The 72,089-nt window shown below is 41.9% G+C and overlaps 3 pseudogenes; all 3 read left to right on the top strand.

Moving 5' to 3' along the window:
* The first annotated feature begins 43,678 nt into the window (after positions 1 to 43,678).
* LOC117072668 lies at positions 43,679 to 44,830 on the top strand (annotated as a pseudogene).
* A 1,540-nt stretch (positions 44,831 to 46,370) lies between these two features.
* Positions 46,371 to 46,890, top strand: LOC117072667 (annotated as a pseudogene).
* Positions 46,891 to 68,616: 21,726 nt separating this feature from the next.
* Positions 68,617 to 68,683, top strand: LOC117073846 (annotated as a pseudogene).
* The last annotated feature ends 3,406 nt before the right edge of the window (positions 68,684 to 72,089 follow it).

The raw sequence follows: 72,089 nt of genomic DNA, 5'->3' as shown, positions 1-72,089 counted from the left end.
GAAAAGACTTCTAGGCCTGGCAGCTCCAGCAGCCAATGTCATAGTTCACATTTCCAAATGATGCCACGAAAAGCTGGAAATCCTCATAGAAATTATGTGGTTCAATTCTTTCACTCTGCAAATGAGGAAGCTAAGATACTAAACGCAGCAGAGATTTGTTCGAATTCATGTAGATGGTATGTGGGATAGCCGGGTCGGCCCCGAGAATTTAAGATGCCAAACCCACCTGCCACAGCCACCTCCCCTGGTACAAATGCCTGAAAAGGCCCATACAGTGGGATGGAGGTCTGGTCCATATCGCTAAGCAAAAACCCTTATTCGTAATGGCAAATCTCAGAGGTTCCAGGCTAGCCCTAGAGAGAAAGAGACTTGACTCCTTCCAGACACCCATACCCTCCTGGTTCAGTCCCACCCAGCATCTAGACCCAGCTTAGAAGGCACTTGATCCAAGAAGATTTCTTGACCCTAAATCTGAGATGGGTGAACTTTCATTGTGCATCAAGAATTCTTCAGTTTTCTGTACACTCAATACATAGGTGATAATGTATCTTCTTCTTCTTTTTTTTTTTTTTTAACTTATTAGCACTAGCCACTAGACTGAACGCAAGCTCCTGGGTGGAATGGACAAAACAACTTTTAACTCCTTGCACCACCTGCACTTACATAGTTAAGTAAACACAAGTTAAAGGATAACTGACTTTAAAATGTATCCTGAAGGACACAGGCATGGGTTGGGATGCTGGTAGAGTGGTTAGGAATGTGCTTTAGAAACACAGTTTCTAAATACTCATGTTAGGAGGCGGAGAGCCAGGGAGGGCTTCATTCCTAGAGCCATGGACTATTCCCGGAAGCCACGCTGCCACTGCCTCACTGCATTTTGGTCACCCTCATATATTCTGACATTTTGCTGAGAACCTCTCCCTGCCCCAAAACTTCAATCTCTGATAGGAATTGAGTTTATAAAACTAATTCTCAAGAAATGCATTTTGGAAAAATAGTTTGATTCACTGATTGCTTTTGGCCTCTGAGGAGCTACAGCAGACTGAGACTGTGCGTTAGTGTCCTTCTCTTTACAGGGCTGGATTCATCTTGACATTTTCAACCATTGCATGAATATGCTTCCAACCGCTTCTTGACAAGAAAGAAACTGCACCATCTACTCATCCAAGAAACGCTTTCTGAGCCCCTGGCTGCCACACAGCAGCACTGTAAAAGTGATCTGGAAAAAGTAAATGCCAATAATGCTCTTCTTTTTTTTTTTTTTTTTTTTTTTTTTTGTTGAGACGGAGTCTCGCTCTGTCGCCCAGGCTGGAGTGCAGTGGCCGGATCTCAGCTCACTGCAAGCTCCGCCTCCCGGGTTTACGCCATTCTCTCGCCTCAGCCTCCCAAGTAGCTGGACTACAGGCGCCCGCCATCTCGCCCGGCTAATTTTTTGTATTTTTTTAGTAGAGACGGGGTTTCACCGTGTTAGCCAGGATGGTCTCGATCTCCTGACCTCGTGATCCGCCCGTCTCGGCCTCCCAAAGTGCTGGGATTACAGGCTTGAGCCACCGCGCCCGGCAATAATGCTCTTCTTAGATCAATCCTTAGACAAGGGTCTGACCTAGCTTCAGACATGAAACATTCCAGACCTGGGACAGTCAGCACACACTCATGAGAGCAAAGATCAATGATTCCAGGTCCCCGTGTCTCACTGAGGCTTCACTGTTTCTTTAAAGTTGATTCAAAGTCATGAGCTGTTTTCCCTTTGCATTTCAGTTACCCTGGTGATTCATATGTTGTGCTGTACGTTAGCGTATGGAAATGTCATTGCTAACGAACCTGGAAACAAAAACAATGGAGACAGGCCAAGCTCCAGTCAGAGCTACTGCCCAGGCATTTGTAGTCGCATATGGAATAAATTCAGAAAAGGGAGCCGTGGAGTTTACGTTTTGTTACTTCCTGAAAGAACTGCAAGACTGGCTCCCTGGATGGGCAGCTCTGGAGAGACCCCAGATGCCACATGCACTAAGTGTAGAACCTGCTTCTCCAGGTGTGATTCTGACTCCTAAAGATAAATAACGGATGCTGCAGCTTAGAGACACAGACTCAGAAGAATGAAGCCTCGAGAATAATTTTTGGCATTTTTTTTTTGGCAGCTTGATATATTACTACAAAAGAAATTTCCAGAAAAAAAAAATAAAGCATAATCAAACCAGGTGGTTTGGAGTGCTCTCCAGTGAAAAATTGCAGCAGTTAGGGCTTCAGCTGACAAAGGCAGTATAAAACGTTGCTGCTATTGGTAGCAGGTAGGACCTTATGAAAGCAAGATTGTGATTTTGTTTGTTTCCTTGTTGCACCAGGGAAAACTAGGGAATATCCATTATTAGTGAAAAATCATTTTGATGCTGCATTTCAATTGGCTTTGAAGTCAATTAAATTTCTTAGACCAAAATGATCAACCAATCTCGTAAATTGTGTGCATGAATGTGTGTGTATAGCCCATCGAATCAATCAAAGACACAAAATTATCTGCCCAAAATAGCATGGGAAACGGGCCTTCACTGACAGCAAGCACATTGGTGACACAGACAGTTCAACCGTCCTTGTCTTTGGTCTTTGAGCTGGTTGATGGCCAGTGGAGAGGCAGTCACTCCAGTAACAAGAGAAGAACATTGCGTTGCAAGGCCAGGACAGCATTGCCAACTCTCCCCTACTCTTTCCTCTATCTGCAAAAGGGCCTTGCTCAATTGCATCCAGAGACTTTATAAACTAAACTTTATAAACTACACATAAATTGTATTTGCTATAGTATTTTATAACCAGGTAAAATCTTATTTATGCAAGTTTTATTCATTCATTCATTCATCCCATCATCATCTAAAGAAAACTTCCTCTGAGCCACTGCTGTACTAGAGGCTGAGGAAGAGTTAACAAAACATGGGTCCTTATTCTGCTTCAACAAATGTTTTATTTAAAAAACCCCTAATGTGATATCTGCCCACGTGTGTGTATATGTATACAGATATGCAATATCTCCATATCTATATATAGCTACACACACATACACATGCAAGCCAAACCTGAGAATAAAAATTTCACTCTTATTCTACTGTTTCAGATATTCCCCCATCCTACCTGCACCCCCCATAGGATTCTGCTCTGTTGATGAAGTTCTTTGGTGAAACAGTTTGAGAATTGACATCCACAATCTGTTCATTGAGAGCAACTTTCTGCTCAGCAAAGCACATCTTGCAGGATCTCTGGTCGACAACATGCTCAAATAGAAAGGATCTTCCTTTCACTAATAACAAACCAGATCTACTATTTCCACAAGAAGTATTTTTCCCACTTTAAAAGCATCTGATCTGTTTGATAGGAGTATGGGGTCGTCAGTTGAATGAAGTTGCGTCAAATAACCTAAGGGCATGAAGGTTTTACTTATTTTATTAATAACCAACTAATGGCGTCAAACTTTTCTTGTAGCAGATGTTTATAAAGTCCAAAGATGTGTGATTCAAAAGCAACTCATGACAATCTATTAGAACTTTTCTCACGCATTATTATTCAAACTTATGATTATAATAAAACAATTGAGTAATTTTAACAAACAGTCAGATGGTTTTTTAAAATTATTCTATATGGACTGAGAAATGCCTTCTGAAGCATTTTTGCAAAAGGAACAAAATGTTACACATTGCCAACGTAGCAAAATTAAAACAGAAAACAAAAAGAAAATAAGTTTGTGATGCAGATTTGTGATAAACGTTTGATGTAAAAAAGCTCTCACAAATCAAGAAGGGAAAGGTAACTGCCCTAGCAGAATCACAGGCGACGTGTAGAAATAGGCTGTCCACATGGCCAGCACACATTGGAGAAATTGAGGCCCACTTATTATCAAAGATGCACATAAAAATGAAATATTTTTTATTTAGCTAAGCAAATTGGTATACAGTGAAAAAGGAATCAAGTCTAACATATGAAAACAAAAATGCATCCTCAGATACTATGTGTTTAAAGGGACACAAATTGGCACAGGCTTTCTGGGTGGACATTTGTGAATGCAGCATCTAGAACCTTAAATTCAAGTGTACTTTTTCATTGCAAATTTACATTTTTGGAAATTTTCCTAAAGATATATTCAGAAGTGCTCATAAAAGTACAGCAGTACATTTAGGCAAAAATTTACTATTTATAATTTTAATAGAAAAAAATGACAACATAAATTTTCCAAATGAAAAAGCAATGTTAAATTACGATATGGTAAGCATCAAAGTAGCAGATATGCATTCTCAGTCTATGAATGCATGTACAAAAATATGCACACACATCGGGGGGTGCATAAATCCTCGAGTGTCTGTTCAGTCCCCAAATCCCAAAAATATTTAAAGACTTTGAAAGAAGTATATAATATATTGCTAAATAAAATCAAGCTAAAAAAGAATATGTTGGCATGATACAAGTTCATAAAATACCTATATCTATATAAGTGTGTGCAGAAAATTTCAGTGGCAGATTCCTAAGAACCCAGCTCAAGCTGTTGTATAAAACAGAGACTCTTAGGGCATTAACCGCAAGTCCAAAGGCATGAGTGGATTGAGAACTGTTGGTCCAGGAACTCAAGAGATTTTTAAAGATTCCGGTTTTGGTAACTTCCAGCCTTGCTGCACATAATGTCAGACTCATCGCTAGATACCAAACAAGTTGTAGAATTCCCAGTGTTGTTTTTATTCCTTCATATGCAGAGGGAAAAGTGAGCATTCATTCAACACCTGCCAAGTGCAAGCTAAGTAGCTATGTCACTTGCCCAGCCAAGAACCGTAGACTCAGGGAAAGCCACGCTCTGCTAAGCATTTGCCTGGTCCTTGAGCTTCTCACTGGCATGGGATGGCATTATGGGTTGACTTGTGTCCCCTCCAGAAGTCCTAACCCCCAGTGTGACCTTATTTAGAAATAGATTGTTGCAAACATAATTAGTTAAGAAAAAAATCATGAAGGTGGGCACTAATCTATCGTGACTGTGTCCTTATGAAATGGAAAAACCTGGACTCAGGCACACTTAAAGGAAGGCAATGAGAAGAGACACAGGGAGAAGATGGCCATCTACAAGCCAAGAAGAGAAGCCTGGAACAGATCCTTCCCTCAGTCTCACAAGAAACCAGTTCTGCCAACATCTTGATCTCAGACTTCCGGCCTCCACAACTGGGAGAGAATACGTATTTCTTCTGAAGCTGTTCCGTCTGTGGTAGTTTGTTCTGGCAGCCCCAAGAAATGAATGTGGCTGGGATCACCGTGATTACCTGAGGTCAGACTATGTGCTCCAAGTTGCACATGCACAGGCATCACCTCACGAGTCTGACAGAGTGCAGATTGCTGGGTCCCACCCGCAAAGTGTCAGATTCCCAGTGCAGGGGGAGGTGGAGAGCCTGCATTTCTAACAAGTTCCCTTTTGATGCTGCTGCCACCACCTCCAATTCAATGCAGCCTATCCCAGGAGTGGAGTCAATCCCAGAGGATGGGTGTGTCAAGAGCAACATCACCCACCCTGGTGTGGATGACAGGCACAGATATGGCTATAAACACCGCTTAACAGAGGCAGGCAGGTTGCCGTTATTTGGAGGCTTTCCCAATTTGTGCACGTGTTCTTTTTTTCTCCATGTTTAATATACAGTTTTCAATTTAAAAATCAAACGAATATAACAAAAAGTGCATAATTGTTAAAGAAAGTAAGCGAACTCTTCGATCTAAATCAATATGAGAAAATTAAGAAACTAATGATAAACTAGACTTACCTCTCCTTTCCCAGTGTCTCCTTTAGAAGGGAAGCCAAGGGGCATGGTATCTTCATTTTCTAATCTCTCTCAATGAAAAATGAATTCAGTGGGGTGGAATTCACTGGGGTGGCAGCTCTGTAAATCTTGTTAGAGATTTCCAGCAATGCCAGACTGAATGATTTGAACCAACTTTTTCATGGAACCAAAATAGAGAATCGCTTGAACCCAGGAGACAGAGGTTGCAATGAGCCAAAATCATGCCACTGCACTCTAGCCTGGGCGACAGAGCAAGACTCTGTTTCAAAAAAAGAAAAAAGAGAAAGAAAATCTCTTTTTTTTTTTTTCTTTTTTTTTTTTATTATACTTTAAGTTCTAGGGTACATGTGCATGATGTTTATATCATGTATAACTCCCCAATGCAATCCCTCCCTCCTCCCCCCTCCCCATGATAGGCCCCAGTGTGTGATGTTCCCCTTCCCGAGTCCAAGTGATCTCATTGTTCAGTTCCCACCTATGAGTGAGAACATGCGGTGTTTGGTTTTCTCTTCTTGTGATAGTTTGCTAAGAATGATGGTTTCCAGCTGCATCCATGTCCCTACAAAGGACGCAAACTCATCCTTTTTGATGGCTGCATAGTATTCCATGGTGTATAAGTGCCACATTTTCTTAATCCAGTCTGTCACAGATGGACATTGGGTTGATTCCAAGTCTTTGCTATTGTGAATAGTCCCGCAATAAACATACGTGTGCATGTGTCTTTGTAGTAGAGTAATTTATAATCCTTTGGGTATATACCCAGTAGTGGGATGGCTGGGTCATATGGTACATCTAGTTCTAGATCCTTGAGGAATCGCCATACTGTTTTCCATAATGGTTGAACTAGTTTACAATCCCACCAACAGTGTAAAAGTGTTCCTATTTCTCCACATCCTCTCCAACACCTGTTGTTTCCTGACTTCTTAATGATTGCCATTCTAACTGGTGTGAGATGGTATCTCATCTGACAAAGGGCTAATATCCAGAATCTACAAAGAACTCAAACAAATATACAAGAAAAAAACAAACAACCCCATCAAAAAGTGGGGAAAGGATATGAACAGATATTTCTCAAAAGAAGACATCCATACCGCCAACAGACACATGAAAAAATGCTCATTATCACTGGCCATCAGAGAAATGAAAAAGAAAATCTCTTAATGGACACACCAATTCTAAGAGTGAAAGGTACTGACTCCAAGATTCTATGTGACTTACGCATACACATGCATATCTACAGATACTTGTTTCCCAATGGATTCACAGCCGAGACTGCCAGAGAGGGAGAGATCAGAACCCAAGGGGCCAAGTCATAGTCTGCAAGGAGGACCCTAAGCAAGGAACCCCTCCCTACTGCTCCTCCTGCCATAGGCACTACCAGGGCCTGGCCAAGAATATGAAGCTACAAGATGTGGTAATTCACAGGTTTCCAGCTCCAAAGAAAGAAACATAAAGACTAATATTTCATATGTGCCACACCAAGAAGAAAATAAACCTTTCACCTGGATCCCACTTCCTGGATCACAGAGGTCTGAGTCAGGCAGATCAACGCAAACCCTGGTTCCATCTCTCACTAGCAAATTCTTCAACTTATCGGAGCCTCTGCTTGCTCATCTCTAAAATGAGGTTTGTACTGGTCCCCAATTCACAGTGTTGTTGACAGGATTACCAATAGTATGGGAAAAAAACAAATAGCATGGGAAGAGCTCAGCATGGTGGGCACCATGGGCATATGGTGAGTTTCAGTTAAAGGTGGTTATCATGATGATAGGCAGTTCCCTATAAAGGGCAGCCACAGAGAAACAACAGTTTCAGAAATAAGGCATCTGTGTGAAGGCTGGCATCATTGAACATCATGTGAGATACTGACTATCTTGCACATCCACCTGAATTTATCACCAGACTTGATCCCTCCATAATAAACAGAGAATTCATCATTTTTGTGGTTCCTTTGTTTCTCAAGTCCAACGAGGTTTCTCATGCTACTACATTTTTTTTTTCACAAATCAAATCCTAAAATTATTTGCAGATTTGAATGAACTGTATCCAGAACTATAGCAGTTGGACCAATAAAAATGTGCACACCCTCTACCACAGTTCTTGTCTTAATTTGGTGGATTTTCCCTGGAATGTCAAAACCATTTCAATACGAGAGTTTCTTTGCATTTAGAACTGCCTTCTTTCACAGTCCTCAGGAAATATTCCGGAGAAATCAGAGGAATGTGAAACCCAAGATACCCTTGTTCCACTCTCCAAAACCTACTCATTACCCATGGCAGAAATTCAAATCTACCAGACAATTTGTCTGACGGGGCATGTGTGAACTATGAGACACAGGAACAGTCCCAAGTCAAGAGTTCGTGAATTAGTCTGAAAATTTTATAAACTCATAGCAACATCATCCATTTACGAACATTTATAAACTCATAGCAACATCATCCATTTACAGAGTCATTTGCAATTCATCAAGCACTTTTGCAACATCCTAATGAAAACACTGATAATAATAAAACAACTTTTCACATAAACCTTTAGATTAAAAAAATCCTCCACATGATTTATCTTCTTTCATCTTCAAAATGCTGCAAATCACTTGACATTATTATCTCTATTTTTCAAATAAGAAAATGAAGACATGGAGAAGTTAAGTAATATGCCTGCAGTCTGGAGGAGGAAGTAAAGATACAATCCTAGGTTTGGCATTCCAAACACTGTGCTTTTTCCTCTGTGTTACACTGTCCGACATAAATTTATCTCCAGCAATCTTCAAAGGTGGGTATTAGAGCTATCCATCAGAACTCTGATGTGGAGAAGGAATATTACAGCAAAAAGAGCAGAGTTTGTCAAAACAACGTCTCTGTCAGTCCTGTCATTGAACCACATGAGAAAAACTAACTCGTCAACCAGAGCTTTGCAGAAGGTCTGGTCACCTGCAGGCTGAGGTCTTAAAGAGGAAAAGTGCCCAGCCCCTGGTTGACTTACTTCACCACACTTTAAATGTCTTGCTATTATTACACGCCACGTTTGGGAGAGAAGGGAGATAGCCCCTCCCCTGCCCCACCACATGACTGTCAACGGTCCTTACACACATTTGACCAGCTGCAGGGTGCCCAGGCTCCATATGTGGTTGCTGTCCTTGGCTCATTTCTCTCCTTCACATCCCAGATCCTGTCATCAACAAGCCCTGACACCTCTACTTCCAAGAGATAACTGAAAACAACCACCTCTGCTGTGAACTACTAGCCCAACCTGTCCTAACTGCTGGCCTAAACCGCTGTAAGAGTCCCTAACATGTCTCCCTGCTTTCTTGCTGTGACCTGTTCTCCACAAAGCACCAGGGCGATCTCCCTAATGGCTTCCCACTTCAATCAGTAAAACCCAAACTCCTTCCTGCCCAAGCCCCTCCCTCACAGGTCTCCCTACCCAACTCTCCACCTGCTCCTTCCCAGTCAGCCGAACTAGACTTCTGTGTTTTCCTCTAATCCAAGCTTCTCAGCATGTGGAGCAATGCCAGTGGCACCAGAGAGGCCAACAAAGAATGTAGATTCTCGGGCCCTAACCCAGATCTGCTGAGTCTAAACCTTGGGGTAGAGGTTCAGAGTTTTACCAAGGCCCCAGGGGATAATGAGGCAGCAGAGTACGAGAGTCACTGACCTTATCCAAATGTACTCTCAGTGTATTCCTGCCTCAGGGCCTTTGGTCTTTCTGTTTCCTCTACTTAAAATGCTCTTCCCACCAGTTTGGCACCTGTCTGACTTCTCTTGAGTCACCTCTGAAAATATCTTAAGTATTTACTTGGAGTTTTTTTTTGTTGTTGTTTATTTTCTGCTTTCTCACACTCAGAGAGAGCATAAACTCGGTGAAAAAAGGGCCACAGTCCTGCTTCCCACTATAACCCTGGAAGAGCACAGGGCACAGAGTACACCTTCAACACCTCACCGAGTAGACGCGTGAACATTGGAGCACCTGGTCAGCCACGTGATGGGTGAGTTTTCTCATTTCACAGATGAGAAAGTTAAGGTTCATAGGAAGTAACAGGCTAGTCTTTGGTCCAAGTAGAAAAGCTGGAACTTGCACATCCCATTTCCATGCACTTCCTTCTGTAACACATGAAAAAGCCCCTTAAGGAGGCACCTTATCTTCTGTCCAGACTCAAAGCAGTATTATCAAGTCCGATCTCTGAAAACACTCTACATACTCTGTCATCAACAGTATGGGTCCCGTGCTCAAGATGCACAAGTTATGAACACCTGCATGTCATGGAAAACCCATTCCAGTTAATGGATCTGACCAAAGAAGCTAACTCTCGTGTCCTTACCCAATAAGAGCCATTCTTTTGGGTTAAACAGTATACTTTAAGTCTCTGCAAATACAGAAAGGAAATAGGAAAAACAGTTTACAAAATGGTATTGGCTAATTGGTTGGACTTGGCCCTGGCATTCAGATGAGCCAGAAGTAGCACATAAAAGGCTTTAAACATTTTTATGCTTTGATCGCATTGTGATATTAACTTTGGCTTATTTTCCATTTTTAACATTCTTATTGATCCTGCCCCATTACAACTACAATTTTTCTTTCTTAACTTTAAAAACATTGACTCTTTTCAGGAAAAAAAAAAAACACACTAAATTAAGGCCCTTCAGAGAAAGAATTACTTAAAAAGCTAAAATTGTGCCTTGGGAACTTGCCTTTGTCCAACACTACAAACGTTTTGACGTAATCCTAATTCCCCTATAGACTTTCCCTTGATCATCTCAAGCTCACACTCAAATTCTGCTCTAATGAATTGAAATCTGAGAATTCAATAACTACAGATCGTTTGTTCCCACACTTAAGGATTTCAAGCTCCTTACAGCTCGATTTAAATTGCCTGTGCATTTTCTTCCAATTGCATTATCTTTTTTCCTGGATCCAAGTTACTGTATGCCTTTATTTTCTACACTTGAATACAAATTAACAAAATAATAATAATTAGTGGTACCAACAGGGACTAAAATTTGAAATGACATTTTTATCTAATTATGGCTCATTAGAGTTTACAAAAGGAGAATCATATATTTAAAATCTTATTCATTGATTTTATGGCCTAATTTTCTCTAGCTATTTCAGAGACCCTGAAAAAATCATATAAAGCATATGTAGAAAAAGTGTATACATGTTTAGCAAAGAAAATTAAGTCTGCATGTTGTTATGTGGTCCGGCCAAGGAAAGAAGAAAGAAGACACAAATTACCCATGTTAGGATTTTACTCGGAGGCCATCTGTGCTATGTGAATGTTACAGGAGATACAGGGAGAACTTCAAGCTAAAGATGCCTCCTAACTTTACAGCCAACTTTTTGGGGTAGAAAATGAATCTTTTCATCATCATATTCCCAAACACCAGTGGGGCACCTGATGCTCAGTGGACATCAGAAGCAGTGTGTTAAACTGAAATGATTCCCTCCAGCCTCCAGTTTCTCAACCTATGGTAATGGTGCCTATAATAATGCTGGTGGCTGACCTGTTTTTACAAGGTGAGTGAAGTTTTGGAGATTTCAAGCTGTGATATGTACTGACACTAATTGACAGTTCTATTCACCGTGTTTCTGAGCTTGGAGAAAACCTCTAATTGTTGGCAACAGCCTGCAGACTCTGCCACCCTCCCCATGGTTCCTCAGTCTGTGTCCTACTCTTTGTTTCTGTTGCAGCTGCTCTTGACCCCTCTCAGCTGCACAGTGGCATTGGCTCCTCTTTTGTCTCAGCATCAAGCTTTCCCCAGCTAGACTCTGTGCTCCACAGAGTTGCAAAGGTTAGACCTATCTCTCTGATATGCCTTAAGATAACGCATGTTCTGACACTAAATGGCATTTCCACATTTGTCTGTGGCCACCCCAGACCCCCTTGCTTTTCCTCACTGTGTAGATGAAAGTTTAAAAGGCCTAGTTTCCCAAGAAAGTCCTGAGACATAAACATCTCTAAGGCTGCAGTCGCTACTCTGAACCAGAAAAAATATATATATTGTGCTGTGGACAAAAACATGTTCCAAGATGAATGTGGTTTTCCAGGACCAAGAACAATGATGGAGCAAGGTCAAAGGCCCTACCATAAAGTCAGAAATATTTAATGAATTAAATGCTGCAGCCAGTCAGTGGGAAAGGGAGAAATGACTGTGTTAATTTTTTGATGCTATAAAAGAGAAGTATGCATTTTCAAGGATTCTCGTATATGTACATAAATGCATATTTCATGACTTGAAGGACATACGTTGAGTATTTTAGCGTGAAGGTCTATACATGAATAAAGAATATAGAATTGGAAACATTTTTAAAAATGGAAATTGCAGATCATTCCACTGATGATTTAATTAATAGTCATTAAATAAAGGATGTTTTATATTAATTTTCTATAATTGAAGTTAAAAATATATTAAACATCACAGAAAAATGGCAGACTAGAAAATCCCCAATCTTCCTTCCTCCACAAAAGCAACTAATGAACTTACAAAAACTGTCAGAACTCTGCAGAACTCTGGGATCTAGTCAAAAACTTACAACAACCAACGAGATGCTTAAGAAGAAGCCACTGTGTTGTGGTAAAAGACTGTGGTGACATTTGAAATCACCCTCCCGCCAGCCTGCTGCCCCGGATCACTAGTGGTCATGAAGACTCCAGCCCATGCTCATGGTGCATGTTGCTGGTGCCAGAGGAAGCAAAACAAACCTTATTCTCAAACAATTGTGATGTCTTCTCCAGCCTGATGTGGGGAGGTCCCTGAAACACCAGCACAAAAGCTGACCTTGGTTTCATTAGACTCAGAGAGTTCCCAGGCCTGTGGCAGCCTTCTGGACAGCATTTTCCAAAAGCACTTAAAGGCAAAAATATAGGCTGTGGAAGCCTAGGGCAAGGGATAGCAATCAGGACAGGTAACAGACAGATCACAAAGCCTGAGAAGCAAGAGGCTGGCAAATGAGACATATGGGGAGATAGGAGCTTTTGAGAGCTGTGCTGTATGCTTGGCAATAAGGAATGCTATGTGCATTCTCTGGGCTAGATGTGTGCTTACAAAAAGTCCTCGGGAGGTCCTAAGGTTGGTTATCTGGCTTTCAATGCCAGCATACCTTCATGCTAAAAGGAAGTGTAGGCTGAGGCAGAGTTGTAAATGGCCTAGCTAGGCACTGAAGGAGTGCCCCCACAGACAGCCAATCTGCAATGACCAGGAGAACGTGCATTCTAAGCATGTAAGGAAACTCAAAAAACCTAGCTGACCACTAAGATAATGGAATGCAGACTTCAGCAACCACAACAGAGAATATAGGCTTTAGGGGAAAAGTTCAGAAAATCATGAAACAAACAAGCAAGCAACTACCCACAACAAGCAGCAACAACAAACTTCAGGGAAGGGAAAGAGCCTGGTTTGTAAACTTGCCATGTTATAACATTCAGAGCATCAGGTTTTCACCAAAATGTATGAGGCATGCCAAGAAGCAAGAAAGTATGGCCCAGTCATGAAGAAAAAAATAAATGAATAGAAATGATTCCTGCAGAAACCCAGGCATCAGCTTAACTAGACAATGACTTTAAATCAACTGTCTTAAATATGCTCAAAAAGCTAGAAGAACCATAGACAAGGAACTAAAGGAAATCAGAACAATGTCTTGGCAAATGGAGAATATCAAGAAAGGGTTAATTATTATAAAGTTGAATAAAACAGGAATTCTGGAGATGAAAAGTGCAATCTGAAGTTTTAAAATTTACTAGAGAGGTCCGATGGCTGATTTGAGCTGACAGAAGAAATACTCTGTGAACTTGAAGATAGGACAACTGAGATTATCCAAATTGAAAAGCAGAAAAAGAAAAGAATGAAGAAAATGGGCAGAACCTAAGAGCACTTTGGGACACCATCAAGCATACCAAAAATATATTAGTGATGAGTGTAAGGAATTATAGGGACATTCCAGTGGCAGAGACTCAGAATGAAATTGTTCATTATGGGAAAAACACCAGAATTCCTGAACACATTTCCTGGTCTCACTGTTCCTAACCTGGTCCATCTCAAAGAACCTTGTCTGGGGGAAGTACTATATTATAAACCAGTGTTTCTGGATTAGAATCACCTGTAGAATTTGTCAAAAATACCAATCGGTGGGCCCTGCTCTCAACAAATCTATAGGTTTGAGGCTTTCTTTGGAAACCTGCTACAATAAATAAATAAATAAACACAACTTGTAGCACCTCTCCCCTGTTGAATTAAACAATAAGAAGAGAAGTATCAATTTAATAACAGATGGTCCTAATAAACACTAAACACTATTGGTGATGGTATATCTTTGGATTGGCCAAAGCAGAACTATGGATTCAAAACACAGGTCCTTGAGCTCTGTGCCTTGGCCCCACCCTCGAAGACAGGTGTTAGATGATTGTTGAAAAGAGAGAGATGTGAGACAGACAGGTGGACAGCTAAAGCCACCTGGAGCTGACTCTTTTCCCTTCCTAGTTGGCCTTCCTGGTATTCTTGCTATAGAAAGTCATTTAAAAGTAAGACATTTTCTCCTCTTGAAGTAGTAAGCAGTTGTAACCATTGCATTTGATTTGAGCAAATCCACATAAGTAAAAATGATTCCACATAATCTAGAAGGAAGGAAACAGGTCAAATGCAAAAGATCTTAAGCTAGTCCCTTAGCAACTAGGCTAGAAATACTCTTGAATAGAGACTCCTTGGGAAAACCAGCCACCTTTCCTATACAGCTCCTTTCCTGAACAGCCTTTCTTTAATACCTCTTCTAAGCCATCCCTGCCTCTACAGGTTCTTACTATTCTCCTGCCCCAAAGCCTTTACAGTTGTATCTTTGTCTTCTCAAATTGTTAACCCATTTCTATTGCTAGAGTAAGAACATGAATCTATACTGTAGAATTATATGTGTTTATAAAACACAATGTGTAAACAAGAGAAAAAGTAGTAGAATAAAAGTAACCATTATTCAGGGACCTTAGAGGTCTTGCAGTCATTATCCTTGGTCTTCAGTACTCACTCCCCATTCTTACCTAATATCTGGAAGTCTCATAGGGATAAAAGTCTCCCACATCTCCCTCCAGTCTGTTTCTATCCACTGACAGCCCAGCCTCTTGATAAGCCAAACCAACCAAACCAAAAAGAACACTGGATGCTCAGCTACCACCTTGTCTGGTCTGCATTTCAGTCCTGCCATTCTGGTATAAGAATTGAGTAACTTGGAGAGAACTCAGGTTATCACTAAGTTACTGACCTTTCTTTCCCTGGCTGTGTTCCTCCAATACATCCACTAGAAATGTTGCTTTATTCCCAATTCAAGACTCCCAATGTTGCTGAAATAACACTTTTCCCAAATGGGGAAACCCATTTGTCTGACTGGTGAGAGGGTGCTTTTCTCTGATGGCACACTTTTTCTTTTCAGCACTTTCTGTTCTCTAACTCCAGCTGCTGCTGGATAGGTTTGTAAGCCATAAGAACTCGCTTTCCAAAAATAGGTTTCTGCTGACCTCCTGGCTCTAAATATTTCCACTGCCTTTAAAACACACCATGGTGGGGACTGCCAGCCTTCTTCCAAATGAGAGCAATATGTACCCCCACTGCAATGAGAACCTATAGGCCCCATCAGAATTAGCTTTTCTGATGCCCACCAGCCCTATCCCAGCACCCCCTTCCCCACCTGTCTTCTAAGTAGCCATGTGTTATTACAGTCATACCACTCAGTGTTGAATGCCTGGATGTTCTTACCTAAGGGTGTGATTTACTCACCTTTATATTTTCCTGCTCACTGTGTGTAGCATAGAGTCATTTATGCAATGGTTGCTTATTTGTTAAAATATGTACTCTTGCCTCATGCTTCATTATTAGAAAACACTAAATAATGAAAAGGCTGCTACAGAAGAATATATGTATGAAATGTATTCATGATATGCAGTTAATTAAATAGCTTTCAAAATAGTATGACTGCATTTTTAATTTTTTTAAGTCATGTAGGATTCAGCCACAGCAATATTAGAGAGAAATTGTTAGTATTAAATATTTATAAAAAAGGGAAGATCTAACACCTACTTTAAGAAAGTAGAGAAAGAAGAGCAAAATCAGCCCAAAGCAAGTTGAAAAAAGAAAATAATAAATATTAGAGCATAAAATCATAAAATTGGAAAGAGAAAAATAAGAAAATTAATTAAACTAAAAATTGATTCTTTTAAAAAAATAATCAGTAAAATTGGCAAACCTCTAACAAGACTGGCCAAGAAAAAAAGGGAGAAAATACAAGTTTCCACTATCATAAGTGAAAGAGGAGACTCACTACAGACCCCACAGACATTAAAGGGAAGATAAGGAGATACTACAAACAATTCTGCATCCACAAAATCAACTTAGAGGAAGTAGACCAGTCCATTCAAAGATACAAACTGCCAAAACTCATTAAAGAATAAATACATAACCTGAATATCCCTGTAGCAATTAAATAAACAAAAGTCTTAAAGACATTTCATCAAGAAAAATTTCAGGCCATTATGGTTTCATTGGTGAGAAATAACACCCATCCAATATACAAACTTTTCCAGAAAATGAGAGCAAGGGTCACTCTCCAACTCATTTTAGGAGACAAAAACATTACAAGAAAACTACAAACCAATATCCTTTATAAACAGAGATGCAAAATTCCTCAGCAAAATGTGAGCAAATTAAATCCAGCATTATGTAAAAAGATAATACTAGGATTGAACAAATTATTAAATATATAGTAGAAAATTACAACCAGGCTTCTCATTGTCACAGAAAGAGGGAAGGCTAGAACAAACCCTGTGGCTGTAAACTGTAGTTAGAGAAATCTGTATAAATCTGTGAGACAGAACGCTATCACAATAAATATGCTGTGTGTATATGTGTGGGGTAGCATACATAGGTATATTTTCTAGCTCTGTTTACTGAAAGGTCTTAGAAGCAGCAACACTTGGTAGCAACAAGTACCTAAAGCCTAAATTTAACTACTGTTCTCCCGTTAAAGGAACCAGGACACCAATGCTTTTTAGAGAAGTAGCATTTTCTAGGATTGGGACAGGGAAACTACAAAATGAGTTTGAAGAGCTTAGCAGTGCCAGTAATGAAGTGCTTAAAAAAAATAAACAATGAGAGTACTTGAAAAGGATACAGGAGTCAACTTAAAGACCCGCCAGTGGCCAAGCCTTTAACAATTTGAGCAACAAATTAAATTTGTATTAGGTAATACTCCCCCCCACCAATTAACTCTCCCTAAATCCTTACTAATATGAATAAGTAAGTGGGAGTGAAGGAACAATCTTCCTGCCAGAGGATTTCAGTTAATAAATGTAGAAGTAATGAAGGAAAGAGAAAATTATCACTGGAACTCCACAGCAATAACCCTGCAGGCAAAAGCTACTGATGCCCCTGTAGTTATAGGTGAAACCTTAAGGAGAAACAGGAGATTTGCATAACCTCAAAGTATCCACCCCCAAAATACGTATCAATTACTAAGTGGTTTAACATATGTCCACAAATTCAAAACTCCTTCTTCCTCCTAGGAGTTGGGATTAATCCACAGCCCTTGAGTGGGGCTAGACTTAGTGGCTCTAATGAACAGAGTACAGAAAGGGGTAAAGGTCACATGATGGTGGAGGAACCTGGCCAGCCGGCCTGAGCCATGTTATCCAAACAAACATCATGGGAATAACTCTTGTTAACATCGGCACCCCCAACATGACATGATAAGAAGGACAAGACACCTCTGTGATATTCCTCCCCAGATCCATAACCCTGGGTCTAATCATGAGAATACACCAGACAGACCCAAACTGGGAACATTCTACAACATACCGACAAGCACCCTTTAACAGTGAGCCACGGTCATGAAAGATGAGAACAGACTAAAAAATGTCACAGATTGCAGAAGACCAAGGAGTAGAGTGACCAGCTGTCTCAGTTGACTCAGGACTCACAGAGAGCAGAAGAGCAAGAGGTAGAGTGACCAGCTCTCTCAGTTGACTCAGGACTAATGGGCTTCCTGGAATGCAAGACTTTTATTTTTTAAATTGAAACAAATAGAGTAAACTAGGATGAGCTGGTCACCCTGCAAATGAGACGTGACAACTAAATGCAAGAGAGCATCCTGGATGGCACCAGGTGGGAAAACAGGTGAAATCCAAATAATGTCTGCAGTCTAGCTAATAGTTTTATACCAATACTAACTTCTTACTTTAAAAAGTCTGTGAGTGAGTTGAGGGCAAGAGTAGGTGGCATGGTTGGAGGTGGGTGCATGTATGTATCTCTCTGTAAGTCTGTTTGAACGAATGTGTGGAAGCATAGGTAACTTTAAGTCTCTATATCAGCAGGCATCAGGCAAACGGTGGGCTTATGGGAGGTTTTTATTTTCTTCTTTTTTATATTGCTATTTTGAAACGTTCTAAAATATATCAATTTTGTAATAAGAAATTTTAAAAGATGTGCTTTATCAAACTTATCTAATTTATTTGATACTGGAAATAAGACACAGATAAGTCAGTAAAATATACAAGTGGGTTAATGAATAATTATAAACAAGTGCCTGAGAAGCCACCAAGTGGGGAAAGAAATAAGAGTATTGCCAGATCGGGCGCGGTGGCTCAAGCCTGTAATCCCAGCACTTTGGGAGGCCGAGACGGGCGGATCACGAGGTCAGGAGATCGAGACCATCCTGGCTAACACGGTGAAACCCCGTCTCTACTAAAAAAAAAAAAATACAAAAAACTAGCCGGGCGAGGTGGCGGGCGCCTGTAGTCCCAGCTACTCCGGAGGCTGAGGCAGGAGAATGGCGTGAACCCGGGAGGCGGAGCTTGCAGTGAGCTGAGATCCGGCCACTGCACTCCAGCCCGGGCGACAGAGCGAGACTCCGTCTAAAAAAAAAAAAAAAAAAAAAAAAAAAAAAAAAAAAAAAGAGTATTGCCAGATCCAGAATCCCCGTGGAGATCCATTTATTGTTTTAAAGAAACTTGGGTTGAGTATGACTGCTGATCATTTTGATTATGATAAGAACTTATCATCTATGATTTCATTTGCATTTTCAATAAAGAATATATAAGCCAAGCTATTAAATTTAATATATCAATTAGACTTGGTATAAAAGGATAGAAATGTTATTTAAGAATAGGCCCAGAAATATTAACATGCAAATCTTTAATTATCTGTAAATCCAGACATATGTGAAGTATTTGACTCTAAACTTCAAGCATGAAATTATTACCTGGAATGTTTCCACACTAATGATGCTCTTAACCAGTGTATTTTAAAATTTCTGAGCCTCAGTTTCACCATTTGTAAGGTCAAATAATTGATATCTGCACTTTCTACTTGATTAATACAAAACAAATATGCTTTGAAACTGACTGAGGCCACAGTAATAAGAGAACATAAGGGGGAAATTGGTCAGAATTTAATAATATCAACTTCTGTACGTCTGGATTCGTGAAAGAGAAAAAAGGGGTACTTGCCACAACAGTGATACACAAACAGAGAACCACAATCCACACACACACACACACACACACACACACACACAACTTGAGGATGGAAACTCCCAAATATTCATAAAATCAATATACTGAATATTTGCTAGATATCAAGCCACACATAGTTATTGGAGAGATAAAAACTGCATAAATATAAAATGGTATTAATAAGTTCATAGTCTCATTAGGGTAAAATAAATTTATTTTACAATATATTAAAAGTCTTTAAGACACAGATATTCACTCTGATCAATTTAGGAGAAGCAACTAGCTCTCCTGGTGGTGAAGGGTGTCAACTTAAAAAATCACAAGATTTATAAATTTAGAAAAGAGAGCTTTATTTCTTATAAAGGGTTACAGCCTGCAAGGTGGCCATTCAGACAAGCTGGGAAGTGTAGCCTTAGGCAGAGACCATTAACAGATGCTTCAAGTGAGGAGAGAGTGGAAGAGGGATTTGTGCTGAACAGGTTGGCCAGGTGTACACATTCAACAGGTTACAGGAAGAGCTATGAATATTCACAAAGAGAGGACACACATGCATGATAAGCAAAAATGCTCCTATGTTCATTTTGGGGTGGAAACGACATTTAAATGTATTACATACAATTAAGTCCTATAGATCAAAGGATGAAGCAGGGCATGCAGGCACTCAGTGATCAGCCTCTGTAAAGCAGCCACAACCAGCCCATGGCCATGGTTTCTTATCAGGAGAAAATTACTGAGATCATGTCCTTTGCAGCAACATGGATGCAGCTGGAGGCCATTATCCTAAGTGAATTAATGCAGAAACAGAAAACAAAATACTGCATGTTGTCGCTTATAAGCAGGAACTAAACACTGAGTTCATATGGGCACAAAGATAGGTTATCTGTTCTATTTTTCTTTAATGTCAGCTTTGAGTTTCTTGGGTTATCTATTATTTATTTTCTGTTTCACTAAGTACTCCACCAATATTTGTTATTTTCCTTTTTCTTTTTTTAATGGGAAGTTATTCTATTTTATTCCTAACTTGTTAAATTTATTAATTTTCAAACTTTCTAAAACAGTCATTTAAAGATATAAATTAACTTCTAAATACTGGTTTAGCTGCATTCTACCAGTTGAAATATGTAGAATTTTATTATTATTCAGTTTTAACTATTTCAAAAATTCCAAAATGATTTCTTCCTTGACCCTTGAATCTTGGGTTTTTTAAAATCTCTAACTGCATGGAAATGAATAGAGCTTTTAAAATATTAATTTCTGATTTCTAATAACCTGTTATTTATATTGTTATTTATTCAAGTTTACGTTGTGCTCAAGATTATGTTCAAATTTGTAAATCTTCTAAATATATTTATATTTTTTACATTCATTCTGAGTTTTTTTTTTTTTTTTGAGACGGAGTCTCACTCTGTCGCCCAGGCTGGAATGCAGTGGCCGGATCTCAGCTCACTGCAAGCTCCGCCTCCCGGGTTCACGCCATTCTCCTGCCTCAGCCTCCCGAGTAGCTGGGACTACAGGCGCCTGCCACCTCGCCCGGCTAGTTTTTTGTATTTTTTAGTAGAGACGGGGTTTCACCGTATTAGCCAGGATGGTCTCCATCTCCTGACCTCGTGATCCACCCGTCTCAGCCTCCCAAAGTGCTGGGATTACAGGCTTGAGCCACCGCGCCCGGCCATATCAATTAATTTGAAGGATGTGTTAAAATCTTTCATTATGATTGTATTTCAAATTCTCCTTGAAATCATGTCAATTTTGCTTTATGAAAAAGTATTTTTTGTCATTACGTGATAACTCCCTCTTCATTCCTAGTAACACTTCTTTGCCTTAACTTCTAACAGTTTAGAGTTCTAGTCTAATTATATTATTTCAATGGTTACTCTTACAGCGTCAATAATAAAGCTTGACTAAGTATAAAATTTACTAGTATCACCACTTCTGGATAGTAGAAGTACCTTGCAACACTTTAACTCATCATATTCTCCTGTCTGACCTAGTATTGCTGTGTAGTTTAATCTTGTTTTATAAACTCCTTATCACTCAGCATCATCAGTGTTTATTACATAGTCACCATTTTTTTTATCATCAAAGCTTTTTGCATTGCATCCCTCCCTTCTGGGCTCAAGCTGCTTCTTCCTAGATTAAATTCTTTTAGAAGACATGTTAGGGAAGATAAATAGTGTAATTATCTCAGTTTTTGCCCGAATGCGTTTATTTTACCTACATTGTTGAATGAAAATTTATTGGATATAAAATGTTTGATTGGCATCTAGCATCCATTTGCACTTGCAAACATTTTGTATTGTCTTCTAACCTCTGCTGTTACTGTTGAACAGTCTTTTGTCAATCTCATAGCTGTTCAGTATAGGTCATCTGTCATCTCCTACCGCTCTTCAGTAATCTTTGGCAATATCTTATCTATTTTCCATCTCTATAGCTTTGCCTTTTCCGAAATGTCTTACAGTTGGAATCATACAGCATATAACCTTTTATGAATGGTTTGTTTCACTTAGCAATGTGCACTTAAGATACTGCTATGTTGTGGCATGAATTAATAGCTCATACCTTTTGATCACTGAGTAGTATTCTATAACATAAGTCTATCAGTTTGTTTATTCATTCACTTACTGAAGGGCATCTTTGTAACTTCTAATTTGGGGCAGGTATGAATAAAGCTGCTATAAACATTTGCGTGCAGGTTTTATATACAAAAGATAGAGGTTTGCAAATCAGTTGCATAAATACCTAGGAGCATAATTGCTACATTGTATGGTAAGACTGTTCATCTTTGTAATAAACCACCAAACTGTCTTCCAACGTAGCTGTAGTTTAGAATTCTCAGCAGCAAGGAATGAAAGTTCCTATAACTCTACATCCTCACCAGCATTTAGCACTGGCATTGTTTTCTGGTTTGCTCTTGGTTTTTTAGCCATTCTAACAGGTATCTCTTGTTTTAATTTCCATCTACCTAATCAATAATATTGAACATCATTTCATATGCTAATTTGCAGTCTGGTGAGATAGCTGATCAGATCCTTTTCTGATTTTTCAATTGGGTTGTTTCTGTATTGCTGAGTTTTTGTTTTTTTTTTTTTATACTTTAAGTTCTAGGGTACATGTGCATAACGTGTAGGTTTGTTACATATGTATACTTATGCCATGTTGGTGTGCTGCACCCATCAACTCGTTAGCACCCATCAAGTCATCATTTATATCATGTATAACTCCCCAATGCAATCCCTCCCTCTTCCCCCCTCCCCATGATAGGCCCCAGTGTGTGATGTTCCCCTTCCCGAGTCCAAGTGATCTCATTGTTCAGTTCCCACCTATGAGTGAGAACATGCGGTGTTTGGTTTTCTGTTCTTGTGATAGTTTGCTAAGAATGATGGTTTCCAGCTGCATCCATGTCCCTACAAAGGACACAAACTCATCCTTTTTTATGGCTGCATAGTATTCCATGGTGTATATGTGCCACATTTTCTTAATCTAGTCTGTCACAGATGGACATTTGGGTTGATTTCAAGTCTTTGCTATTGTGAATAGTGCCACAATAAACATACATGTGCATGTGTCTTTGTAGTAGAATAATTTATAATCCTTTGGGTATATACCCAGTAGTGGGATGGCTGGGTCATATGGTACATCTAGTTCTAGATCCTTCAGGAATTGCCATACTGTTTTCCATAATGGTTGAACTAGTTTACAGTCCCACCAACAGTGTAAAAGTGTTCCTATTTCTCCACATCCTCTCCAACACCTGTTGTTTCCTGACTTCTTAATGATTGCCATTCTAACTGGTGTGAGATGGTATCTCATTGTGGTTTTGATTTGCATTTCTCTGATGGCCAGTGATGATGAGCATTTTTCATGTGTCTGTTGGCTGTATGAATGTCTTCTTTTGAGAAATGTCTGTTCATATCCTTTGTCCACTTTTTGATGGGGTTGTTTGTTTTTTTCTTGTATATTTGTTTGAGTTCTTTGTAGATTCTGGATATTAGCCCTTTGTCAGATGAGTAGGTTGCAAAAATTTTCTCCCATTCTGTAGGTTGCCTGTTCACTCTGATGGTAGTTTCTTTTGCTGTGCAAAAGCTCTTTAGTTTAATTAGATCCTATTTGTCGATTTTGGCTTTTGCTGCCGTTGCTTTTGGTGTTTTAGACATGAAGTCCTTGCCCATGCCTATGTCCTGAATGGTACTACCTAGATTTTCTTCTAGGGTTTTTATGGTATTAGGTCTAACATTTAAGTCTCTAATCCATCTTGAATTAATCTTCGTATAAGGGGTAAGGAAAGGATACAGTTTCAGCTTTCTACTTATGGCTAGCCAATTTTCCAATGAGTTTCTTCACAGAATTGGAAAAAACTGCTTTAAAGTTCATATGGAACCAAAAAAGAGCCCGCATTGCCAAGACAATCCTAAGTCAAAAGGACAAAGCTGGAGGCGTCACGCTACCTGACTTCAAACTATACTACAAGGCTACAGTAACCAAAACAGCATGGTACTGGTACCAAAACAGAGATATAGACCAATGGAACAGAACAGAGTCCTCAGAAATAATACCACACATCTACAGCCATCTGATCTTTGACAAACCTGAGAGAAACAAGAAATGGGGAAAGGATTCCCTATTTAATAAATGGTGCTGGGAAAATTGGCTAGCCATAAGTAGAAAGCTGAGTTTTAAAAATTATTTGTGTTGTATATGAAAGTTCCTCGGATATGTGACTTGCAAATATTTTCACCCTGTCAGTAGTGTGTTGGTGGTCTTTTTGTTCTCTTCATAGTGTCTTCAACAAAAGAAAGGTTACTAAAGCTCATAAAATCCAACTTGTTCTTTTTTTTCTTTCAGGCATTGTGCTTTTGGTGTTGTTTCCAGAAATCAATCACCAAACCAAAGGCCACTCAAAATTTATCATCTGTTGCATACAAGTTTTATAGTTTTGTGTTTTACATTTATGACCATTTTGAGTTAATTTCTGTATAAATGTGAGGTCTTGGGGTTCATTTTATTGCATGTGGGCATCAAATTGTAGCAATCCCACTTATTGAAAAAAAACCCTCCTTTCTCCATTAAATTTACTTTACATCTTTGTGGGAAAAAAAATCAGTTGGCTATATTTGTGTAGGCTTATTTCTGGGCTTTCTATTGAGTTCTATTGATCTCTTTTCTTCACCAATACACTGCCATCTTGATTAATGTAGCTTTACAGTAAGTCTCAAAAGTAGTGTAAGTCATCCAACTTCGTTTTTTCAGAATTGTGCTGGCTATTACAGTGCCTGTGCTTTTTCATATGTTTTGGTTTTTACAAAAAGTTGCTAGAATTTTTTATTGAGATTGCATAGAAACTATAGATTAAATTATAAAGAATAGATATCTTAATATTAATTCTTTCAAACCACGAATACAGAGTATCATTCCATTATTTATATCTTTTGTGATTTCTTTCCTCAATGTTTTTTAGTTTTTTTCATGCAGATCCTGTATATATGCTGTTAGATTTATAAACAAGTACTTTATATGTATTGGTTTTCTTGTGATTTGTCACTATTTTAAATTTGTTATTCCAGTTATTAAGGTACACTAATTTTGTACATCGACCTTGTTCTTGTGACCTTGCTAAACTTGGTTACTAGTTCCAGGAAATGTGTATTATTTCCAAAATGGAAATGCATGTCATCTTAAAATAAAAATAATTTCTTTTTCCAATCTACATATGTTGTAGTTCTTTCTATTCAAATGTGATGTTAGTAGTAATTTTATTTTATTTGAATTTTTATTTTTGTTTTTCTTTATTTCTTCTGAAAAGAAAAAACAGAATGCATGTGCAGAACATGCAGGTTTGTTACATAGGTATGGTGGTTGGTTACATGCCATGGTTGTTTGCTGCACCTATTGACTCTTCTTCTAAGTTCCCTCCCCTGGCCTCCCAACCCCTAACAGGCCCTGGTGTGTGTTGTTCCCCTCTCTGTGTTCATGTGTTCTCATTGTTCAGCTTATGAGTGAGAACATGCAGTGTTTGGTTTTCTGTTCTCGTGTTAGTTTGCTGAGAATGATGGCTTCCAGCTTCATCCACGTCCCTGTAAAGGACATGATCTCATAAATTTTTATGGCTGTGCAGTATTCCATGGTGTGTGTGTGTGTGTGTGTGTGTGTGTGTGTATCACATTTTCATTATCCAGTCTATCATTTGGATTGGTTCCACATCTTTGCTATTGTAAATAGTGCTGCAATAAACATACATGCTCATGTATCTTTATGAAAGAATGATTTATATTCCTCTGGATATATACCCAGCAATGGGATTGCTGGGTCAAATGGTATTTATGGTTCCAGATCACACTATCTTCCATAATGATTGAACTAATTTACATTCTCACCAACAGTGTAAAAGTGTTCCTATTTCTCCAGATCCTCGCCAGAATTGGTGGTTTCTTGACTTTTTAATAATCATCATTCTGACTGGCATGGGATGGTATCTCACTGTGGTTTTGATTTGCATTTCTCTGATGATCAGTGATGGTGAGCTTTTTTCATATGTTTGTTGGGGGTTTTTTTGCTGTTGTTGTAAATTTAAGTTCCTTGTAGATTGTGGATATTAGACTTTTGTCAGATGAGTATATTGCAAACATTTTTTTCCCATTCTGTAGGTTGCCTGTTCACTCTGATAATAGTTTCTTTGGCTGAGCAGAAGCTCTTTAGTTTAATTAGATCCTATTTGTCAATTTTGGTTTTTGTTGCAATAGCTTTTGGTGTTTTTGTCATGAAGTCTTTGCCCATGCCTCTGTCCTGAATCTGATGTGGGCATTTGGTGCAATAAATGTCCCCCTTAACACTGCTTTAGCTGTGTCCCAGAGATTCTGCTACATTGCCTCTTTCTTCTCATTGGTTTCAAAGAACTTCTTGATTTCTACTTTAATTTCATTATTTACCCCGGAGTCATTCAGGAGCAGGTTGTTCAATTTCCATATAATTGTGTGGTTTTGAGTGAGTTTCTTAATCCTGAGTTCTAATTTGAATGCACTGTGGTCTGAGAGACTGTTCATTATGATTTCAGTTCTTTTGCATTTGCTGAGGAGAGTTTTACTTCCAATTATGTGGTTGATTTTAGAATAAGTGCCATATGGCACTGAGAAGAATGTATATTCTGTTGATTTGGGGTGGAGAGGTCTATAGGTGTCTATTAAGTCCACTTGATCCAGAGCTGAGTTCAGGTCCTGAATATCCTTGTTAATTTTCTGTCTCATTGATCTGTCTAATATTGACAGCGGGATGTTAAAATCTCCCACTATTATTATGTAGGAGTTGAAGTCTCTTGGTAGGTCTCTAAGAACTTATTTTATGAATCTGGGTGCTCCTATATTGGGTGCATATATATTTAAACTGGTTAGCTCTTCTTGTTGAATTGTTCTTTCTACCATTATGTAATGCTTTTGTCTTTTTTGGCCTTTATTTGTTTAAAGTCTGTTTTGTCAGAGACTAGTATTGCAACCCCTGTGTTGTTTTGTTTTGTTTTGCTTTCCATTCGCTTGATAAATTTTCCTCCATCCCTTTATTTTGAGTCTATGTGTGTATTTGCATGTGAGATGGGTCTCCTGAATACTACACACTGATGGGTTTTGACTATCCAATTTGCCAGACTGTGTATTTTAATCGGGGCATTCAGCCCACTTACATTTAAGGTTAGTATTGTCATGTGTGAATCTGGTCCTGTCTTCATGATGCTATTTGGTTATTTTGCACACTAGTTGATGTAGTTTCTTCATAGCGTTATTGGTTTTTATATTTTGGTGTGTTTTTGCAGTGGCTAGTACCAGTTTTTCCTTTGCATATTTAGTGTTTCTTTCAGGAGCTCTTGCAAGGCAAGCCTGATGGTAATGAAATCCCACAGCATTTGCTTGTCTAGGAAGGATTTTATTTCTCCTTCATGTATGAAGCTGAGTTTGGCTGGATATGAAATTCTGGGTTGAAAATTCTTTTATTTAAGAATGTTGAATATTGACCCCCAATCTCTCCTGCCTTGTAGAGTTTCTGCTGAGAGGTCCACTGTTAGTCTGATGGGCTTCCCTTTGTAGGTGACCTGGTCTTTCTCTCTGGCTGCCCTTAACATTTTTTTTCCTTCTTTTTGACCTTGGAGAATCTGATGATTATGTGTCTTGGGGTTGATCTTCTCATGGAGTATTTTAGTGGTATTCTCTGCATTTCCTGAATTTGCATGTTGGCCTGTCTTTCTAGGTTGAGGAAGTTCTCCTGGATAATATCCTGAAGTATGTTTTCCAGCTTGTTTCCATTCTCCCTGTCTCTTTCAGGTACTCTAATTAATTGTAGGTTCAGTCCTTTTATGAAGTCCCATATTTCTTGAAGGTTTGGTTCATTCCTTTTCATTCTCTTTTCTCTAGTCTTGTCTTCATGCCTTATTTCAGCAAGGTGGTCTTCAATCTCTGGTATCCTTTCTTCTACTTGGTTAATTTGGTTGTTGATACTTGGGTATGCTTCACAAAGTTCTCGTGCTGTGTTTTTCAGTTCCATCAGGTCATTTTTGTTCCTCTCTAACTGGTTATTCTAGTTAGCAGCTCCTCTAACCTTTTATCAAGTTCTTACCTTCTTTGCATTGGGTTAAAATATGCTCCTTTAGCTCAGCGTAGTTTTCTATCACCCATCTCCTGAAGCCCACGTCTGTCAATTTCTCCATCTCATCCTCCGTCCAGTTCTGTGCCCTTGCTGGGGAAACGTTACAATCATTTGGAGGAGAAGAGGCACTCTGTCCTTTTGGGTTTTCAGCCTTTTTTTGTTGATCCTTTCTCATCTTCATGAGTTTGTCTAGTTTCGCTCTTTAAGGCTGCTGACCCTTGGATGGGATTTTTGCGGGGACTTTTTGTTGTTGATGACGTTTTTTAATGTCGCTGTTGCTTTCTGTTTGTTTTTGTTTTTCAGTAGTCAGGTCCCTCTTCTGTAGGGCTGCTGAGGTTTGCTGGGGGTTCACTTCAGGCCCTATTCATCTGGTCTGCTCCTGCGCCTGGAGATGTCACTTAAGGAGACTAGAGAACAGCAAAGATGGGTGCCTACTCCCTCTTCTAGGATCTCTGACCTTGAGGGGCACCAACCTGATGCCAGTAGGATCACTCCTATATAGGGTCTGACAACCCCTGTTGGAGGGTCTCACTCAATTGGGTGGCTCAGGGAACAGGACCTGTTTAATGAAGCACTTTGAACCTTGGTGGAGGGGGTGTGCTTCACGTGGGGGAAACCCACTCGTCTAGGCTGCCTAGATTCCTCAGAACTACCAGGAGGAAAGGCTAAGTCTGCTCGTCCGCAGAGACTGTGGCCACCCCTCCCTCTAGGGACTCAGGCTCAGGGAGATCCGGGTTCTGTCCCTGAGCCTCTGGTTGGAGTTATTGGAGTTCCTGACGGGAAGCCCCACCCAGTGAGGAAGGATGGGTCAAGATCAGGTCTAAAGAAGCACTCTGGTCACTCTGGCCACAGTCTGCCACGGCTGGTGTGTTGGGCTGTGGGGAACATGTCTTGGGACCAAGCCCTCCAGCCTCCCCAGCTCCAGCAGGGGAAAAGCACAGTCTGGAGCTATAGAGATGGATGCCACCCTTCCCCCACCCAGGGAGCTTAGCGTGCTAAGCAGTTGTGAGTGCCAATGCTGGCTGCTGCCCCTCCCTCAAGGAGCTCAAACAGCTTAGACAGCAGCCGAAGCTGGTCGCCCCTTCCCCAGGACTTCAGTAGACTTAAGCATATTCCAGCTGACAAGGTGTTGAGAATCTGTACTGCTCTGGGGTTGGGACACTAGGCCCTGGTGGTGTGGGTTCGCAAGTAGAATCTTCCAATCTGTGGGTTGCAAAGTTCTATGGAAAAAGCACATATGCTCTCTCACCACCTCCCTTGGCTCGGGGGAGGTGGCTTCCCTGCCCCATGTGGTTCTCAGGTGGGCCACCCCACACCACACTGTTCTTCCTTCCCTTTCGTGGATCATACCAGCCTCCTAGTCAGTTCTTTTAGTAATTTTAAACTATTTTTTTGAAAAATACACACATAGATAAAATATGACCTTACAGTTTTTCTTAATTTGTTAATATCATAAACAAAAGTTTTTGATTTATGAATGTTGAACCAACTTTTCACTCTTGAAAGGAACTCCAGTTGATTGTAATGTATTATCCTTTTTATTGCAGGATTTTATTTGCTAACATTTTGCTAAGGATTTTTATATCTCTATTAATGAGAGATATTTGCAATTTTCTTGTAATATCTGATTATGGTAATTAGGGTAATCTTGGTTTCATAAAATGAATTGAAAAGTTTCCTTCCTTTTGTATTTCTGGTCAATATTATGTAGAATTTGTATTATCTCTTCAAATATTTAATATAATTTGCCAGGTGGTTTCACTGGCAAATTGTTTAGAATTTAATTGACAATTTAACGTCTTTAGTAGATATAGAGATAGTCAAGTTACCTCTTTCTCCTTAATTGGATTTTTGTGATTTTTGTTTTTCAAAGAATTGGCTTACTTCATTTCAGCTTTAAAATATACAGGTGTAAAGTTGTTTGCAGTATTCCTTCATTGTCCTTTCAATATCTATGAATCAGCAGTCATAACCCCTCTTTCATTCTTGAAATTATAAATATGTATCTTTATTTTCTTTTTACTGGTTAGTCTGGCTAGAGGTTTACCAATTTCGCTGGACTTTTCAAATAACCAAATTTTTGTTTCATTGATTTTCCCTATTTTTCTGTTCATTGATTTATGCTATAATCTTTATTGGTTGTTTTCCCTGTTTGCTTTACACTTAATTGTTCTTTTTTTTCTAGCTTACTAAGTAAGACTGATGCCTGCATAATGGATTTGTAGATATTTCTACTTTTCTAACATATGTAATCAGTTATAAATTTCCTTAAGGTGCTGCTTTAGTTGCATCCTGTAAATTATAAGTTGTGTTTTCATTTTCATTCAGTTTAATTTTTAAAATTTCATTTGAGACTTCTTTAACCAAGGTTTTTTATAATATATTAAATTTCCACATATGTTGATATTTTCCTATTTTTCATTTATTGATTTCTTGTTTAATTTCACTGCGTCTTGATAATGCATTTTGTATAATTTCCCTATTCCTCTCCATTTAATTGTTTTTTTTTTTTTTTCACTAAGAATATGGGCTATCTTGGTGAATGTTCCGTATGTACTTGAGAAGAATATGTAGCCTGCTTTTGTTGAATGAAGTGTTCTATAAATCCCAATTAGCTCAGTCTGCTTGATAGTGCAAATCAGGTAATATGTATCCTTACTGATTTTCTCTTCACCCGATCTATCTATTATTAGTAGAGGGGTACTGGAGTTTCAAACTATAATAGTAGATTTACCTACTTCTCATTTCAGTTCTATTTGGTTTTGCCTCATGTATTTGATGCTCTGTTGTTAGGAGCATACATACTTGAAATTATGTCTTCCTAGAGAATTGGTCTCTATATCATCATGCAAGGGACCTCCTTATACCGATAAATCATCCTTGTTCAAATGTCTGTTTTGTGTGAAACAGATATAGCTATTCCAGCATTCTTTTGATTAGTGTTAGCATGGTATAAGTTTCTCCATCTCTGCTTTTAACCTACTTGAGTCTTTATATTAATATTTAAAATGGGTTTCTTGTAGGCATCATATGATCAGGTCTCTTTTTTAAATCTACTCTGATAATCTCTAATTTTTAATTGTTACAATTAGGCCATTTTTAAGTTGATTACTAATAAAAATCTACTATCTTTCTGTTGTCCATTTGTTGGTTTGTTCTTTGCATCTCCCTTTTTTCCTCTTTTCTGCATTCTCTCATTTTAACTAAGAATTTTATTTGATTCCATTTTATCTCCTCTCTGGGCATATCATTTGTACTTCTTTTTTTAACTTCTTGAGTGGTTGCCCAAGGGTTCATAATGCACATTTTTAAATAATCTAAATTTATCTTCAAATAATACTTTATTTCTTCACAGGTAATGAAGATAGCTTAAGCAGAATATTTCCAGTTTCCCCCTTTCAACTCTTCTGATGATGCTGTTATTCATATTACTTATCCATATGCTATAAACTTCCAATATTATTACTATTATTGCTATAAGTAGACTGTTACCTTTTAGATCAATTAAGAATAAGGAAAATTAGTATATTTTATCATCATTTCTTCCTTTTCTGATGCCTTTCCTTTTTTATATAGATCCAAGTTTCTGACCTATATAATTTTCCTTCTGACTAAAGAATTTACTCTAAAATTTCCTTCAAGGCAGATCAGGTTACAACGAATTTTCTCGTTTTTCTGTTAGTCTGAGAAAGTCTTTATTTCTGCTTCACTTTTAGGAAGTGGCCAGCTATAATTTCACTGGCTATAAAATTTTAGGTTGAGATATTTTTTCAACAAGTTCTTTAAAGAACTTATTTCATTTTCCTGTTGTTTGCATGGTTTCTTATAACAAATCTGCTGTAATCCTTATCTTTGTTCCTTTATAAGTGATGTATATTCTTTCCCTGGCTTTTTTCAAAATTTTCTTTTTGTTTCTCATTTTCTACAATTTGAATATAGTATGTATAGCTTCTTGGACCTGTGTGTTACTGTAGTTTCAATCAATAAAATGTGAAACTTAGAAAGTGCTTGGCTATTACATTTTTTAATATTTTCTATACACCCATTATCTTTTTCTTTTTTGTTTTTCTGGTACTCTGTGTATGTTGTAATTTTTTATATTATCCCATAGTTTTTTGATATTTTATTCTGTATTAATATTATTTTTAATTTTCTCTTTGCATCTGAGTTTTAGATGTTTCTATTGACCTAAACTCAAGTTCCTTTGAGTTTAGGATTCTTTAGATATATTGAGTCTCCTGATGTGTCCACTGAAGGCAACCTTCTTTTCTGTTACTGTTTTCTTTTTTATTTTTAGTACTTCTTTTTGATACATTTTTATAGTTTCAATTTCTCCTCTGACATTGACTATCTGGCCTTGTATATTATTATTATTATTACTATATTATTTTAGCTCTTAATATGGTTATCAAAAGTTCCTATCTGATAATTCCTACAATTGTGTCATCTCAGAGTCTGATTCTGATTATTTCTCTTTTTATTTTGCCTTTTCAGATTGTGAAGCTTTGTTTATTTTGCCTTTGCCATTCTTTGTAATTTCTTGTTGAAAGCCAGCCATGTTGCATAGGATAATAGTTATTGATGTAAATAGGATATTAACATGAAGATTTATGGTAAATCTTCATTTAACATAAAATTATGTTAAATTATCATTATTTAACACATAGCAAGATTTATGTTAAACATAATATGTCTAGGAGTTATGTTTAATGCTTGTTGTAGCTGTAGCCACTAAAGACTTCAAATGCCTCTAGTAAGTGCTTCTGTTGTTGCTTTTTAAAATTTTCCACCCTATTTGCTTTTTTTTTTTCATCCCTCTTTTATACAACGTTCTCAGAGAGGGTCTTAATCTCGCAACTTGTTCAGCTCTAATCCACTTATTACTGGTGGCTTCTTAGCATGGTGATAAGGTGTAGGAGGAGGGGCATTTTCTCATCTCCTGACTATATCTCAGTATTTTGGTTGGCCTATGCCTCATGGTATGTTTTGTACAAGTATTTCTCGTACACTTCCACCCTCAATCCCTTCTCCAGCTACAGAATTCCACTGAATACACAGAATTCTTCTAAAAGCTAGCATATTTACGGCATGTTATACTACAGGGAATGGACACAGGCTAAAATCTGCCAACAGAAGAGACACATGGGGCAGAGTCCCAGAGGATTCCAAATGCAGATCTTCCAGGTGTCATCGTCCAGTTGAGTCACAGACAGCATTAATTTATTCAAGGGATGACATGTGTTAAGATAAACATAATATCTCCAACAAAGAAGCTCACCTGAGCCTGGGGCTTTGGCCACTGGACGGTTTAACAGCAGTGATTTACGATGGGGGCTTTGGGTCATGCAGTATTCACTCTTCCTCCAGAGGGGTGGAGAGTAAAGGTCATTGACTTGGGCAGTCAACCCTGTCTTTTCGCTCAAACACCAATCAGAACCCAGGACAGCAAGACTCAGGTGAGGGTCCCTGGTTGTCAATACCCCACAAGCATTGTCACATACCATTCCCAGCAGAAGCTGACATTGTCCATGCTCCACCATAAGGACAACTAGAAGCTCCACATCTGGAAAGCTCTCGACTCTGCCCTCCATCTCCCCTCTTGGCTGATGGTAATCTGTATACTTTCACTCAACTAAACCATAACCATGAGTATAACAGCTTTCAGTGAGTTCTGTAAGAACTCACCTAGCAAATTATTAAACCTGAGGGTGACCTTAGGAACCTACAAATTCTGCAGATGGTGCAGAAAGCTGCCTTGTGGACTGCCTCCAACTTTACAAACACAGGAAAGGAATCAGCCTGCACAGGAAGCCTCTGCAGGACTGGGCCAGCCTCCTTGCTCTGCTCTGCAGGGGTGGTGTAGCAAGAGAAAGGAGGGAGGGCAGGGAGGGAAGCAAGAGAAAGGTGTGGAGAATGATGCTTCAGAGCTGTAGTCTCCTGCATTCCACTGCAGAAGACAGAAATTAGCTTTCATGACAATCCTGGGGGATAAAAGAAGAAAAAAGAAACCTTAGAAAATTAAAAAGGATTTTTCCTAAATTAAGATTGACAACATCTCACACATAAAACACACATGTAGATGTCAGGCACGGTGGTTCATGCCTATAATCTTAGCACTTTGGGAGGCCGAAGGCAGGTGGATCACCTGAGGTCAGGAGTTCAAGATCAGCCTGGCCAACTAAAAATACTAAAAATACAAAAATTAGCCTGTAGCATAGTGGCACACACCTGTAATCCTAGCTACTCGGGAGGCTGAGGCAGGACAATCACTTGAACCCGGGAGGCAGAGGTTGCAGAGAGCCAAGATCGTGCCTTTGGGCAACAGAGGGAGACTCCATCTCAAAAAGAATAAAAGAAAGAGAGAAAGAGAGAAAGAGAGAGAGAGAGGGAGAGAGAGGAAGAGAGGGAGGAAGGGAGGAAGGGAGGAAGGGAGGAAGGAAGGAAGGAAGGAAGGAAGGAAGGAAGGAAGGAAGGAAGGAAGGAAGGAAGGGGAAAAAGAAAGAGAAAGAAAGCGTACATGTGAAAATAGTTTTATCCTATACCTTAAGAAAATACTAATCAATTAAAATGTACATCTTGCTTAATCATCAGATTAAAATTAGAGTTTAAACCATATAAAACTTTAAAGAAATAGTCATGTCAACATCTCCTCTCCAACCCAGAATTATAGACATAACCCATTTGCCACTGTGAGTGAAGGTAACGGGTGCTATGAGATTGGAAAAAAAAAAACTAGACTGAAGAAACCAGAAGAAAAAAATGGCTGAAATACAGGGAACATAACAAGAAAAGAAGAAACACTAGGAATGGACGTCACCGCATACTTTTCAGCCAAGCCCAGACAGTCCCAGAATCGTTCTCAACACAGCACCCCAGTTGCTACAAATAGATAGATCATGCAATGCCTTCACCACTCCAAAATTAAATTAATCAAGAACAGCACATGGACTGTGGACCCATGGCATAAAAGGCCAAAGTGAGCTCCATTAGCTCATGCCTGATATTGTGCTAGGTACATTTAGGTACAATGTTTAGCATCCTCAGACTGATGTTCCTTTTGTAATGAGGAAAGCAAGATACAGGGGGAGAATCTGACAAGTCAGTGTCACACCGCTCAAGTTTTACTGGTACGTAGCTACACTCATCATTTCTATATTGTTCACAGCTGCTTTTGCACTAAACAGCAGAGTTGAGTAGTTGTGACAGAGACAGGAAGGCCTGCAAAGCTTAAAATATATACCATCTGGTCCTTTTCAGAAAAAAAGTGTGCTGACTCTGGTCTAGAAAATTTTTCACTATAGTTTTAAAGTTCCAGAATAAATAAGTAGTGTTACATATACTTTCTATTTAGCACTATTTTAAATTAGGGTTGCCAATGATCCACTTCATACTTTGTGAGAAGAGAACAATAAAAAACAAAATGAAATATGACTTTCTTTGCCAATCATTCGACCCATGACCTCATTTCCAAAAAAATAGAATTCTGCGTCCCAAGAGCATTTGGCATATGACAGCTCCAGCAATCAAAAAGAAAAATATCAATACATTTCAGGCAGTCTTCTTTTGAGGACTAGTTGGGAAGCATTTTATTATATTTATATTTATATTATATTTATAAACAAAATAATAGTGACCATGAATTGAGTGCATACAATGTGCTTGAAACATGTTAAATGCTTCACAGTATTTTTCTATCCTCAAAACAACACTGAAATGCTCATGAAAAGCAAGAACCCATAGTCACACTCAGGGCTGGGGGGCTCCAAAGTTGGTGCTCTCCTCCGGCATGCAGAATAAGAACTCTATGCTGGAAGCTGAGAAGTAAGAAAAGGGAGGAAGAGTGAGCCTTAGCTGGGCACTGGCACATGACGCACTAGAGCTGGCACCTGGCACATGACATCTTCACATCACACTCTTCCCTCACTTAGATGGAGAAATAAGGTCTGGAGAGGTTGATAAACCTTCCCTGAACTGTTTCCATTCATGGTACTTCTTTCCTTGCCTCTACGTTTCTGATCAAAGTCATTCATGTTAACATCACATATAATTCAATGATTCTACACCAGTGGTCCAGGACTAGATGAGGTGTCATTGGTGGGAGGTAGTTCTTGCTACTGAGACCCATCCTCTCCCATAGCAGTACATCACTGACAACACCACAGTCTTTGTTTTCAACAACCCCATTGACCCCAGAGACAAAACATGTCCCATGTAGAGCTGGGAAGAGGTTTAATACTGATAGGGAGGGAAAAGTTCACATGATAATGCAGCCAAGAAATTGAGCTGGCCATTCTGGCCTCTGTTCTCTTGCTGTGAACTTGAGCTCCCATAGCCAAGTACAACTCAGGGTGGCCATGTCCAGAGCGTGTTAAGGGCCTTTTCATTCCATTTCCTCGTCAGTATCCTGGGAAACGGGCAGTAAACACCAAGACAACAGGACAAGGAAATAAAACCTTAAGCAATTAATTATTATAAAATTTCCACACACGTTCCAAGAATGAAGAATAACAAGAATAAGTAGGCTGGATAAACATGGTTTTATATGGATTTTATTCTTCCAAATGTCTTCTATGTACAAACTCCAAGTGGAACCTAAAACTTAAAAAACAGAGCTGTTTAACAACACTGTCATACTAGAAGCTTATGAAGGGGCTGCAGCCCAGCCTGGCCAACCAGGCCTGGCACCTGAGGGGTCCCTCATTGAGCAGAAGGGTACTCTGGGGCTTGTGCAGAAGGCAGGATGCAGAGGATACAAAAGCCCACCTCACGCACCTCTCTCTACATCCATCCCATTTCTCCTTTTGTAAGCTGGGTCTGCCTTTATAATTTTAAAAAGAAACACAAGCAAGGAAACTTTTATCTCCACAATTTCGCAGTATATAAAAAAGCTGCTTCCCCATTTGGTTAAAAAAATAATTTACGAATCCCTCGAAAATCCTCAATAACCGTTTCAAGAGGCTGTGTTGTTATCCTGGCTTTCTGAAAAACAGTCAGTGTGACATTTCCATATGCATCAAAAACAAGAGGACGTATCTCTCCTGGCCTCTGTTCAAGTAACTCTTCCCTAATAGTGGATCTGTTTATCTTTCAGTGACATGATAGTCATGTCAAAACCACAAAGTGAAGTAGACCATCAACATGATTACCAGTTGATTCAAACCAAAAGGCCAGGGTAGCACCAATGGCATGGCTCCAGTGGACTACAGTAGTCTATTGTGCTTCTTTGATAATTTATCATTCAGATTTTCACTTGGGTTTACCACTGTGATTCATCTATTTCTTCATTCAACATATGTTTATTAAGTATGGTCCATATCCCAAACACAGTACCGGGCACTGAGGACACAATTCAAAGATAACAACTGGACACAAGAGAAATCTGCAGTCAAACAAGGACCCTGGAAGCACAGTGGGATACAGCACACTGGGATCAACCCTGCAAACACAGCCAGCCCAGGGAACCAGGGGCACCCCGAAGGCAGAGCCTAGCCTGAGGGGTACAGAGAAGACTTCCTAGAACATTGAAGAATGCCCAAGTGAATTCCTGAGAAATGAATCGAAGTTAGCTCCGTGGAGACTAAGGAAATGGCATCCTGACAAGAAGTACAGCTGAAGGCACTGAGTGGTGACAGCCTGCATCAGTCTGCTCAGGCTGCTGTAACGAACACTGCAGCTTGTGCAGCTCAAACAACAGAAATGTATTCTTTCACCATCCTGAAGGCTGGAAGTCTGAGATCAAGGTGGTGTCAGGGCTGGTTTCTCCTGAGGCCATTCTCCCTGTCTTATAGATGGGGCATCTTCTCCCTGTGTCCTCATATGGTCATTTCTCTGTGTGTGAGTCCTAACTTGCTCTTCTTAAAAGATCACCAGTAATATTGGATTAGGACCCACCCTAAATACCTCCTTTTACCTTATTGGCAAAGATTCTATATCCAAATCTAGCTGTATTCTGGGCTCCTGGGGGTTAGTTCAACATGTGAATTTTGGGGTGACAGGATTTGGCTCATAACATAGACTTACAAGAGTTCAACACAAAGGGCATGTGATAGCAAAATGGAAGGTGGTGAGAGGTGTATCTTCATGCCCCTGACCACTGGGAAGACAGGAGCCCAACCACAGCCCCACACATTTGCTGTGTAATCACCTGAATGGCTGGTGGCCTTAGAGACCACAATGGGAACCACCCGTGGCACAGGGAGCATATATGGCATGAGAAGGACTTTCTAATCCAGGTGGGGTCTCACTGAGACAGTGCCTAACCACAGGCCACATAACAGGGTATGTGATGGAGTGCAGGCATGTTTGGCACCAAAGCCTGTGTTCTGTCACACACAGGTGCTGAGAAGGTGTATGTCTTAGCCTGGGCTCCCATAACAAATGACCTGGGCACCCTAAACAGCCAACATTTGTTCCTTACTGCTCCAGAAGTCCAAGATCAGGGGACCAGCCAGTTGGTTCCCTAGTGGGGGCTCCTTTCCTGGTTTGCACACAGCCACCTGCTGCCTCTGTCCTCACAAGACTGTGAGACACAGGAAGCTCTGGTGTCTCTTCCTCTTCTTGTAAGGACACTAATACCATCATGGAGGTCCTTAGGACTTCATCTAACCCTACTTATATCCTAAAGGCTTCACCTCCAAATACATCACAGGAGCAGTTAGGGCTTCAACATATGCACTTCAGGGGGTCACAATCCCACTCAGAGCAGGATGTGAGGCCAGGGACAAGCAGCCTGCACATCCTGGGGCAGACTGAGATGGCTGCCACCGTGAGGGAGAGAAGGTTCACCCCAACCCTGCGTGCTGAAACCATGCCGGCTTCCAAGGCCACCAGGCCACACACAGCATTTCATTCTATCCTCAGAGTGTCCAGACACTAAGTTAAACATTTTCTTCTTGAGCTACAAGGCAAGATCTTTGATGAGCTCTCTCTCGCCCCAGTCTTAATTCGTCCAGGTTCCCCTGTAACTCTGTGATGATTAATTAGCACCCATGTTCAACATTTTGCCTCACATATCAAAGTAAAGTCTTACTACAGTCATTTGATGCATTTTAAATTTTATGGTGCTAGTATGTGTCGGTGGGGAGGGAGGAATACAGAAAGTGTTCTCATTAACAGTTTGTTCTTTTTACTTCTTGCCCACATCCCTTGAAAACAAGAGCAGGTGTATGTTTTGCTCATGCAACTCCTAAGAAAGTGCTTTGAAAATTCAGTATCTCCTGATCTTGGATGGCAGAGGTATCTCAAAGAGAAGGATTTGGAGATCAGACTAAAGTAAAAAACAACTTTACTTTAGCAAAGCAGACACAATTGCTCTCAGCTACAAAGGGACAATGCCCAGACTCTGCCTCTACTGCAGGAACAACAGTGTGGCCTTCCAGCCCCAAAACAAGACAGCCAAGTGAGAGCTAGCTGAGACAGTGGGGCTCTGCCCTGCTTCTCCCCAAGGAGTGAAGACATTTATTTGAAGTTTGTGTTGAAAGATCATATATACGTATGAACCAACTAGGTTTTCTTTGTCAGACACTGCAGAAAATACAGGACGCCTCCCCATATGTTACCATAGTTCTCCCCAAAAAGGCAGGTGTTCAGGCTGGAGAAGTCAAAAGGTGGTGGCAGGCACACCATGCAATTCAAAGAGTGCACCAGCTCCAGGTGTCAGTCAACTGAGTAAAAAAGTGGCTCCATTAAGCTTCTTCAAACAGGAGAACTTCATACTGTCATATCCCTTTCTCATGTACATGCAGGTTCTGAAAGAGTCCTCGCATCTGCCAAGATCCTCACCTGATTTCAAAAGGAAGTTGCTTCTAGAGACTAAAATCAAATTCATCATTTTTGCAGCTATTAAAAGAAGGAGAAAGTCAACTTCAGTTCTAAATAGGGCCTGAAGCAAGGCTGGTGGAAGCATTCAACCATCTTCAGTCTATTGGTTAATTCATCTGTCCATTCATTTGCTTAAATCGCTTACTTTTAGCTGCTAGGTTTCCCTGAGTGACCACAGGAAATCCAAGACTCCTGTTCATTCCTCACCCCCTGGCCTACCCATGCATCACCCTTTCTGAGCCAGTTCACACCCCTCCCTGACTCTTAAGTCCTTCACAGTCTTTCTTCTGTCCTTCTTCCGGGTGTACTTCAGCTGACTCCATGTGTACCCCCGGACTCATTTCCTGGCATCCTTCTCAGGTGTTGCTGTTTTCTTTTAAGGCTTCAATCCATTGGGCCTGGATATGGGGTAAATACCTTCTTGCTCATTGAAATCTCCAGATCATTCTCCACTTCTCTTCCCTTAACCTCCCATCAGACCCTACCACCACGTGCCTGGCACAGAGCAGACATTCAATATTTTTTTAATCAAATTAATGATTGTCATCCGTTACCGCCCACTTCCCGCCCCACAAGTGCAGCAATCTCTAGACTGCTGGTCTTCCTCTTCATTCCTTGATCATGGTCACTAGGATCTCTGCAATCACTGCTGCCACAGTTTTTGATGATTTTAATATACACAAGAGAGCTCCTTGCAGGGCCTAGCCTTCCCCTTCATTTATTGCATCATCTCCAGATGAGTCTGTCCTCTGCTCCACCTCAGCCTCCCACCCCTCCCATGGCCACCCCAAGACCGTAGCATCACTAAATGACCACAGCACCTCCATTCACTCAATCTCAAACATTCCACCCTTCCATCTCTTTTAAGTGTCCAGCTCTCAGTACCTCTAGTCTGACAATACTGTGACTCCTGTTATGATGTTTTATTCATGGATCTGAACATATTACATCAAGTCTTTATTTCCTCCTGCCTCTGTTTAAATTGCATGGTACACCATCATGATCATGCCCTTGCAAACACCCCAGCTACCTGGCTTGCTGTCTCTATCAAATCACCCTTGTGAAATAAGTAACTTTCCTTAGGCCATGCCTCCCCATAATCTTAATTGGAGAAAAATACACAACCATACTGTCTCAATTCATGTTATATTAGTGGCCAAGTGAGCAATAACCAAGCAATACTACTTTATTTCCCTAGCACAGATCAGCTCCCACTGTACCTGGGAGATTCTCACACCTTTTCTTTTCTCTCGAAACCCACAGCAACCCCTTCACATTGATGACAGTGCTTCCCAGTGCAAGTAGAAGCAAGGCCAAGATAACTTTCACCTGCTTTCCTCACAACGGTTAACCAACCAAGTGTAATCTGACTCTAAATTCTGGCTTCATTCATTTTACTCAACAAATATTTACTGAAGAATATATTAAGTGCTATAACTTCTGTAGTGAAGTGAGCAGGGTGTGGGAAGACAGAAATCCCTACTTTCATTTAGATTGTGTATTAGTTTACTATTGCTGCTGTAACAAATCACCACATATTCAGTGGCTTAAATCAATACGAATGTATTATCTTACAGTCCTGGAGGTCAACAGTCCAAAATGTATCTTAAAGGGTTATAATCAAGGTGTCAGCATGGCAAGTTCCTTCAGGAGTTTCCGGGGAAAATTGGTCCCTTACCTCCCCATATCTAGAGACCATGGCATTCCTTGGTTCCTGGTCACATCACTCAGCTCTCATCTTCCATTATCACTTTGCTTTCTACCCTTCATCTATTTTTGTTATTGTTCATCCTTTTGGTATCATATCTAAGAAATTAAGATCATGAAGATTTAGTTACATGTTTTTGTCTGAGTTTTGTAGTTTTAGTTCTTATATTTAAGTGTTTTATTCATTTTTGGTAAATTTCGGTATATAATTTGAGGAAAAGGTTCGACTTCATTTTTTTGCATGTGGATACAGAGTTTTCCCAGCACCATTTGTTGAAAAGATTGTCCTTTTCCCCCATTGAATGGCTTTTGTGCCCTTGTCAAAAATCAATTGTCTGTGTATGTGAGAGTTTACTTCTGGAATCTCTATTCAAATCTATTGGTCTGTAAGTCTGTCTTTATACAAGTACCTCACTGTTTTGATTACTGTAGCTTTGTGATAAGTTTTGAAATCAGGAAATGTGAGTTGTCCACATTTATTCTTCTTTTCAAGATTGTTTTGGCTGTGCAAGGTCCCTTAAGATTTCATATGAACTTTAGAACGGGTTTTCTATTTCCACAAGAAAAAAAAAAATTGTTGGATTCAATCTGTAGATTGCTTTGATTAACAAAGCAAATCGAGTAGCATTATCACCTTAACAATATTAAATCTTACACCATGAACACATTCCATTGATTTATGCCTTCTTTAATTTATTTCAGCAATGTTTTGTAGTTTTCAGTACATGCATTTAATTTCCCTGTTTAAATTCCTAAGTATCTATTCTTTCAGATGCTACTATAAAAAGAATGTTTTAAAAATTTTCCTTGTCATATTGCTTATTTCTAGTGTATAGAAACACAACTGATTTTTTTATTGATTTTGTGTCCTGCAACTTTGCTTAATTCATTTATTAGCTTTAGTAGTTTTGTTATTAAATCCTTAGGGCTTTCTACACATAAGACCAGGTCATCTGTGAATGGAGAACTTCTCTCTTTTCAATTTGTATGATTTTCATTTATTTGACTTCTCTAATTGCTCTGGCTAGAATTTCCACTACTATATTGAATAGAAATAACAATAGTAGGAATCCTGCTCTTGCTCCCATTGTTAAGGGAAAGCTTTGAGTCTTTCAATACCGCATGTGATGTTAGCTGTGGGCTTTTCATATATCACCTTTATCATGTTATAGAAGATATCTTTTATTCTTCATTTGCTGAGTGTTTCTATCATTAAAAGAATGTTGAACTTTATCAAATGATTCCTCTGCATCAACTGAAATGTTTATATATTTTGGGGTCTTTTTTCTCCCTTCATTCTATTCATGTGGTTTCTTATATTGAGTGATTTTCATACGTTGAACCATTCTTGCATTATTGGGAAAATCCCATTTGTCATGGAGTATGATCCCTTTAATATGCTGCTGCATTCAGTTTTATAGGATTTTATTGAGAGGTTTTGCATCTATATTTATAAGAGACAATCTTGTAATTTCTTTATCTGGCTTTGTTATCTGTGTGATGCCAGCCTCATACAATAAATTATGAAGTATTCTCATCTCTTCAATTTCATGAAAGAGTCTGGCAATGATTGGTGTAAATTTTCATTAAAGAACTGATAGAACTCATCAGTGAAGCTGTCTGATACTGAGCTTTTCTTTTTTGTAAAATTTTTGATGACTGACTCAATCTCTTTACTCACTATTGGTCTGTTTAGATTTTCTATTTCTTCATGATTCAGTGTTGGTAGGTTGTATGGTGTAGGAATTTATCAATTTCTTGTAGGTAATCCAATTTGTTGGCATATAATTTTTCATTAGTAGTCTCTTTTGATCCTTGGTATTTATGTGGTATCAGTTGTAATGTCTATGATTTCATTTTTTATTTTGTTTATTGTAGTCTTTTATTTTTAGTATAGCTAAAGGTTTGTCAAATCTGTTAATCTTTTTAAAGAACCAAGTTTTAGGTTCATTGATACTCTCTCTTGTTTTTCTATTCTCTATGTCATTTATGTTTCCCGTAATCATTATTTCCTGCCTTCTCCTTGCTTTGGCTTTAGACTGCTTTTCATTTTCTAGTTATGTAAGACATGCAATTAGATTTTCTATTAATATCATTCTTTTTAAATGTGTTTAGAGCTTAAATGTGCCTTCTGACCACTGCTTTTATTGCATCCATAAATTTTGGATATTATATTTTACTTTTATTCATTGTAGAGTATTTTCTACACTTCACAGCACTGGGACTTGGGCTGAAGGGCAGGGCATCAGCTGTGGAGCAACATGAGCAGGACCCCACCTCAGACGACACCATGAACTCGTTCCTGGAAAAGCTCCAGAGCCAGCCTTACCGTGGCAGCTTTCATAAGGAACAGTGGGAGGAGGAATTTGAAAAGGTCCCCCTGTTTATGAAGAAAGTGCCATCAGAAATTGATCCCAGGGAGAATCCTGACTTGGCTTGTCTCCAGTCAATTATTTTTGATGAGAAGCTTTCTCCAGAAGAATAGGCCAAGACCTATAAAGATGAGGGCAATGATTATTTTAAAGAAAAAGACTACAAGAAAGCTGTGATTTCCTACACTGAAGGATTAAAGAAGAAATGTGCAAATCCTGACTTGAATGCTGTCCTTTATACCAACCGGGCAGCAGCACAGTACTATCTGGGCAATTTTCGTTCTGCTGTCAGTGATGTGACTGCTGCCAGAAAGCTAAAATCCTGCTACCTCAAAGCAATGAGGTGCTCATGCCATCTGGAACTGAAATACTTTGCCAAGGCTGTGAACTGATGTGATGAGGAGCTGCAGATAGATGCCAAAGTGAAGAAGCTTCTGGAAATGAGGGCTAAAGCAGAAAAGCTGAAGCAAATTGAACAGAGGGATGTAGGGAAATCCAACTTGAAAGAAAAGAAGGAGAGGAATCAGAATGAGGCTTTACTGGAGGCCGTCAAGGCTAGGAATATCAGGCTCTCTGAAACTACCTGTGAGGATGAAATTTCAGCCTCAGAAGGTCTAGGTGAGTTTTTCCTGGAGAGACTCAGCTCTGAGAACCCCCATGGAGCCAGGCTGAATCTAGATAACCAGGGCAGGCTGAGCTGGCCTGTGCTCCTTCTGTACCCAGAGTATGCCCAGTTGCACTTCATCTCTGCCTTTCATGAGGACTCCAGGTTTATTGATCACCTAATGGTGATGTTTGGTGAAACATCCTCTTGGGACCTAGAGCAAAAATATTGCTCAGATAATTTGGAGGTCTACGATGAGGATGAGGACAGGGCAGAACTGTACCGGGTGCCTGCCAAGGGCACCTTGCTGCAGGTTCTACAGCACCACAGGTACTTCGTAAAAGCCCTGACACCAGCATTTTTGGTCTGTGTAGGATCCAAACCTTTTTGAAAGAATTATCTCTGGGGGAGAAAGGTGCACCAGATAAGATGACTGAGCCAGGCCCCCTGGATCTCCTCCCTCACCCTCCTCTGCTGGGAACCTAGCACGCCTGAATCAGTCCAGTGCCTTATTTCTGTCACCAAGGGGATAGTCCTTCCTAGTATTGTGGTGAGGGAGGAGCCTCTGGTTTCCCTGAACTGCAGCCTCTCCGGCTGGTCTTCACTTTCTTCAGTTGATATAAAATTCTGTGCCTTGGCCATAACGTCCTTGGATTCCATCTCTAAAGGGACCATCTGCTGCAGTTACCATGGCAACCGACCTGAGCGGCACACCCTGGTCTGTGGAGATGGGACTCAGGATCCAGTGACATGATTCTGAACTTTTGTGGAGTTTGACATCTTGTTACAGAAGCTACCCTTCAAACTGTACATCTACACACAAACAAACTATGCATAGGATTCCAAGACTTTCAAGCTCAGAGACTCTGGCCTCAAGTTATTTCATGAACACAGAGGGGAGCCATGTGCGGTCGCTGTAGATGACTTGAGGTGAAATGGGGGCAGGAAAGCTCCTGCATGTATAAAGACCGTACAAACTGAGATCCTTGGTACCCCTAAAAAGATTGCCAGCTTCCTTCGTCTTTGCCATACGGAGGACTGTGACAGACTAGGACAGTGGCCTCTGAGTTCCTCTGTAGTTTTCACATTTTGGGATTTTGTGTCTTTTAAACTGGAAAACCTTCTAGCATGTTGGGTTGTTGTTATAGGGTATATCTTTGTCTGCAGCAGTTTGTTGCCCCCTTCCTAAGAGGAGTTTATCTACCATGGAAAAAAAAGAGTATTTTCTAAGTTCTTCTTTGACTTATAGCTTATTTATGAGTATGTTGTTTAATTTCCACATATTTCTGAGTTTTCCAGGTATCCTTCTGTTACTGGTTTCTGGTTTCTTTCTTTTGTAGTATGAGAAAATACTTTATATGATTTCAGCGTTTTAATATTTACTGTGACTTGTTTTGTGGCCCTAACGTAAGATCTAGCTTGGAGAATATTACATGTGCACTTGAGAAGAATGCATATTCTGGTGTGTGTGGTAGTGGAGTGTTATTTACATGTCTACTAATTCCATTTGTTTATAATGTTTAAGTCCTCTATTTCCTTACTGACATTTTGTCTTTGTTCTATTCATTATTGAAAGTGGGATATTAAAGTCTTCAAATATTATTGTAGAATTTTTTTTCTCAGTTTATTTCTGTCAATTTTTGCTTCATGTGTCTTGGGGGTTCTGTTTTAGGTTCACGTAGGTTTATCATGGTCATATATGCTTCATGGATTAACCTTTTTTGAATACACAATTTTCTTGTCTTCTATGATAAATTTTAAAGTCTAGGCAGCACATTCAGCAGTCCTGTGGCTGTCTCTTGCTTCAACAGCGTTTGGATGGAACAGATCCAGGAACTCTCTTTCTTCCAGTCTCCAGCCACCTTCCAATCTTCTCTCCATTTTCAACCTTCAGGACCATCTTCTCGGTCATATCCTGCTTCTGGGACCAGCCAACACCATTTTAGTGGTTAGTTCCTTCTTGCTGACTAACCATGAGCTCCCAGATTTATCAGAATTATTCCACTGAGGTGGAGGCAGCCATCAACTACTTTGTCAATTTGTACTTGCGGGTCTTCTAAACCTATTTCTCTCTGGGCTTCTATTTTGACCATGATGATGTGAATCTGGAAAGCATGGGCCACTTCTTCTGCAAATCAGCTGAGGAGAAGCATGAGAGTACCGAGCATCTCTCAAAGGTACAAAACCAGTGTGGCAGCATGCTATCTTCCAGGACCTCCAGAAGCCGGCTCAAGATAAGTAGGGTAGAACTTTGGATGTCATGGAAGCCACCATGGCCCTGGAGAAAAATCTGAACTAGGCCCTTCACGTCCTCAGCTCCGCCTGCACAGATCCCCATCTCTGTGACTTCCTGGAGACTCACGTCCTAGATGAGGAAGTTAAACTCATTAAGAAGATGGATGACCACCTGACCAACCTCCCCACAGGCTGGCTGGCCTGGAGGCTGGGCTGGGTGAGTATCTCTTTGAAAGGCTCACCTTCAAGTACAACTAGGAGCCTACTGAGCCCAGTGACTTCTGGGAGGCCCCTTGCAAAGTAACAGGGCTTCTGTCTAAGCCTCTTCCTCCAGCCACTGGGCAGCTTTTTAACTACCCTGGAGCACTTGTCCAAGCCTTGGATCAAATTGAAATAAAGCTTTTGGAAGCAAAAAAATAAAATTTAAAGCGTATTTTTTCTAATAATAGCGGAGATGTCCCAGATCTCTTTTGATTAGTAGTTGCATGAAATATCTTATCTGTCCTTTTATTTTCAGCATTTTTGTGTCTTTATAGCTAAAATAAGTCTCCTTTAGATAGCACATAGTTGGATCATGTTTTTTAATACATACTGAAAATCTCTGCTGTTTAATTGAATAGTTTGATTCATTTATATTTAAAGTGATTACTGTCAAGGAAAGGCCTCCTTCTCTCATTTTGCTATTTATGTTCTGCAGATTTTGTATATTTTTTCCTCAATTCCTTCATTATGGATTTTATTGTGTAATTGATTTTTTCTAGTCCATTTTTGTTCAATTCTTATTTTCTCTTCCACATAGTTTTTAATTATTTTCTTCACTTTTTTTAGTTATTTTCTTTATTTTCTACTGCACAATCTGGAGATTGTAATTAACATCTTAAATTTATAACAATGTAGCTTGAATGAATACCCTCTTAGCCTGAATTGTGTACAAAACCTCTGCAACTATACAGCCTCATCCATCTCTTTATACTATTGTTGTCACAGATTTTGTCTTTACACACTAAGTGCCCATTAACACAAATTTATATTATTTTGGGCATTTGAATTTTAAACCATATAGGGGAAAAAACAAAAAGGAAAGAAGTTACAAACCAGAAATACAATAATTTTAGCTTGTATATTTATCTCTGTAGTTGCCTTTACTGGTTTTCTTTACTTCTTCACACAGTTTTGAGTAACTGTCTAGTGTCCTTTTATTTCAGCCTCAAGGAATACCTTTAGCATTTCTTGTAGGACAGGCCTACTAGTGATTAACTTCTTCAAAGTTTATTTATCTGGGAATGTCTTAATTTCTTCTTCATTGATTAGTTTTGCCAGACAGGATTCTTGGTTAACAGTTTTTTTTTTTCTATCAGCACTTTAAATATATTATCCCACTTCCTTCTGCCCTCCATGCTTGCTGATGAGATGTTGACTCTTTTTCTTACTTAAGAGTCCTTGTACAAAAACATGACAAGTTGCTTCTTACTTCATGCTTTCAAGATTCTTTTTTGGCTTTTCCTTTTGAAAGTCTAATTATAATGTGTAATGGAGTCTTTGTGCTCTTTCGGCTAAAAGTCCATTGAGATTCCCTGATATACTGATTTACGTTATTTCTCACATTTGAAATATTTGGGCCATTATTTCTGCTCCTTTCTCTCCTTTTTATTCTGGTATTTCCATTATGCATATAATGGTACACTTGATAGTATCCCACAGTTCTGTTAAGGTATGTCCATTTTTCTTCATTTCTTTCCACTTCTGCTTCTCAAGTTGAATAATCTACATTGAGCTATCTTAAGTTTAGTTTGAAATTTTGAGGATGGTTTCTTCTTTCTGTTCAAATTTTATGCTGAATCTCTCTAGTGAAGCTTTCATTTCAGACTGCATTTTTTAGCTCCAGAATTTGTTTGATCTATTCTTATATTTTCTATCTTTGTTGGTAACCTCTATTTGCCTAGGCCTCATAGTTATGGTTTCCTTTGTCCATGGTTTTTCTTTATCTCTCTGAGCATATGTAAGATGATTGATTTAAAGTCTTTTTATAGTAAATCCAATGTCTGGGTTTTCTTGGGGACAGTTTTGGTTCATTTATTTTTTCCTGTGAGTGGGCCATACATTCTTGTTTCTTTGCATGTGTTGTAAATTTTTGATAATTGGACATGTTGAATATCATAATGTGTAACTCTAGAAATCATAATCTTCTCCCCAGGATTTGCTGTTACTACTTGTAGGCTGTAGTTGTTTAGTGACTCTTCTAAATTCTTTTTATGAGACTGTTTATGTGTAGTCACCAAAGTTCCAGTTCTGTTAACTTACTGGTCAGCTGGTGATTTAACAGAGATTTTCTTAAATGCCTAAACCCAACGTAACAAAAAATACTTCAAGTCTTTGTGGATTGGCTATGTGTTTGAACATTCCTTTAATGCTTAGCTAGGCCATTTACATTTGCTTAATGTCCACTTTCAGCTTCACAGGAGCCTAAAGACAGGAGCCAGAGATGAAAGTTCATGGTGTTCTCCAGTCTTTTCTGAGCATGTCTAGTCTTGGGCATATTTGCGTGGACTTCCAGATTATCCGATTATGTGGAATCTATTAAAATATTTATTCTCACATTTGTATTCTTTCCCTGACTTTTCCTAACCTTTCTAGTCTGTCTGCTACTTTTCCTATCTGTTATAACTTTCCCCAGGCAGCAGCAGTGATTATATTTGCCTTAAATCCTTTTTTAAAATTCCACCCAGGTGGCTGCTTCAGGCCTGAGAAAGTTCAGAGGCATGTGAAACAAAAGGAATTCCCTGACCAATCACTCGGGGAGCCACCAGACAGACATACAATCATAATTGTTTGAGACTAAGGCCTGCAGTGCCTCCTCTGCGGCCACCAAGTTATGTCAGTAACATGGGCAGCCAGCCCCACAGCTACCACCAAGCTGGAAAGTGGTAAATTGTATGGGTAAGTTAAAGCACCACAATACTCTTTTACTGAAATTTAGGAGCTTTTTTCTTTGTGAAACACTTCCTTCATTTTCATATATTTTTTACTAGATTCCTTAGTTTTAAAAAGTTAATCCTAATAGTTTATGCCAACTTCATTGTTGCTTTAGTGAAGAAACAGTTTTGGAGTTCCCTGCTCTGCCATTTTCTGCTTCTGCTTGACATTTTAAAAGAACCACAGGCTACTGTGTTAAGAGTTAAGAAGAAGCAAAGCCTGTAATCCCAGCACTTTGGGAGGCCGAGGCGGGCGGATCATGAGGTCAGGAGATCGAGACCATCCTGGCTAACACGGTGAAACCCCGTCTCTACTAAAAAATACAAAAAACTAGCCGGGCGAGGTGGCAGGCGCCTGTAGTCCCAGCTACTCGGGAGGCTGAGGCAGGAGAATGGCGTGAACCCAGGAGGCGGAGCTTGCAGTGAGCTGAGATCTGGCCAGTGCACTCCAGCTTGGGTGACAGAGCGAGACTCCGTCTCAAAAAAAAAAAAAAAAAAAAAAAAAAGAGTTAAGAAGAAGCAATAGAGAGGACTGAAGCTGGGAAGCCAATGGCAATAATGAGATGAGACATGAGGGTGCCTTATATGGGGAACAGTGGAGGTGATAAGAAGTGATTAGATTCTGAGCATATTTAGGTGATATAGCCAAAGGATTTGCAGATGGATTGGAATGTAGACAATGAAAAATGTGGAGCAGAGAGGCCTAATAATGGGGAAGGATGAATTTGTCATTACTGAGCTGAATTCCTGAAGAAGTTTTCTGACTGCTCTCCCAGATTCCATGTTCAGTCTTCTATAATCCATTGTCAACAGAGTAGCTGGAGTGAACCTTCCAAAACTGAAATGAGATGATGTTACTCCTCTGCCCAGTGTCCCATCCCAAATTTTTACAATGGCCTACAGAGTCCTAAATAATCTGAGTCCCTGCAACTTTTCTGTCCACATCTCTTAATTCACTCTGTTCCAGCTGTGTTCCACTCTGGCCTTACTGTTCCTACAAATCATTATACAGGATCCTAACTCAGGGCCTTTGCACTTGTGTTCCTTGATATGCATGGCTCACCCTTCACTTCTTTATGTCTCTATGTAAATGTTACTTTATTGAAGATGCCTTCTTGTTCACCTTCTGGGAAAAATAAAAACAAAACAGCAAATTGAGCCACTCCAAATGTCCTGACATTTCCTATTATCTTCTGCTGCTGTATTTTCCCCACAATATGTCTATAGTTGTTTCTTTGATGATTTGCCCTCTGCTCACTCTTGCCCCATAGAATGTAAGCTCCATTAGCATGAGTCAACTCTGTTTCCCTCATATCTGTGTCACCGACACCTTGAAAAGAACCTGGTCAAAGAACAAAGTTAATATTTCCTGAGTCCAGAAACTGAGATATGCAATTTTGTGTAAGACACAATCATTATGTTGAGAGATTCCACAGTTTAGAGGGGAAGAGAAACAAGTAAACTAGTGACGATATGCAGTGGATGGCTCCTGTATTTCAAAAGAACACAGAGGAAGGATGTCAAAGGGACAGTCCCAGGACTCACTAAACCAGGTCAGGGATGCAGCAGCAGCGGGAAAAAGCAGTCCACCTCCCAGGCTCCATCAGAAGGATTCTGCCATAATTATTGTTTTCAGTATAAGGCTTTATTGGAAAAAAAACTTCTGACCCTTAGAATAATATTTAGATGCTACTGGTCTGCCCAGACCCTGTTAGTACATAATGCATGTCGGTTTAAACTAATTAATACATTATGCCCCTTGCTCTTGGGCGAGTTCTGCCATAACCTGCTGAGAGGTCACAGGGCATGACTATCTAGCTCATCAGCTCTGAAATGAAGGTGCTAGAGGAGGTTGCCTTGGTAGTGGCCTTCAGCTCCAAATCTGTAGTCTGAGTCAAGAAACATTTGTCCCAAATGAAATTATATCCATCCTTATGACATAAAACGGTTAAAACTAAGAATTTATCAGCTACTTTATTTTTCCCAAGAGATTTTCAGATATCTCTTTGCTTTTGTTATCATTCCTTATAATAAGTTTAATGAGCAGATGTGATTTATGCCATGTGTTTATAACAGCCCGAACTTTGATATTGCATTTTTCATCACCGGCTTCCTTGCATTTGAGATATTTTCAGCAGGTTTAGAAAGCCTCTTTTCTGTTTTGTTTACAACAGATGCTAGAGAAGTATAGCCAAGAAAGAAAAGAGTAATAAGACTTATCTCCATATTCTCCCATCAGTTTCTCAACTAGATCTGAAAAATGCTATAGGCAGCCACACGAAGAGCACTGGAATGCAAAGGGTTCGTTCTCTCTTAAAGACACACAATCTTGAGGTCATATTTTTCAAACTGTAGTTCATTCACACAAAAGCTTTTTTGAGTAATTGTTATAGGGTGAAATGCAAAAACAAATAACATGGAGTTCCCTACCATTAAGAGGCTTACTGACAGACTTGAAAATAAGAATTGTCACCAATTTAAAATACCATGCTAGGAAACGGAGAATGTTTCCTAATAGCTATGAGCTTTTTTAGGGTGGAAGGGTTGACAAAAATATTCTAAAAATAGACCATGGTACACACGATCACAACTCTGTGAATATACTAAAAACCATTCAACTGTCCAATTTAAATGAGTGAACAATATATCAATTACATCTCAGTAAAGCCATTTGAAATAAAAGTGACACACCAGGAATCTGCACAGAGCCTTGTAGGGGCACTGAAGATACAGAGGTCAGTCCTCTGCAGGGGAGAGGTAGGAAGAAGTAGGATAGGAACATCTCAATACAAGGGTCAGACTCACACATTCAAGTGTAACCCCTCCATATGTGTGTTGAAACACATCTGAAACTCAGCATGTCCAAAGCCAAACACCTAATCTGTCCTCCAGACCCACTCCATGTGCAGCTTCCCCATCTCAACAACTGTGATTTCATCATTCCAATTGCTTAGGACAATGTCATTGGAGTCATTCTTGACTTTGTTCTTTCTTCCACAGCCCACACCTATCCCATCAGCAAATCCTGGTGACTCTCTCCTTAATAACTCCTATCTCCACTCCCACTGTGCCCTTGGACTGCTATGACCCCTTTATCACTGGTCTTGCTACTTTCAACCTTGTCTTCTGAAGTCTATTCTTGATACAGCAGCCCAAGTGATACCTTCAAACTGCCAGTCAGATGGTGGTGCTCTTCAGAATGCTGAGAAGCTTCCACCTAGTCTAAGCAGAAGTCCTTCTGACCTGGCCCACCACAGGGCTGGTCTCATGTATATCTTCTGGAAGCCAACCACCCATGGTGTGTCTGCATTTCCCACCTTCCTTCTACTCCTTTCAGTTAGTGATATTTGTGACTCTGCAATCATATCACTGGTGGGACCTCATTAACTCATGGATTGGGTGACTTTGCAAGAAAAAGAAACTTTTCAAGAGATACATTACCATTTCTCAAAGAACAGGCTACAAGAAGAGTCTGAGCTCTGAGCTGAGGCAACCTATATCTGGAAATGAATCACTGCAGCCAGAAGAGGTCAAAAACGATAACACAGAAGCCGGGGAGCTGCCTGCCTGGCCCAAGGTCACAAAGCTCTTTAGGGGCTGGGTCAAGTGTGCTGCGGGGATTCATTACCATTCTTTGCACTGTACTATTGCTTTTCGAGAATGTGCAACTCCCTTTTTCTAATCCTGGCAGCAACTTCCTGAGCTGCGCCTTGGTTAGTTAGGGTACAAAGAGAATCAAAACATTATACAGAGAGAATAAACAGATGGGTATGTCCTGTTTATTCTGCCCTATTGCTTATCCTGCATGGCTCATGGTTCCCTGAGCATGCTCTACCCCCTCCTCTCCTCTCCCTCAGACTACTTCTGGCCCCCAGTTACCCCTCTCATTGCCACTGTCATTGGCATGTTCACCCTGAGTTTTACATACAAATCTAACATAGTTTATGAAGTCTTTGCTAGATATAAAATCAGAAATTTTTGGAATCTTCCTATGAGATTATTATTTTAAATGTTATTAATATATCAGTTAATTGGATACCTTATTTGAGAACTTCCAACTTGAACGGAGAGTATTTGTTGTACAGTTTGTGCTTCCATTTTTTAGGTGCACAAATCCAGCCTTCCTTGGTCATCCAAGAGAGATGATTGAAGGCTCATGTTGTCCAATCCCCCACTCCAAAGGGTAGAGCTGAGTGCTTCTCTGTTCCTTCACATGCAGAGGATGATCCTAATTTTTGGGAGGAGAATGTACTAGATCATCATGGATCCATCAAGCTTCATGGGTAAAAGAAACACCCTCCTGTTAATGCTTACTAAGTGGCATTTCAATCCTGTTTGTATCCAGATTAATCAAGGTTCAGCCCTGGAAGTTGCTAAGATTAGAATGAGGGAGTTCCACATTTGCAAAAGTTTTGCAGATGGATCTGAGATATGCTAATGTCCCAGTCCTCACAGGGATGCTTAATACCTGTGGAAGTGGATAAGCCCCTGGGATCAGAGCTTTTCCTGGCAACACTGCAGACACCCAGAGGTTGACACTTTGTCTTCTCCTCCTAGGTTTCTAGGGCTCCATTCTCCTGTTAGGAGGACAGAACAGTGACTTTAGACATGATGCAAAACCTCAGAACAATGATGGCATTCCAGGCTCCAGAGAGCCTTTCGGAGCCTGGCTAGCTGTGGCATTCTGTATTTTCCTGAGGATATGCCCTGTTCACCACAATCTGACTTCAGAAAATCTCATTTGCTCCCAAAGCATTTGCAAACTGCCTCCCAGGAGTGTCTCTGGGGACAGAAGCACTCACTATTCTGTGATCTTTCTCAGTAGTAGAAAGATTCTCAGGACTCTTTTATTCTAAGTAGCATAAATCCCACTCAAACTGGCTTAAGCAAAATATAAACAAAAGTTATTACTGCAAGCTCAGGTGTAGACTTCAGGAACAGCTGCATCCAGGAACTTAACACCATCCAGTGTGTGTGCAGTCTGTTTCTCTGTCTTTCTCCAAACCATAGTTTTGCCAGCTTGCATTTTGGCTTTATTTCAGGCTCTAGTGGGACTCATCTGACAGAAAGAGCAGTCCTCTCCTATGTCTAAGATTGGTTTTAGTGAATGAACTTGGAGCCCTATGTCAGAAAGAGCAAGCATACTGATTGCTGAGACAAAGGAAAGGTAAATTCCCCAACTAAAATAGAAAAGTCTTATCAAATAAGGAAAAATAGACACTTACATTAACTTAATTTTCAGGATGACCCTTCTGGACCCTCTCTATTTTCTTGGTGTCTGCACCACTGATGTCCCTCACTCGTGCTGGGCTTCATGCCTTTGCTGTGTTATCTGTAAGCTGTGAGCTCCGATCTCAACATGACTTTGGCTACACTCCTCAGGTTTCTCGAGTCTCTGCCTTCATAGCTTTACGTTATCCCAGGTTCCTGCCAATCTCAGAAGCCTGGTTATTGATGGCTCAGAGTAGCCATAATAGCGCTTATTGCACTGATCCTGCAAGGATCTCAGCCACCGTAAAGGGTCCAGGTTCCTGGGGGTGTCACCCTGGTTGTCTGGGACACTGCCTCATCACTGTCATGTCTTAGATGCATCTGTCACCATCCCCCGAGCATCTCGATTGCCTCCAGCCATCAACTGGCTCTACCTCTTTGGCAGGTCACCTGCCATCGCCTACTGGATGGAGTGGTCTTTTTTTAATGAACTTCTTATTTCAGAACAGATTTAAATGAAAAAGTCACAAATTTAGTAAATAAAATTTATGAAAACAGTGAAGAGAGTTTCCATGTAACCCATACCCAGTTTCCCCTATCGTTAATGTCTTACATTTGTATGGCACGTCTGTTATAATTAACGAACCAATATTGATAAATTACTCAGGTTCCCTTGGTTTTTACCTAATGTCCTTCTCCTGTGCCAGGATACCACATGACATTTAGTTGTCATATCTCTTTCGGTAGGTCTTGGCTCTCAGGAATTTTCTGGTTTTTGATGACTTTGTCAGTTTTGAGGAGGACTGGTCAAGTCTTTTGTAGAATGTCTCCAAAACAGGGTTTGTCTGATGGTTTTCTCATGATTAGACTGGGATATGGGTTTGGGGAGGAAGCCCACAGCGGTGAAGGGCCTCACATCACATAAAGGGTACATATTGTCAGTGTGACTCATCACTATGGGTGTTGGCCTTGACCACGAGGAGGAGGTCCTGTTAGTTTCTCCACCGTAGAGTGCCTTTCTCTTCCCATTTTCCATGCTGTGCTCTGTGGATGGAAGCTGCTCTGTGTGCCCCAACCTGAGGAGTGAGGAGTTTACTCCACCTGCTGAGGCGATCATTAACATCACACACACGTACACCTGGCCCCCAGACCCCAGGACTATGGATTCCTCATGTCCCTGTCACTCCGTGAGGTGCAATGATTAATTGTAGAAGGTGTTCAGTAAGCATTTGTGGATAGGACTGAATAGTTGCATCGCCTGGAGAATGTTTGCTCCCCAGGTCGGCTGATACCCAAAGGTGAGCCATGTCCCTGGACATCCTTGAATGCCCCACGTCAAAGCTGGCTATGGAATAGCCAGAGAATGCTCACGAGCACACTTGGCACCAGAGTTGACAATGAGACCTCAGACAATGTGCACTTCCCAGCTAAATTGTGCGGTATCTATTGCTTCCCCCAGCTCAGCAGAAAGTAGGTCCACATTTACAAACTAAGAAGGACTAAAAGGGGCTTAACTTTCACTCTGGGTTTGAACTTGTGTCATGGGTAAGAAGAAACTCAAGTGTCCTATGTACTCTCCAACATCAAAGGTCATCCTCACCTGCTCTCACAGGTGACCCCTGTCAGATGTCTTCCACACATCATTGAACCATCTTGGCTGAGCGTGGTTTAAAACCTGTACATGTGTCCCTATTCCAGGCCGCACAGTATTTAATAGAAATAAAAGTTACTTCATCTTCTGCCAGCCTAGGTTCTCCCTAGACTGGACATGGACAGGGTCCTGGGGGGAGCACCCCTGGCTCAACCACTGGGGCTGCTGTCTCCAGGTTGAGCGGCCGGTGTGGAGCTGCCAGCAGGGCAAGGAGCCCAGTGACGCCAGGGAAATGCACACACTGGAGGGAGCCAGGATACGCCTGCTTCAGCTTCTGACTTCTCTCTTTTTGACACTGGGAAAGTTGTTTTTGAAATGCCTCCAAAGGTCTAGGGTGTTAAGTGCTTATTGATGATGCGAGGGTAAACGTGCCGTAAAGCACCCTCCATCCCACAGTCTCTGCACCCCTGCCCCTTCCTCTTTATGTCCCTCTGCAGTAGACAGGAAATCACGTGTCCAGTCAGTAGAGAGGATGGGAGGACAGGGCACAGCCAGGCCTGGTGACCTCTGACCCACAAGTCCCATGACCCCAGGCAATTCCAGGAGACTTCCTGAACCTCAGTGTCCTCTGGGACCCAGGTGAAAGCAGCCGTAGGTGCAAACCTGTTTGTGAACCACAGACCTCACACCTGGAGCTGTCGGCCACAGGGACTTCCCACAGCCTAGTCTCACCTTCTCCAGCCTCCCCTCCCCTCGAGGTCATCTCCCCAAGCAGCCTGCCACACCACACTCTGCCCTTTGGGGCACCCAAATGTTTTGGGCCCCCAGGTCACGTGATTGGAAGCCCAGAGTCCCATCTTTAATAGATCATTGCTGTCCAGGCTCTTGCAGGCCCCACTTTCAGTATTTTTGTGCAACATGCCCCAGTTCCCTGCTACCCAGATGCACCATCTCTGAGCTGGCTTCAGGGTCCTGCATGCCCCATGGCTGAGCACGTGGCTCTGTGCTGTCCTTCAGAGCCACACTTCCTCTCTCTGTCCATTGCCAGCCCCATCCAGCCCATCCTGTCGACCATTCGGGACCACCGATGCAGTGAAGGAGCTGGTCCATCTCCTCTGCCACCTCCAACCTCCTGCACCTCCCCTCCCTGCACACCCACATCCCTGAGCTCAGGACCAGGTTCTCTAGCATGGGCACATCCTGCTGCCAACAGTTCTCATTGCCTGTTCCAGCCACATTCTCAGTCCTCGTCAACACGGAGCCACCCTTCTGGAGGAAGAGGCACTCTCCAGACAGCATCACCACACCTGGTCTGCACTGGCAGTCCCAACCTGGCTCTCCTATGGGTGCTCCAATAGTCCTCTCCTCCCAACCTTTCCCTAGGTGGCAGGGGCAGGGCAGGACAGCCAACTTCCACGGGCTTCTTTCATTCTCTGATGGGTATGACCAGCTTGTCTACCAACTGGGCTAAGTCAAGATCCAAGGACACAGTATCGGGGGACAGTCTCTAAGGCTGAGAGAGCTACGCAAATGCCAGTGGCTATGGCATCATGATTACAACGGGTGTGATCACAGCACAGCAAAGGAATTCAGAGTCTGCAGGACCAGGGCCACCCATCCTGGGCCTGCCTTCTATGGGCTATGCAAGGTGGACACATGCTTTACCCTTCGGCCTCCATTTCCTCTTCAATGTGGGAACAATGATGCGTCTTTCACAACATGGTGGGAACAACACAGAGGATGATCTGATATGCGTGGCACATACCTGACACACATCTGACACACACCTGACATGCCTGACACATGCCTGATACATGCTTGGCTCACACCAGTTACGTGCCTCCTACGACCTGGGAACTTTCATATATATTTTTGCTAATAATCTCACTGATCTTCACAGAAGCCTCATAGGTTAGCTATTAATGCTACAATGCTACATTCGTATGGTACATAAGAAAGCTAAGGTTTTCTCCCACCTGTTGAGGGAGAGACCTAGAGCAAACCTAGGAGCTTTCTGATCCCATGTCTGTGCTTTTCCCATAAGACATGTGGTGGTGGGCCCTGGAGTGGCAGAGTGTCCTCCTAGACACCTTTCTGGGATCTTCTCAACAGGTGAAGAGATAAATATTAGTACTACTATTTTGTGAATGAGGGAATTCAGGAGCACAGTAGGGTTTTAAGTACCACATGTGCAGGTAGCATTTTAATCTGTTTTTTCAATGTCCCAAGGAAAAAGGGCTCCTTTGGCCACCCGTATCCAACAATCTTGTCATCTTCTCTAAAGCTCCCAAGGAGACCGGTATGTTTCTGGATGGATACTGAGCTTTCAGAGCTGAAAAGGACCTCAGCCCAGACCCCTGCTCTCCTGCCCCTGCTGGTGCTTTGTGTGACTGAGGGAGACAGGGCACGTTCCCTATTTCCAAAGGTGACATATTCCATCACTTTCATCACTTGAAACATTGGAGATTCCAGCCCATAGCTGGGCAGGGCAGAGCAAAGACACTACAGAGAAGACAGACCACTCCACAGTTTGAAGTTAGGATAGACAAGCAGCATCTCAGAAAGACATGCCACAGAGCAAGTGAAGAGTCCCAAACACAGACTTGAATCTTGGGGAGGGGGCTGAGAGCAGGGAAGAGAGGAGACATCAAGCACAAGATAAAGCAGAGGCTGACAGGACTGATTCAGCCGGCAGAGAAACAAGGAGCCCTTCTCAGGCCGGGAGAGTCTACTGCACCCATGAACAGCAAAACGAAGAGGAGCTGCACGTGCCAGCTCCCCACATCCCTGTTCAGGACAGTACAGAAACAACAGCAACAGGAATGACAGATGGGACACCCTGCCACCCTGTGGCAAAGCAGCTCTATCACCTATAGCTATGCCCAAAGGGAGGCCTCATCAGAAGCCAGGAGGCCATGAGAAACTTTCACCACAGCCTCCTCAATCCCAGGGAAGCAACTGAGAAACGGCAGCTTCTCATAAGCCTCCATGATCAATCCCATGGTCTAAGAGGACCACAAGACATTCTGCAAAGATTTGGATTTAGCCACAGTGACAGTCTTGCCACATGGTTTGGTGGATATATGCAAGATTTCCAGGGTTCCATGGAGGAGCCAGTCCTCTCCAGTTGGAAACTAGTTGAGGGTGGTTGTGGAGGCACGGAGTGGAGGCAGGTAGACAGTAGTCAACAGCAAGACTGAAAGGTGAGAAGCCTCTGTCAGAGCCAAAGGACAATGAGAATGAAATCTCTAACCTTAAATCTCTGGCGATTTTAAGCAAAATAATCACCTAATCAAATCTGTGCTACATTTGACTGTTATTTTTCCTGAAAGCAGAAAGATCTCTAATGAGAATTAACATGTAAGCTATTGCTTAAAATGGAAAGCATTTTCATGTTGGATAATATTAAATAACAACAAATTTCGTATTTGGCTCTGTCTGAAGTCCTGACTAAATTCCATTACTCAAGAAGCTAATAAAAATATTTTTAAAGATTTTCTTACCAAGTTATGATTTTTCTCAGATTCCCTTGGACTTCCTAAGTTCCTGGTAGTTTCATGCATTTGTCTTTTATGAGATACTGGCTTTTCAGCAAGTATTCTGAAAAAGAGGGGGCTTCTCGCAGACGAAAAGGTTCAGAAGCTATTAGTGTGGATTTTAGAAAAAGAAGCTGGAAATTCTGGCAGGAGAGAGAGGGTCAACTTTGTTCAATATTTATTTAGTATTGCAAAGTCAGTTCTGGAAATGAGAGTCCTGGAAAGGACTCTATTCTTAGAGCCTCCCTTGGGACTTCTGCTCCCACAGCCAAAAGCTCAGGACCCCCAAGGGCACTAGGAGCCAGGCGTGGTCAGGGGATGGCGGCCAAAGTGCTGCATCACACAACCAATCCCATGAGGGCAGCTGTGGGTCAGCCCAGCTGGGGGCTCCCATCCCAATAGAGAACAGGCCAGGGCCCCACAGTGAGGGGGATCAGGTCGGGGCCAGGGTTGCTTCTAACCAAGCTGCCCAGTGAATGTGGCAGAGCATAGAACAAACACAGCTGAAATTAAGAAGCAAGCTTTATCATCAGGCCCTTTTTCAGACAAGGACACTGAGACTCAAAGCAGCACATTGTCCATTTACAGCCCCACAGGCTTTGTGTGGCCTAGATTTCTCCTGAGGACGTGCCATGCAGTTTCCATGAGTGGCTGCCGGGTCCCTGACCATCTCCCCCAGGCACAGCACAGGCTTGCCCTGTGCCTCACAGCTGAACTCCCTCCCTACATTGGACCCCCAGGGCCAGACTAGAAAGCCTTGGATTTGTGGGACAGACACACGCACCACAGCCAGTATCTTTGTAAACAGAAGCAGCATCAATCCATTGCTGGCAGATGGTACCTGGACAGCTGGAGTCTTGTTTGGTTTCCTTTGCAGAAATCTACTGATTTCTGATGGTGGACAGCCAAGGAAATCCAAGTTCCCATAATTTAGACCCAAGAGCCTGAAGTTGGCAGGCATCAGATAAGACTGAATCTCCGTGTTCCCATCTAAGGGTAGAATTAAACTTATCTTTGTTGATCAGCCAAGAACCACCAACACCCGCTACAAAAGTGCCTGCAGGGGATAAGAGCAGATGCTGGAACAGCAGCCCCTGGACCTGGGTAGAGGCTGCAGCAGAGGGCTCTGGGGACAGTGCCTTCCTCTCAGCTGCCTGCCAGGCCAGTGGGCACTAATTATTTTCAATAAAATAAATGTCATCAAATCTTTAACGTTGTTGGAAAATAGTTCACAAGGAGATAATGGGATTTTTTTTTCTGTAACTGCTAATGACCCAGCATGACTACATTTCACCCAGAATAGCTTTGTTTTCTTTATACTTCTTAGTTTCATGAAGTCAAGATTCATAATGTCAGAAAGAAACATTTTAAAGGTGTTAGACGCATAGACTGAGAAGAAACCAAGCTCAACTCCTGAGTTTTCTGGTTGACACTCACAGACCATTTTTGCATATCTGCTTCTCAAACCTGTCAGATATTTGTGCCCTGGCTTCTCACTAGGATCACCTGCAGAGCTTGCCAGCAACCATGGCTGGGTCCCGGGCCGGGAGCTCCCACATTGCTCAGTGGATTCTAAAGTGCACCCCAGACCCCAGCAGCCCACTGGCTCCTCCCATCCTTCCTGGGCACATTCCCTTCCAAGCGCACAGGCCTCATTTCTATACTTAAACCTGCTGAATTCAGTCGTGCCTCAGGGTTTCTGCACACCCTCACTTTCCCTCCTTCAGGCCCTTCCTTTGCCCCTTCCATTGCTGACACCTTCCCATTATCTGGGTCTTAAATCAAGCATCTTTCTTTCCTCTCACTCTCTATCACTTTCCCTTCACGGCATTTATCATGACCCAAAACCATCTTGGTTATTCTGGTTTGCCTCCATTTCATTTTAATATATTGTAACTGCTTCAAAACTTAAGTGAAAATATGCATATTTAATAGGGACAGTTTTCTTTTGGGGGTGATAAAAATGTTCTGCAGTTAGATAGAGACCATGGTGGCACAACATTTTGAATGTAAAAGCCACTGAATTGTACACCTTAAAATGGTTAAAATGGTGAATTTTATGATATGTGAATTTTACTTCAATTTTAAAAAGTACTTCTTTCATGACTCCTACACAAGTATATTTCAAATTTCTTTAACTGGCATATAATTGTACATATGTATGGGCTACAGAGTGAAGCTTCCACACATATAATGTACAGTGGTCAGATTTGGGTAATTAGCATATCCATCATCTCAGATATTTTGAGTTTGAGTCAATTTTTTTCCGGCATGTCTTTGATTAGGAATGTCTTTTATTTCCCTGAAATTTAAAACTGGACATATCCATTCAAGAAAATTATAAAAATTATCCTATTGCTACTTATCTTTGTGAATTGGAATTTTTTGGAACCACATGAGGAAGATTAAGATTGGAAAACATTGAAACAACTGAAAGTATCCAGGTTGATCAAAAGGTCCTTTACAATTTTGTTGACTGGCTTACTTACGAATAAATAAGCATCATCAATGAAAAATTATAAAGCAGTTTACAAACTGCTGTCTTTAATATGGGAATTTTATATATTCAGGCTCCATGTAAGATGTCGTTTGAGAAAGGATATTTTTGCTGCTAAGGAAGTGTGAATATTTTTGAGCTAAATCAACTTGAAGGCCCTAACATCCTGCAAGCATAACACAGGTTACTGGACCACGTGCAGGTCATCCCCCAGCGGCTGCTCCTGGGGCTCCTGGAGAAGACTTAAGTGCTGCCCAGCACGACCTGCAACACAGCGGCATATATGTTCTCCACACCTAAGGAATGTTTCTCCTTAACTCACTGAGTCAGAATTCATAGGCTTCTCTCAGGAGGGGTAAGACCCACCCCCCTCCACCCTATCCAGCAAGAATCCTATGTGTTTACAGCACAGTCGGAATGCAGGCATGGAGGCAGCATCTGAGCTGACTACAAGCAAAGTCCCAGGGAGATGATGTGGGTTGGCAAGGAAGGAAAAGGCGTGAGGAAGCCATCAGGGTGGAAAGGAGCAGCCACTGTGTCCCTTCAAAGAAAACTCCCAGCGTTGGTCCTGGAAGGGACGTTAGTGGCATTTTACCCACTACTGCCCTACTACAGACTGAAAATAATGAGATTCAGGGGAGAGCAAGGTTTGCCCAGAGCCCCATGCTCTCTTCAGTACAGGATTGTCCCAGTGGATAAAAAAAAAAAAAAAATGCAGAATTCCTCTCCTTTGTCATTCACAATATGTTCTTGCCTTTTGCTAGTGCTTTGTCTTCTAGAACTTTCCAGACAGCACCCCACCCCTTCCTTCAAAAGCAAGATTCCATGTTGTCTCTGTTGAGCATGTTTCCTTTCCAGAATTTCGTTGCAATTTCCCCCATTTCTGTAACGTTTGCTCAGACTCTATGTTGTTTAGTCAGTTGTTAGGAATCTCTTAGACTCCTGTTGTCAGTGAGGAGCCAAACAGACACTTGTAGACACAACACACAGAGCAGACCCAAGTTTCTGCCACTAGGGCTGGACCACACAGGAACCTTCCCTTCCAGGCTGCAGGGTACCCCATTGGCAAAGGCCTTGTCTCCAGGACTTTCCTGTTCTAGGACTCAGAGAAGCAGCTGCCGCACCAATACTAGCATGTGACAAATAGCAGCAGACAGGCTGAGCGAATAAATAGACCCCAAATGCTTCTCAGTGGGGCTGGGCCTCACCGAGGACCAGGTAGACTATCCCGAGCATGGCCTTGCCCACCACTCAAATGACAGCCACGGGTGAAGCCACGTGGAGGATGTCTGCCCTGCGTGGCTGAGGGAGGGTCTGAGGGTCCCCTCTCCTGCCAGGTTCCCTCGCACCAGGATACAGACATCCAGGAGTACATGTAGACAGCCACCAGACCACCTCATGGGGGGACCTTGGGGATGTGCCTGAGCTGAGCACCTGAGTTAACTATGTTAGCCCACTGCCAGGTGTTGGCTGTGTAAGCTGGGTTACCTGGCTTAGCTATATTACCTGAGTTAACTCACTATCCTGTGTTACCTGTATTATCCCATGACTCTGTCACCTGTGTTACCTGCATTAGCTCACTGTCCTGTTACCTGAGTTACCTGCATTAGCTCACTGTCCTGGATGGTGCCTCTCAAAGAACTTGTGGTAAAGGGATCCAGGTGTGTGTTTTAATATCCATTCTATTGAAAACTGTTTCCCTTGTAAAATAAATAAGGTCCTAGAAAAATGAAATGACGACAAAACACAAATCCCAATTTTTGTTAGATTCAACAGATATGAAATTACTCTGCCTAATTGCTGTAAAGTTCACATTGATTTACTCTGAATTTCTATTCTTCCCTGTTGCGAGCCAGTGAGACACCCAGCCCTGGTCAGCTAGCCACATCCAGGACCCCGGTGTGGCCTTCAACCAGTCCTCACCACAGACCTTGGATGCTGGCCCTGCTCCTGTCCTCCAGATGGGAAAACTCAAGCCCAAGATTGGAGAGTCTCAGCCCAGGCCTTTGCCCTGCCAAACACCTGTGAGCTTAGCTCCCTCCTGACCACCAGCATGGTCAGACACAGCAAGGACAAAGATCAGAGACAAAGATGACCCAACATGTGTCCTTCCTTGAGGAGGACCACAGATGCCAGAGACTGATGAGTGGGCAACCCAAGACTACATCACGGTGTGACAGAGAAAGGGTTGGCGGGCCACGTGCAACCACAGAGCAGGGAAGAAGAGAATCTTCCCTGCCAGTACAGGGAGAGCCCCTTTCAGACCCCAGCTCATGCCCCAACCTGGAGACTCAGTTTCACCTGCTCAGCCCTCTGCACACCTGACCTCGAGTTCCACAACCAGAGATGATGGTTTATGTATTTTCATGTCCATTCCCCAGCCCACCTTGCAAGGCATCTGCTCATAAGCAATATCCATGAGAAGTTATTTAAACAAAATAATCAGCAGAAGAGAAAGTTGGGATGCAGTGGCCTCTTCAGGTCCCCTGCACACCCCAAACCATGCATCCTGTCACAGTGACTGTAGTGTGTGAATTCCCATTACTCCCTTTACAGAGGAAGAAAAGAGATACTCTTGCCCAATATTTTCTTGGGCCTCCGGACCATCCAGAGCCGCACCATCATCCAGGGGTTGAGTTTTGTCTGTGCAGCCTCCCCTACTGACCGTGACCTCCTCAGGGGCAGGAACATGCTTATCCCTGTCCCATAACTCCAGGCAAGTGGCCCACAAAGGGCCCAAGCACAAGACACCTGCCCTGATCTCGGTTGTTCCAGAAATACTAGCGCCTTCTGGGACCCCATTCCTGCTGCCAAGACTTAAGTAGTCACAAAAACCTAGTGTCCCCTATCCTGCTGGTTGAAAGAAAGTATTTAGGGCAACTCCGAGACACTAAGGAAGGAAATGCTTTTCAAACTTTGCAGACTGTAACATGCAAAGGGTTTGAATGTCTCATACTGAAGTTTTTGTTTTGAGGAACCTGAATACAAAATTAGGAATGAGCTGGAATGCTGTCTGGGACTTCTCAGAGCCTGGAATTTCTCCGACCTTCCCCATCATTGGAGCTGCCGCGTGAGTCTGAACACGCACCCCGTGTGGACGTGAGTTCACTCAGTGAAAAGCTCCCGCTTGCTTAACTCTCACAGCTCACCTTTACGTGTTTGCGTGGGTGACTACTTCTGTTGCCCAGACAACCACTCTGTCACTGGGCATTAGCTGTTGACACGTTAGGCATGTTTCACTGCATAGTGAATCAGCATTCTCTGTCTCTGGAATGAAACGAGGAAATTAAACATCAGAAACTGCTAAAGTGGCAGGAGGGCTAAAATAAGAAATGCACAAGAGGTGACTCATCCTACTTTGATTCTATGCCTTGGCCACAGACACAAGTTAACCCTGTAATGCCCACTTGGGACCAGTGGCTCCCAGCTCTTAGACAAGCCCAGCCCCCGGCTGCAGCAGGCTCTGACGAGGCTCTGGTCAGGGATGGCAAACACAGTGTCTTTGGGGCCAGCAGACAGCATCATTGCGTGGAGAGGCGAGAAATGAAAAATGCCAGCTCACCCTAAATGCACTCAAATTCCTGTCTTTTCCTCAGTACAGGTCAAAAGAATGATCCAGATTCAGCCCAACTGAGATATTCTTTCATGAAATGAATCTTGTAGACAAATCAGCCAACACCCTATTGGGACAACCCTTGCTGATTTTGAAAGGTTGTCTATGTCCCTTATTTACTTCCAGCTTCATAATGTCATAGAGATTCTAGGGTGGGGATTCCCATTCACCCCTTCACAAGGGAAGAAAGGAGACACTCTTGACCAAGATCTTTAGAAAAACAGCAGAACCCTAACTATAGTTGACTCTGAGATTAAAAACCCAGTGCTCTTTACTCAGTAAAATGCTGCCTCTCTAGTGAAACAATGCATCTTTATAAATCACCTTATTTTGTGGTTACTTCTTATTTTGAGTCTTCTTTCTAGTGGATTATCTGGCTGCTCTACCATGTAGTCTTGTTGAACTCCTCATCTGGAAGGACCACACCTATCATGTGGGGTAAATGAGATCATTTCAAACCTTGGAGTCACAGACCATGAAGAACCTTGGAGGTAAATGGAGAAGAGTAAATGGCACCATCATTGCTGCCCAGGCCCATCCACCACACCCAGCACCCACCATCCCACACCAAGTCCAAGGACAGCAAAGAGGCCAAGTGCTCCTCTCCAAGGGTGTCCCCGTGTCTTTCTGGGCACCAGATAGTGGGGCTTGTGGTAATCCCCAGAATGCTGAAAATGTAGGGTTGTATGAAGATAAAGGAAAATAACGTGTGTCTAGTATTATGTAAACCGCAAAGAGTAACATCCGAGGAGGGCATTACCCCATGAGGAATCAACAGTCTTGCTAGAGCCCACACACAGTACCTGAGGGCGGCTTTGCTGAGGGGCTGGGGTCCTGGGGAGCTGCACCACTTCCAACACCCAAAGCTACCAAAAATTTCCCTCCACTTTGAGCTTTATCTTCCTGTATTCCCACAGCGTCATAAAGAGAATCCAGAGATGACACCAGCCTTGCTGGGTGCACCTGGTGATGTTTGCTTCAAGGCCATGGGTCTTTAGAGAGACCATGACTCATGCTGAGGGGCGGAGCTGAGAGAACAGGGTCCCCATCCTCGAGGAGCCCCACACAATGGCAGCTGCAGACATGGAAAGAGAAAGTTATGAGGAAAACAAAGTAAGTTCTACAGTAAAGTTCAGAGCCACTTACCCTTTAACCAGGCTGGCTGAGCTGATCCCAACAGACTGGTGAAGACAGGAGAGTCCCACCTGCTAAGAAGACTCTGGACACCAAGACCACAGCAGTATTTGAGGATGACCCCTGGGACGCACAAAGGGACATGGGTTACACCTAGAGGAGGCGTCAAGGATTCCTCAGGCCCTGGGAGTGTCAGGAAAATGGACAGAGCCCTCCTTAGGTTGGCAGAGCAGGGACTCACATCCAGAGCCCTTTCCCAGGTGGCTGGAGAAGCCCCTACCACCTCCATATGTCTGTAGCATTCAGCTTTTCACTTCCCCACCCAGGACCTTTGATTCTCATCTGATTAATAAGATTGAATTAGCTTGTTCTCTAAGGGAACTCCTGAAACCCCATCCTGCTGGCTGGGAAATCCAGATGTGGAACCAAGGGCACTGCATGGACAGCACCAGTGCTCATCTCCACCTCCCAGCCCTGGTGAGGATGGCAAGGGAGGTGCTGGAGCGTCCTCCTGGGACCATCGAGCCTGCATGCTGAGGCTGGGCACTGCCCTGCTGGGCATTCCCAGTGCCCTCAGTGCCAAGTTCTCAGGGGCCGTGGTGGACGCTCCACTCCACACTGATGCGCCTCGAGGAGAGGAAAGCATCCTGCAGAAGGGGCACGTGGGGTCTCCTGGAGCTGCCCTGAGATCAGCCTCAGGACTCAGCCTCTGGGCTGACCCAGCTGAGTGTCCAATCTCACTTCATACAGTCTCTAAAATCACAAGCCCCTGCCATCTCCCTCACCTGCCCAAAAAGGCTTCAGCTTTCTTTCCTCCTGGACCTCATTCAAACTCTCCCTCTGGGCATCATCCTCAGAGTCTCGCTGCCTCGGTGCCTTGAAGGGAAGTGCAAATATCATTGGCAGCCCCCAGCCCTCTCGGGAGCCCAGTGGTGCCACACGTGCAGCTTGTTGGCCCTGGACGCTGAGTGCTTGGAGCTGCTGTGTGGATGCTCCTACAGAGAAGAGGGTGTGCCATTCATTTGGGATGAGTCTTCACACCAATTTTGTTGTGCCCAGCCTTCACCCCACCTGAGGGGTGCCTGAGGACAAGGACACTGCTACATTTTGAGTGTGTCCCCCAGAAGTTCATGTGTTAGGAGGTGGAGCCTAACAGGAGGTGTTTGGGTCTTGAGAACTCACCCTCATGAATGAGTTAATGCCATTCTCACAAGACTGGGTCACTTCTCATGGGAATGGACTCACCCTCGCAAGAGCGGGTTGCAGCAGATTGAGACGGCCTCTCATAGCTAGCCTTTTGCATATGCCTGCTTCCCCTGTTGCTTCTGTGCCATGTTAGGGTGCAGCACAAGGCCCTCACCAGAAGCCAGCACCATGCCTCCTCGACTTCCCAGCCTCCAGAACCATGAGCCAGATCAACCTCTTTTCTTAAGTGTTAGATCTCTTTTAGAATTTGTCTAGCAGGCGTTTCAGGTTTTGCCAGAAAGCAATTCCCCAACAACAACAAAAAAAACTCTCTTTTCTTTATAAATTATTTAGCATCAGGCATTCTGTTATAACAACACTAAATGGACTAGGGACTACGACAGACACCCTCAAGCAGAGATAGGGGCTCCTGCCATCCACTAGCTCTAGTGCGTCTGCAAAATCATTACTGACTCTCCTCATCTTATTTATTTATTTATTTATTTTTTTTTTTTTTTTTGAGATGGAGTCTTGCTCTGTCGCCCAGGCTGGAGTACAATGACGCGATCTCAGCTCACTGCAAGCTCTGCTGTCTCCTGGGTTCATGCCATTCTCCTGCCTCAGCCTCCTGAGAAGCTGGGACTATAGGCAGCCGCCACCACGCCCAGCTAATTTTTTTGTATTTTTAGTAGAAACGGGGTTTCACTGTGTTTGCCAGGATACTCTCGATCTCCTGACCTCGTGATCCACCCACCTTGGCCTCCCAAAGTGCTGGGATTACAGGCGTGAGCCACCGCGCCCAGCGAATCTCCTCATCTTTAAAAAGTAGATACAACCCCATTCGAATGATGACTTTGAAAATCAGGATGCGTGATACTGATGCTGGGTGAGTATTCAGTCTGTGGTGCTGCCTCATCTACCCATGGAGGGATCAATATCACACATCTCTTTTGACCACAAATTAGCTCGGGCACCTGCCTCAGGGCACATTTTAAAAGCTGTCAGTGTGTTAAACGCACCCGTTTCCCCATTGGTGTCTCAGCCTTTGAGCACGGTGCTCCATGTGCCTCATGAGCCCCCAAGGAGCCCAGCCATATCCTTCCCTATTAGCCCCCCATGGCCTGTGTGTACCCACAGATCATGCTGTTCCCTTCCCCATGCACTCAACATCAATTGGCTCTTTAGGGACAGTTTGTCACCCCCTCTTCACTCCTGCTGTTGTCCCCAGAACCAGGTCCCACTGGGCACAGAGGAGGTACTGGAAGCCCATGGAAATCTGCCAGTGCATTCAAGGTGAGAGCAGGGTCAACTCAGGCAACAGGGCTCTGAATTTAAACCTAGGAAGAAGAGCACCGAGGGCGTGGGCTGGGCTCAGTCCCCAGGCAAGGGGCGCTATGTGGCTGTTATGTGGGGCTGTAGGATATTTCTATTCTGGGACCTTCTCCATGACTCCCTGTGAACCAGAACTCTGGGAGGAGAGAACTTTCCCAGCCCTTCCTTGGGTGCTGCCCTCATGGACAAAAGGAGCATCACTGACCATCAGAGAGGCGACACTGACATTGACCAGAGGGTTTAGTGTGAGTAGCATGGAGGCAGAAAAGGCTGAGAACCATGTGTCAGCACATGGGCTGTTAAGGAAACCCTCAGAGGGGGACAGCACACTGATTCTAGTAACTAGGGAGCATCTGGAGATGCTGCATAGCGAGCAGACACCCCTATCCCAGGAGGCTGAGCCACCTCCTGATGGTCATCGCTGTGCTTTACACAACAGGCCGATTGTGTGGGGGTTTCCATTTCCTGCCTGGGATGGGCAGCGGGTAGCTGAGTGAGGACTGCCAACTCTCTGAAGCTCTATCTAAACAAATAAATAGGCTCTCCAGAATGAAAGGGGCTTTGTGCATTGTTCTGTTGACTTTGGGAAAGGAAAGCACAATTAACAAATGACCACAGAGGGGACACAGGGGGCAAGGGATCGAGCTGGTTCTCCAAGGCTAAGCCCACACCCAGGAGACAGTGGTGGATGCTGGAGAAGCAGCCGGTGGAGGCAGCTGCATCCCGTCCATCTCCCAGGCAGGCCTCCCTGGAGGATCCCTGCACCTTTAAGTCTCCAGTTCCTCCTTGAGGGTGTAAGGACAGCCACGGTGCCTGTGGACAGCATTGCTGAGAAGGTAGAATCACATAAATAAAATAACTGTGCAGTGGGTGCCTCCCAGGTCCTGATCCTCAGCAACTGGCTCCTCAGGATCCCCACCTGGCCAAAAACCTAAGGTTTGGTGCTGGCATGAGTGCTGATGGGCCCTCACTTTTCTGAGCCTCCCAAAATCTCCATCAATGTCAAATGGAAGTTTTAGTGGTAGGAACAATAATAACAGAACCCAGTTGAAGGTGCTGCAGTGTGGTTTAAATGAGATGCTGCAGCATGAAATTTTCTCCAGGTTGTAAAAATATAAAGCATTGTATTAATCTTAAATAAAAACGTATTACAGATCAGAATACAAACTATGCGTCCATTTTTGAGATGAACCATAATAATTCCAGCTCTGTGCCCACTCCCCCAGGGTGTACAGAGAAAATGTTCCAGAATATTCTGTGCTCAGCTGAGGCCTCTGTGAGGCGGGGGAGCTTCTGGGGTTAGGGGAGCCCCAGGACAGCAGAAGCTGCAGTTGGTGTCTCTCAAGGCCCCTCGGGACCGTCTGCTGTGGGTGGCATTTGCGCCTATGCTCTTTTCTGAATGGGAAAGGCACAGGTGGAAACAGGAAAGGTGCAGGAAGACACAATCAGGCCGCTCCTTCAGAAAACAAGAGAGTTACTTCCTCTGGCTCAGCCCTCTTCACTCACACCTACATCCTGGGTCTCACTTCTGAAAAGACTCTTGGTCACAACTGACCTGGGGTGTCTGCCCAGTTCTCTACCGACACCAACAGCCGCCTGCCCTGTCCCAGCTTCCGTCTCCCCTCTCCACTTATCTTCCCCAAATGCAGCCTGACCATGCCCTCACTTGTTCCACAGCTCCCCAGGGCCCCATAAACCAACCACAGGGCTGCCTGCGTTCTCCCTGCCCACAGGGGCTTGGGCCTCCCCAGCCAACTAGCTCCTGACCTCCCACATCCCAGCCACATAGTCACCCTGCCTGGGGACTGAGCCCGGCCCACACCGTGGGTGCTCTGTTCCCGCAGTTTCCCTCAGCCCCAAGCTGCCACCATCATCTTCTGTGGCCATTCCATGTCCTGGGCTGGACCTTGTCTTTCGTCTCACAGACCTTGGGTCCAACCATGCAGGACATGGACAAAAGATGCTTTCCCATATCAGGAAGGTAACAAGCGAGGCCAAAGTTCATAAATCAGAGGGTAGGGGAAGGGAGTGGTGGGCAACGTGACTGGGGTGTACTGAAAGGCCTTTCCTAAGACCCAGGTGCTGCACACAGCTATGAGGTCTGAGACCCCACCCGGCTGGGAATATCTCTTGGTCCCAAATCCCATGTGCCCTTCAGGGCCCAGCAACCCAAAGACTACACCCATCAAATTCATTGTTCTTTTTTCTCTCTTTTCTTTCTTTTTTTTTTTTTTTTTTTTTGAGACAGAGTCTCCCTCTATCACCCAGGCTGGAGAGCAGTAGTGTGATCTCGACTTACTGCAACATCTGCCTCCCGGGTTCTAGTTATTTTCCTGCCTCAGCCTCCCAAGTAGCTGGAATTACAGGCACATGCCACCACACCTGG

This window comes from Trachypithecus francoisi, unplaced genomic scaffold (assembly GCF_009764315.1).
Source record: "Trachypithecus francoisi isolate TF-2019V2 unplaced genomic scaffold, Tfra_2.0 Lachesis_group4, whole genome shotgun sequence".
In the NCBI taxonomy this organism is placed as follows: domain Eukaryota; kingdom Metazoa; phylum Chordata; class Mammalia; order Primates; family Cercopithecidae; genus Trachypithecus; species Trachypithecus francoisi.
This window is presented reverse-complemented; position numbering and strand designations above follow the sequence as displayed.